At 49.0% G+C, this 68,602-nt stretch overlaps 3 protein-coding genes and 2 pseudogenes across 3 annotated transcripts; 3 read left to right on the top strand and 2 right to left on the bottom strand.

The window, feature by feature from the left end:
• Positions 1 to 13,257: 13,257 nt before the first annotated feature.
• On the bottom strand, positions 13,258 to 14,983 carry LOC100596435 (interferon lambda-3). Its single transcript, XM_003270381.2, has 6 exons — positions 14,801 to 14,983; positions 14,521 to 14,702; positions 14,174 to 14,251; positions 13,765 to 13,914; positions 13,581 to 13,664; positions 13,258 to 13,483 (listed from the first exon to the last, which is right to left on the bottom strand). Exons 1-6 carry the CDS (start codon positions 14,808 to 14,810, stop codon positions 13,385 to 13,387), a joined length of 603 nt encoding a protein of 200 aa, XP_003270429.1. The 5' UTR covers positions 14,811 to 14,983; the 3' UTR covers positions 13,258 to 13,384.
• Positions 14,984 to 17,538: 2,555 nt separating this feature from the next.
• LOC105737753 lies at positions 17,539 to 18,972 on the bottom strand (annotated as a pseudogene).
• Positions 18,973 to 28,873: 9,901 nt separating this feature from the next.
• LOC100591217 lies at positions 28,874 to 29,336 on the top strand (annotated as a pseudogene).
• A 5,838-nt stretch (positions 29,337 to 35,174) lies between these two features.
• On the top strand, positions 35,175 to 37,720 carry LOC115830920 (interferon lambda-4). Its single transcript, XM_030796714.1, has 5 exons — positions 35,175 to 35,601; positions 36,036 to 36,107; positions 36,180 to 36,323; positions 36,567 to 36,641; positions 36,799 to 37,720. Exons 1-5 carry the CDS (start codon positions 35,452 to 35,454, stop codon positions 36,895 to 36,897), a joined length of 540 nt encoding a protein of 179 aa, XP_030652574.1. The 5' UTR covers positions 35,175 to 35,451; the 3' UTR covers positions 36,898 to 37,720.
• Positions 37,721 to 38,881: 1,161 nt separating this feature from the next.
• LOC100596769 (interferon lambda-2) lies at positions 38,882 to 40,437 on the top strand. Its single transcript, XM_030796492.1, has 6 exons — positions 38,882 to 38,946; positions 39,045 to 39,226; positions 39,496 to 39,573; positions 39,833 to 39,982; positions 40,083 to 40,166; positions 40,260 to 40,437. Exons 1-6 carry the CDS (start codon positions 38,937 to 38,939, stop codon positions 40,356 to 40,358), a joined length of 603 nt encoding a protein of 200 aa, XP_030652352.1. The 5' UTR covers positions 38,882 to 38,936; the 3' UTR covers positions 40,359 to 40,437.
• The last annotated feature ends 28,165 nt before the right edge of the window (positions 40,438 to 68,602 follow it).

Here is a 68,602-nt window from a genome sequence, read left to right as displayed (position 1 = left end):
CAATTCCCATAAAAATTCCAAGTTTTTTTTTGGTTTGTATAGTCAAGCTTATCTTAAAATTTATATAGAAAGGCAAAGGAACTAGAATAGCTGAAACAATATTTAAAAGGAAGAATGTAGGAGGAATCACACTTGCTGATTTTGAGATTATTATATAACCATGATAATGAAGACAGTATGATATTGGTGGAAGCACAGACACATAGGTCAATGAAACAGAAGAGAACCCAGAAATAGAACCACATAAGTATGCCCAAATGAATTTTGACCAAGGTACAAACGCAACTCAATATAGAAAAGATAGTCTTTTCAACAAATGGGCAATGAGACATCAATAGTGACAAGTATGAATGTCAGCCTAAACCTCACACTTTATATAAAAATTAACTCAGGGCCTGGCATAGTGGCTCATGCCTGTAATCCCAGTATTTTGGGAGGCCAAGGCAGGTGGATCACCTGAGGTCAGGAGTTTGAGACCAGCCTGGCCAACATGGTAAAACCCCATCTGTAATAAAAACACAAAAATTATCCTGGCATGGTGGCAGAGGTCTATAGTCCCAGTTACTTGGGAGGCTGAAGCACGAGAATCACTTGAATCTGGGAGGCAAAGGTTGCAGTGAGCCAAGATCACACCACTTCATCAACCTGGGCAACAGAGTGACACTCTGTTCAAAAAAAAAAAAAAAAAAAAAAAAAAGAAAATTAACTCAAGATATATCATAGATCTTAATGTAAAATGTAAGACTGTAAACTTTAAAAAGAGAACATAGAAGAAAATCTTTATAACTTAGGGTTAGGCAAAGAGTTCCTAGACTTGATACCAAAAGCATATTTTTTTGTTTTGTTTTTGTTTTGTTTTTTTGAGATGGAGTTTCACTCTGTCACCCAGGCAGGACTGCAGTGGCACCATCTCGGCTCACTGCAACCTCCCGGGTTCAAGCGATTCTCTTGTGCCTCAGCCTCCTGAGCAGCTGGGATTACAGGCACATACCACCAAACCCAGCTAATTTTTTGTATTTTTAGTAGAGGCAGGGTTTCACCATGTCGGCCAGGCTGGTCTCAAACTCCTGAGTCAGGTGATCTGCCCGCCTCAGCCTCCCAAATTGCTGGAATTACAGGCACGAACCACCGCTCCCAGCCAGTATGATTCTTTAAAAAACAGAAAGGGGCTAGGTGAGGCAGCTCATGCCTGTAATCCCAGCGCTTTTGAAGGACAAAGTGGGAGGATTGCTTGAGTCCAGGAGTTCAAGACCAGCATGGGCAATATAGTGAGACTGTTTCTTTTTTTTGAGATGGAGTCTTACTCTCTCACTGCAACCTCTGCCTCCCAGGTTCAGGCAATTCCCCTGCCTCAGCTTTCCGAGTAGCTGGAACTACAGGCATGTGTCACCACACCCAGCTAATTTTTTGTGTTTTAGTGGAGATGGGGTTTCACCATGTTGGCCAGGATGGTCTTGATCTTCTGACTTCATGATCTGCCTGCCTCTGCCTCCCAAAGTTCTGGGATTATAGGCCTGAGCCATCGTGCCCAGCCAGTGAGACTGTTTCTACAAAAATACAAACATTAGCTGGGCATAGGGGACGCATGCCTGTAGTCCTAGCTACTTGGAAACTTCAGGTGGTAGGATTGCTTTATCGAGACCCCGTATCTAAAACAAAAAAGGGATCAATTGGACTTTATTAAAATTAATAACTTTTGTTCTGCAAAAGGCCCTGTTAAAGGATGAGAAAACAAGACACTGGCTGGAAGACAATATTTGCAAATCATGTATTCAACAAGGACTAGTATCTAGAAAAAAATATGTATTATTCTCAAAACTCATCCATAAAAACAAGAAAAAATCCAATAGAAATGGGCAAAAGACATGAACAGACAGTCAAAGAGGATACACAGATAGTAAATAAACACATGAAAATATGTCAATATCACTAGCCATTAGGGAAATGTGAATTAAAACCAAGATGAGATACCAGTACACCCCTATTAGAATGAGTAACAGTAATACCAATAGGACAAAATGCTGCCGAGGACGTGAAGAAACCCAATCTTTCACACACCACTGGTGAAAATGTAAAATGATACAGCCATTCTGGAAAACAGTGGCACTTTCTTAAAAATTTAAGTGTGTACTTACCACATGACTCAGCAACCACACTCCTGCGCATTTATCCTAGAGACATAAATATGTATGTCTGCACAAAAAGCTGATGTAAATATTCATAGCAGCTTTATTTGTGATAGTCCCAAACTGGAAACAACTCATATGTCCTCCAATAGGTGAATGGTTAGTGTGGCACGTCCATGCAAGAGACTATTATTAGGTTGGAAGAAAAGTAATTGCGGTTTTGGACAGTGAATTTTAAACTATTATAACTAGGCTCAAACCCATCTTTATTATAAGTCAGAATATGATCCATTACAATCAACACATTTTTGCCAATGAGAAATAAGTTTTTTTATTCCTGTACCATAAAAATCGTGCTTTGGGATTCGAGAGTTCTTGGGAAACATTTTCTGCATCCTACTGATTGTGGAAGCATTTTTTTCTGCAAAAAGTTGTCGAAATGCTTGAAGAACTGGTAGTTGGTTGGCGAGAGGTCAAGTGAATGTCGTGGATGAGGCCAAACTTCATAGCCCAATCGTTCAACTTTTGAAGCACTGGTTGTGTGACACGCAGTCAGGTGTTGTCATGGAGAAGAATTGGGTCTGTTCTGTTGACCGATGCCAGCTTCAGGCATTGCAGTTTTCGGTGCATTTCAAGGATTTGCTGAGCCTACTTCTCAGGTGTAATGGTTTTGTCAGGATTCCGAACGCTGTAGTGGATCAGACCAGCAGCAGACCACCAAACAGTGACCATGACCTTTCTTTGGTGCAAGTTTGGCTTTGGAACTTCTTCTCAGTCCAAGCACTGAGCTGGTTGTTGCCGGTTGTTGTATAAAATCCACTTTTCATTGCATGTCACAATCTGATTAAGAAATGGTTCGTTGTTGTTGCATAGATTAAGAGAAGATGACACTTCAAAATGACGATTTTTAAAATTTTCGCTCAGCTCATGAGACACCTACTTACCGAGGTTTTTTTTTTTTTTTCTTTTTGAGACAGAGTCTTGCCCTGTCTTCCAGGCTGGAGTGCAGCGGCGCCATCTCCATTCACTGCAACCTACACCTCCCAGGTTCAAGCAATTCTCCTGCCTCAGCCTCCCGAGTAGCTGGGATTACAGGTGCCCACCATGACGCCCAGCTAATTTTTGTATTTTTAGTAGAGACAGGGTTTTGCCATGTTGGCTAGGCTGGTCTCGGACTCCTGACCTCAGGTGATCTGCCTGCCTCGGCCTCCCAAAGTGCTGGGATTACAGGTGTGAGCCACTGCGCCCAGCCATTATGGAGCTTTTTCACCTTTCTGATTTGCTTCAAATGCTGAACAACCATAGAATGGCCGACGTTGAGTTCTTCCGCAACATCTTGTGTAGTTGTAAGAGGATCAGCTTCGATGATTGTTATCAGCTGGTTGTTGTCAATTTCCTATGGCTGGCCACTACGCTTCTCATCTTCAAGGCAAAACTTCTCCTTTCCAAAACTTCTTGAACCACCACTGCACTGTACGTTCAGTAGCAGTTCTTGTGCCAAATGTGTTGTTGATATTGCGATTTGTCTCCTCTGCTTAACAACCTATTTTGAACTCAAATAAGAAAATTTGCTCAAATTTCCTTTTTCCTAATATAATTTCCATAAAGTAAACATAAAATAAACAGCAAGTGATGTCATTAGCAAAAAAAATAAAGCAAGAAATGGACATTAAAATGATGTATAACATAATCACATTTATTTAAGAATGTATTCCAATATCAAATGACAAATTTCAACAATGCAAAAACCACAATTACTTTCAGCAGTTAATAGGATTCAACTATTGATACACACAACCTGGATGGATTTTAAGCATGTTTTGCTGAGTGGGGAAAAAAGTCAGTCTCAAAAAGTGACATTCTGGCCGGGCGTGGTGGCTCATGCCTGTAATCCCAGCACTTTGGGAGGCCAAGGCAGGCAGATCACGAGGTCAGTAGTTCAAGACCAGCCTGGCCAACATGGTGAAACCCTGTCTCTTCTAAAAATACAAAAAATTAGCCGGGTATGGTAGCATGCGCCTGTAACCCCAGCTACTCAAGAGGCTGAGGGAGGAGAATCACTTGAACCCAGGAGGTGGAGGTTGCAGTGAGCCAAGATTGCACCACGGCACTCCAGCCTGGGCAACAGAGCAAGACTCTGTCTCAAAAAAAAAAAAAAGTGACATTCTATGTGATTCCATTTATATAACATCCTTGAAATGACAAAATTACAAAGCTGGAGAACAGATTAGTGGTTGTCAAGGGTAAGAGAAGGAGAGGGAGGATGTGACTGTAAAGGTGTGACTTTTGCATTTCTTTGTAGTAAGGAAGCAATTCTGTATTTTGATTATGGGATTTATACCTGTGATAAACTGTCACTGAATTATACACAAAGACATGCAGAAAGAAATGAGTGCATGCAAAAACTGGTGAAATCCCGGTAAAGTCTGTAGTCGAGTGAATAGTATTGTGACAATGTCAGATTCCTAGTTTTGAGAATTACTATAGTTATGCGAGATGTTACTATTAGGAAAAGCTGGGTGAGGGATACGGGAAATGTTTCTGTGGTATTTTTGCAGCTTCTTGTAAGTCTATGATATTTTGTTTATTTTTCTGAGATAGGGTCTTGCTCTATTGCCCAGGCTGGAGTGCAGTGGTGTGATGACAGCTCACTGCAGGCTCCATTTCCTGGGCTCAAGTGATTCTCCTGCCTCAGCCTCTCAGGTAGTTGGGACTACAGGTGTGCCTGGCTATTATTATTATTATTATTATCTTTGTAGAGACAGGGGTCTGGCTATGTTGCCTGTGAGCCACCAAGCCCGGCTGGATGCATCTTCTTTTTTTTTTTTTTTTTTTTTGAGATGGAGCCTCACTCTGTTGCCCAGGCTGGAGTGCAGTGGCACCATCTCGGCTCACTGCAACCTCCACCTCCCAGGTTTAAGCAATTCTTCTGCCTCAGTCTCCCGAATAGCTGGGACTACAGATGCATGCCACCATGCTTGGCTAATTTTTGTATTTTTAGTAGAGATGGAGTTTCACCATATTGGCCAGGCTGGTTTCAAACTCCTGATCTTGTGATCTGCCCGCCATGGCCTCCCAAAGTGCTGGGATTACAGGCGTGAGCCACCACGCCTGGCCGGATGCATCTTCTCGATGCTCTGGGTCCTCATCTGTAAAGTGGGACTAATTGTAAGACCTACATCGTAAGGTGGTAGTAAGGATTAAATGAATTAATTTAATTCATTTAATTCCTTGCATAGGAGATGCACCAAATAAACATTTGCCATTTTGTTATTATAATATTATTTATTATTATTATTATGCTCCATAGGCAGAGATGGGAGGAGCGTTCAGAGAAGGCTGTGTAGGAAATGGAGGTTACAGTGGGGTTGGGATCTGGCTGTGGGATCTGAGGTTCTGCAGGGCAAGCCAGCAGGCCCACTCCACCTGGTCTACCCCCAGCTGCACAGCAGTCAGGGGTTGAGCCCAGTGCTTCTTCAACTTTCACATGTGTAGAATTACCTGGAAATATTGTTAAAGTGCACACTTCTTTTCTTTTTTCTTTTTTCTGTTTTTTTTTTTTTTTTTTTTTTTTTTTTTTTTTTTGAGACTGGGTTTCACTATGTCACCCAGGGTGGAGTGCAGTAGCACAATCACAGCTTGCTGCAGACTAGACCTCCCTGAGCTCAGGTGATCCTCTTGCCTCAGCCTTCCGAGTAACTAGGATCACAGGTGCACATCACAACACATGGTTTATTTATTTATTTATTTATTTATTGAAATGGGGCTTTACCATGTTGCCCAGTTTGGTCTCAAACTCCTGGGCTCAAGCAATCTCCCCGTCCCCACCTCCCAAAGTGCTGGGATTACAGGTGTGAGCCACTGTGCCAGCCTAACCTGCACATTTCTGATTTAGTGGGTCTGGGCTAGGGCCTGAGATTCAGTATTTCTAACACTCTGCCAAGGTGGTGCCAGTGCGGTTGGTTCTATGGTTTAGCAAGACTCTAGCTGATTCCGATGTGCTTTAAAGTTTAGGAATCACTGATAGAATGTAATGATTAAGACCACTCACATCTCTGGGATTGCAGGCCAGACATCTTTTGAGTTCCCCAGGTGATTATGAAGCAAGCAAGGGCCATGAACCACTGGATTGGGCAACCCCAGCTGATGGAAGAAAAGCAAATACACCTCCTGAAATTGGAATGTGCTGCCAGGGCAGGGCTGGGGAAGCTCAGATAGGCGGTGGTCAGATGACAGAGGACAGACTGAATTAGAAAGAGAAACAGAAAGGAGGCTAGCGCAGAGAGCTTGGAATTCTTCTAGAAAGAGATCCCTGACTGGAAAAACCTCAGAACCCATAGAATGGTGAAAGGAGAGGAAATCACCCTGAGTCGCCGCTGTTTCCTAGCGGTGGTGAAAGCACAAACGAGTTGGGGGCAGATGTTTTTGAAGCAACTGGGGCATGGTGGAGGTCTTTCTTGGAATCTTGGGGGACACATGTACAGTTTTGCGGGAGCTGCCAGAAGAAACATGATGGGTTTGGTTGACTTGTCTCAAACACACCCAGTGGGCTAGGTGCTGCAATCCTAGCACTTTGAGAGGCCGAGGCAGGTGGATCATTTGAGCCCAGGAGTTCGAGACCAGCCTAGCCAATGTGGTGAAACCCTGTCTCTACCAAAAATACAAACATTAGCTGGGCATGGTGGCGCGTGCCTGTAATCCCAGCTACTCGGGAGGCTGAGGTAGGAGATTGCTTGAACCCAGGAGGTGGAGGTTGCAGTGAGCTGAGATCATGCCACTGCACTCCAGCCTGGGAAACAGAGCAAGACTCCGTCTTAAACAACAACAACAACAACGACAAACACACCCAGGGGAGACTAAAGTAACTCCATCTTGGATGCTAATCTGCCATCTTGACTTCTTTTTTATTTTTTATTTATTTATTTTTTGCGACAGGGTCTTGCTGTGTTGCCCACGTTGCAGTGCAGTGGCACGATTATGGCTCACTGCATCTTGACCTCCCAGGGTCCAGCAATCCTCCCACCTCAGCCTCCTAAGTAGCTGGGACTACAGGCATGCACAACCACACCCAGCTAATTTTTAAATTTTTTTGTAGAGACAGGGTCTCGCTATGTTGCCCAGACTGGTCTTGTACTTGCGGGGTCAAGCGATCCTCCATTCTCGGCCTCTCAAAGTGCTGAGATTCAGGCCCATGTTGACTTCTGATTAACTCCCGTTCTGGGAATGCCTCTAAGATTTCTATTTTCATGTACTTACAAAAATCCTGCCCTTAGTTCAAAATAACCTTTATGTTATCATAAACACATACTTACCATAAATCCTGCCTTGAGGCAAATTTCCTATAGTGTATGAGCCCTACATTTGTGGGGTAACTGTGTGGGGGATCCACTCTCTCTTCCTAGGGCCTCCTGAGACATGGCTTCGGTTTGTGAATTCCTCTTAAACGTTTCCTTCTAAGAAATTGGATTTGTCGGCCGGGCGTGGTGGCTGACGCCTCTAATCCTGGGACTTAGGGAAGCCAAGGCGGGCGGATCACCTGAGGTCAGGAGTTTGAGACTAGACTGGCCAACAGGGTAAAACCCTATCTCTACTAAAAATACAAAAATTAGCCGGGCGTCGTGGTGGGCGCCTGTAATCCTAGCTACTCAGGAGGCTGAGGCAGGAGAATTGCTTGAACCCGGGAGGCAGAGTGAGCCGAGATCGCACCACTGCACTCCAGCCTGGGCAATAGGAGATTCTGTCTGAAAAGAGAAGAAGGTAAAAAAAAAAAAAAAAGAAACTGGATTTGTCAGCCTCTTTCTCCCTTGGCCTTTGGGGATAGGTTTGCACAGACCTGCTCACCTTAGAACACATCTCATAATGAATAGTGATGACAGTGACTATATTTCATGAAATGTGCTAAGTGCTTTACACCCACAATTATATAGATTCCCCACAACAAGCCTCGATCGTGAGTATTGTTCTCCTTTTCCATTGATGAAATTGAGGCTTCATTGTAACCATCAGGCCATCCTTCTCTCTCTCTCACGCCTGCATGCACATGTGCACACACGCATACACAATACCACATCATTTTCAATTCATCAGTAAGTCCCGCTGGCTGTGTTTTCAAAGCATTTCCAAATTCAACCACTTCTCACCCTCCCCATACATCTCGTCTACCTGTCTACTGTCACCTCCTGCCTGGATGATCACAGCGGCTTCCTCCTGGTCACCCCCCACTCCCACACCCTCTTTCCCACCTACAGTCAAAGATTACATCCCTGATCTATTCAAAACCATCTTGTGGCTCCCATTCTGCTTAGAAAAAAATATCCAACCCCTGCCTTCCCTTAGAAAGCTCTTGGAGGTCTGGACCCTCCCCCCCGCAGCTCCTCTACACTGGCCTTATTGCTGTTCCTTTCTTTCTTTTTCTGAGACAGGGTCTCGTTCTGTTACCAGGGCTGGAGTGTAGTGGCATGATCATGGCTCACTGCAGCCTTATCTCCCGGGCTCAAGCGAGCCTCCACGCTTAAGCCTCCTGAGTAGCTAGGACGACAGGTGGGTGCCACCATGCCTGGCTAATTTTTAAAAAATTTTTATTTATATTTTTTGTAGAGATGAGGTCTCAGTATGTTGCCCAGGCTGCTCTCAAACTCCTGGGCTCAAGTGATGCCCCCGCCTCGGCCTCCCAAAGTGCTGGGACTGCAGGCATGAGCCACTGTGCTTAACCTGCATTGCCGTTTCATGAATGAAGAGCCCATTCCTGGCTGCATAGGTCAGGGCTCTTAGCACAGAGTCCACACTGGCTAATTTGAGCAGTCAAGGGCATTGGGAAGTTCACAGATGATCAGCGAGGGCAGAGAGGCAGGTTATGAAGCTGTTAAAGCAAACTAAATATGGCCTGAGAAGGAGACTCCGTACTTCTATATTTGAGTCCTTATGGATGAACTGTAACCTAGCTTAATAGGCAGACAAGATTGAAAACCTAATTTAGGAGTATGTGCCCGTAACAATAGCTGAGGGTTGGCCAATCCCAGCGGCCATACTTCAACCAGTCATAGATTGCTAAGTGTTCGAACTGTTTTCAAATAAGGCAAACGCCAACCTGCAGCCAATCCAGCTGTTTCTGTACAAAACTTCCAATTCCATACGTCACTTCTCTTTTTCTGTCTATGAATTTGTTCTGATCACGAGACTGCACTGGAGTTTGAATCTTCTGTGATTCTGGGGGCTGCTCGATTCACAAATCATTCATTACTCAATTGAACTTCTTTAAATTTAATTCGGCTGAACAGTTTATTATTATTTTTATTTATTTATTTATATATTTATTTATTTAAGATGGAGACTTGCTCTGTTACCCAGGCTGGAGTTTAGCAGCACGATCTTGGCTCACTGCAGCCTCCACCTCCCAAGTTCAAGAGATTCTCCTGCTTCAGCCTCCCGAGCATTTGGGATTACAGGCATCCGCCACCACGTCCAGCTAGTTTTTGTATTTTTAGTAGAGATGGGGTTTCGCCATGTTGGCCAGGCTGCCCTTGAACTTCTGGCCTCAAGTGATCTGCTGGTCTCGGCCTCCCAAAGTGCTGGGATTATAGGTGTGAGCCACTGTGACTTGCCAGCTTTCTGTGAATTTCTTCTACAAATTTGCCTATTCTGAATAGTTCATATAAATCGAATCATATAATGTGTGGTCTTTTGTGCCTGGCTTCTTTCACTCGGGATAGTGTTTTCTTTTTCTTTTATTTATTTACTTATTTCATTGCTTTTTTTTTTTTTTTTTTTTTTGAGATGGAGTCTTTCCCTGTCACCCAGACTGGAGTGCAGTGGTGCAATCTCGGCTCACTACAACCTCTGCTTCCCAGGTTCAAGTGATTCTCCTGCCTCAGCCTCCTGAGTAGCTGGGATTACAGGCACGAGTCACCACATCTGGCTAATTTTTGTATTTTTAGTAGATACGGGGTTTCACCATGTTGTCTAGGCTGGTCTCGAACTCCTGACCTCAGGTGATCCACCCACCTCGGCCTCCCAAAGAGCTGGGATTACAGGCTTGAACCACTGCACCTGGCTGGGCTGGCGTTTATTGAACTGATGACCCACTCTTTGTCCCGTACACCTGTCCTGGAGCTGCTTAGGTCCAAGCTGCACACAGAAGTGAGACCTTGTTTCAAAAAAGCAAAAGAAACCCCAAAAAGAACAAAACAACAGCCCCCCGCCACAATTGCCAGTGATTTATAATTTCTCAAGATTTTCAGGTGGCCAGGTGGTTCTTCTACTGGTGTTTTCTATCCCACTCATGAGGCTTAAGGCATCAGCAGAGCTGGTTCCTTCTGGAAGCTGCAGGGGAGATCTCTTTCCTTGCCTTTTTTCAACTTCTGGAGGTGTCTGGCATCCATTGGTCCCTGTTGCCTTCCTGACATCTCTCCAACTTCATGCTTCTGTGGTTACATCTTCCGCTAATGATGCTGACCCCCTGCCTCCCTCTTATGAGGACTTTCGTGATGACATTGGGTCCAGGTGGACAACCCAGGATAACGTCCCCATCCCCAACCCTTAACTTACTCGCATCTGCAGAGTCCCTCGTGCTATGGAACATAACATATTCCCAGGTCCAGGGATCAGGAACATCTCTGGGGACCAGTCTTCCGTCTAGCACGAATCCATTACAAATGCAGGCAACGCACCACAACAGTGTTAGCAGAACTTGTGACTTTGTCACCAAAAGAAATCACAGACATTTCCTATCACGTTATCTTCCAGCAGGCGCCTTGAAATATCATTTATGCTCATCTCTGCTTCTAAGTCACAGTGGTTATTAAAGCTGCCACAGGTGATTTTTTACTTAATGCACTAATGAAGAAGCACATGAATTGCTATGTCACAGTGTGGAAAAATATTTTGATCACTGTATTACAATCAGAGTTGGATTCCTTTGTCCTGTGAAGGGTCCGTAGGATTTTCAAGGCTGCCGTGAGGTCCGGTGGGTGAAGATGGTGAGGGAGCCCGGACCCGGGGACTGTGGAGCACAGAACTGCCAGGAACCAGGGCCCCTGGATGACTGGGTGGGGCCATCCTGCCAGGGGGAGCGCTCACCTTGGGAGGAGGAGCTGGTGGAGAATGACACTCTGTGGTTTGTAATTCACGATCACTGTATTTGGGGGACTCTGTTCCAGCAGCTCAGACAACTCTACTCAGCAGGGGTCCCTGATCCAAGTTGTCCTCCTCATTTGTGGGGGCCGATCCAGGGTTAGTGAGACCTCCTGTTTGCTTATACAATTCAGGGGCTTCTTGGAAAGAGAATGGGCTGGACCCGGTGGCTCAAGCCTGTAATCCCAGTTCCGGGAGGGGCTGCAGTGGGTGGAGGATGGTGCCGAGGAGAATCGCTTGAGCCCGGGAGTTTGAGGCTGCAGTGAGATGTGATCACGCAAGAGACAGGGTCTTGCTGTTGCTCAGGCTGGTCACGAACTCCTGACCTCAAGCAATCCTCCCATCTCAGCTTCCGCCAGTAGCTGGGATTATGGGCTTGTGCCACCACGCCCAGCCAATTCTTTAACTTTTTATAGAGGCAGGATCTTGCTATGTTGCCCAGGTTAGTCTGGGCTCAAGTGATCCTTCTACCTCAGCCACCCAAAGTGCTGTGATTACAGGCTTGAGCAACCGCATCCAGGCTCTAAATTAATTTTAAAGATGCTTCATTTCACCCAATACATCCAAAGTGCTATCATTTCAACATCTAATGAATATATGAATTATAATTGAGCTGTTTTACGTTATTTTTTTCCCACAGTAAGTCTTCAAATTCTGGGGTTTGTTTTATACTCACTGCACAAATTAGGTTGCACCACCTACATTCCAGGGGCTCGATAGTGACATGTGGCCCGGGGACCCCAGTGGATAGCACAGCCCTCAATGAACCTGCTGTTCTAGATGTCTCACCGTGGATGCTGATGAAAATTCTTATTACCAAGGCATTGCTAGCTTCCGTTACTTTACTTATAGCACAGTGCATTCTAAACGATCCCTCACACACTCTCAGGTAGACCAGACACACACACAATCCCATAACTACAATGACACACAATCAGAAGCACAATCATACACACACTGTAGGAGGCCAAAGATGCCACCCTAAAGTCACCCAGCACCGCATCCCTGGACCCTGTGCGTACCTTATGTTACTTGGCAAAGGAGCTTTGCAGATGCGATTATGGCGTGTGGACTGACACTGGGGAGATCACCCTGGAAGCCAATCTAATCACCTGAGCCCTGAAACATGGAAGACTTTCTCTAGCTGGAAGTACAAGAGAAACGTAGCAGGAGAGGTCAGAGAGGTTCCAAGCATGAGAAAGGTTTGAAGCACCATTGCTGGCTCTAAATTGGAAGGGCCCATGGGCAGGGATCACGGAGAGCCAGAGAAGCATGAATGGGGAAGGACAGTGGATTTTCAGGGCAGTGAAATTATTCTGTCTTCCACTGTCATGAGGGATAGAATACGTTATGTATTATGCCTCAGACCTCAGGTCCTGGGGAAGAAGCGGGAGCGGCACCTGCCATCCAGCTGCAGGAGCGACTCTTCCTAGAGAGCAAGGGCACAGGTTAGCCCCCAGCAGAAGGGGTGGAGGTTAGACCACTCCAGTAAGATTAGAGGATGGCTGACAACAGGATAGTGGAGTTTAACTCCCGGGAGGATGTTAGAGGACCCTCCACTGCAGGAGGACATGAATCAGCCCCTCTAGTAGGAGCATGAGATAGCCCACTGCAGGGAGGGTAGAGGTTAGCTTAGTGAAAGGAGTGGAGAACCCTTCAGCAGAGTCAGCTCAGGATGGACCCATAGCCAGGAGGGGGCAGGAACCTTAGTCCTACAGCAGCAAGGAACAGTGATCTGCCAACAATGTGACTGACCCTGGAAAGAGTTTCTCTTCAGAGCCCCCAGTAAGAGCCCAGCAGCAACGCTTGGATTCCAGCCTCTGAGTCCCACAGGAGAGAAACCGGCCAGGGCCAGCAAGCCTCTGACCTGCAGACTCCCAGCTCATCAAGTGTGTCTTTGGAAGACGCTACTTTTAGCGTTGTTACGGCAGCAACGCAAAGGAAATACACACCAACACACACACAGTCCCACGCCATGAGTGTCTTTTCCTCAGTGTTTATTTCAACATTTTCCTGGAGGTGAGTTGGATTTACACACACAAATACATAAATAGCGACTGGGTGGCAATAAATTAAGACAAGTGGCTAATTTATAAATAAAATCTCAGGTTGCATGACTGGTGGGAGGGTCAGACACACAGGTCCCCGCTGGCGACACAATTCAGGTCTCGCGTGAGGAGGCGGAAGAGGTTGAAGGTGACAGAGGCCTTGAGGCAGCCAGGGGACTCCTGTAGGGAGGAGGGGATGGGTCAGGGGCTGTCCAGGGTCTGGACTCCCTCCCAGTGGCTCCCCAGACCCCAGTCCCTCTCTTCCCGGGTCACTCACCTTTTTTGGGGCCTCCTGAAGCCGGTGCAGCCAGTGGTGGAGGCGGCCCCGGGTCCTGGGCCCTGCCGTGGGCTGAGGCTGGATCTGTGGGCAGAGGAGGGCGGTGTGTGAGCCGGGGCCTTGGCCAGGGGAAGGACGCTGCTCAGAGCCCACAGACCTGGGTGCCCGGGCCCCGATGACTCACACAGGCCCGGAGCTGGGAGAGGATGTGGTGCAGGGTGTGAAGGGGCTGGTCCAAGACGTCCACCAGGGCTGGGTCAGTGTCAGCGGCGGCCTCCAGAACCTTCAGCGTCAGGGCCAGCTCAGCCTCCAAAGCCATGGGGCGCTCCCTCACCTGAGGAGAGGTGAGAAACAGCAGGTGAGGGGGCAGGTGAGGGGAACAGGTTGGGGGAGGAGGATAGAGAGGAACAAGTGAAGGTGACAGGCACAGGGGAGAGGGCACAGCCAGTGTGGTCAGGTGGGGGCAGAGGGAAGGGGGAGCAGGTGTGAGGAGAAGAGAGAGAGACAAGGGAGAAGGAGAAGGTGAAGGGGCCACTACAGAGCCAGATGAGTGGCACCTGGAGGGCAGGGGTGGGCCTGACTCCCCCTCTCACCTGCAGCTGCCTCAGGTCCCAGGTCCTGGGGAAGAGGCGGGAGCGGCACCTGCAGTCCTTCAGCAGAAGTGACTCTTCCTAGACAGCAAAGGCACAGGTTAGCCCCAGCAGGAGGGGTGGAGGTTAGACCACTCTGATGGGATTGGAGGATGGCTGACAACAGGATAGGGGAGGTTAACTGCTGGGAGGATGGTAGAGGACCCTCTTCTACAGGAAAACATGAGTCAGTCCCTGCAGTAGGAGGGTGGAGGCTAGCCCAGTGAAGGAAGCTGGGAGTGGGAAAGCATGGTGACCCTTGGAGTGGGGGTGGAGGCTAGTCCATGGCAGGAAGGCAGGGGGAGACTCACTAAGGCATCTTTGGCTCTCTTAAAAGCCTGCAGCTCCTGTGGAGACAGGGACTTGAACTGGGCTATGTGGCAGCCCCTTGCATCCGGGAGAGCCCCGCGGAGACTGGCGACAGGAACTGCTCCAGTCACGGTCAGCACTGCGGCCATCAGCACCAGCAATGGCATGTGGCCCCCGGTCATGTCTGTGTCACGGAGAGAAAGGGAGCTGAGGGGATGGGGAGGCTGCCCCCTGAGGGCAGGGGCTGCAGGAGCTGAGCACGGACAGAGATGTGGGACTCACCTAGTTTCATTCCTGATCTCTGGTCTTTGTCAGCAGAAGAAACACTCTGAGGCTGTCACCCAGGGTCTGTTTGAGTCTTGTTTGGAGTCTCTGTTCTTTTCAGTCCCCTCTTCCGGATCTCAGACTGTGTCCCGGCTTTGACTCTTTCTGTCAGTTTTGAGCTCTGTCTGGGATGTAATTCCTGCCTGAGCTCCATGGGGCAGCTTTTATCCCTGACAGAAGGACAGTCCCAGCTGATGTAGGAAAAGTGAAAACACAGCCTCAGGTAAGACACCGGCCACCAGGGGAGCCCCAGGCTGGGAAAGCCCAGAGCAGGGCAGGGCCAGTGAGCCAGGTGAGCAGCTGGAGGGAAAGAGAAACTGATGGAGACTCAGGGGTAACCTACAGGAAGGTGTGTTCCCAAGAGGATTCCACCTGCTCTGGTTTTGTTGTTGTTGTTTAAGACAGGGTCTCACTCTGTTACCAGAGTGCAATGGCAGGATCACAGCTCACTGCAGCCTCAAACTCCTGGGCTCAAGCCATCCTCCTCACCCAGCCTATTAACGTGCTGGGAATACAGGCCTGAGATACCACTCCTGGCCAATATAAATACATACATATTTTTTGAGATAGGGTCATGTTCAGTCACCCAGGCTGGATGGAGTCCAGTGGTGCAATCTAGGCTCACTCCAACCTCCGCCTCCTGGGTTCAAACAATTCTCTTGCCTCAGCCTCCCAAGTTGCTGGGATTACAGGCACGTGCCACCATTCTCAGCTAATTTTTATAGTTTTAGTAGAGATGGCAGTCCACCAATTGGCCAGGCTGGTCTCGAGCTCCTGACGTCAAGTGATCTGTCTGTCTCGGCCTCCCAAATTGCTGGGGTTGCACGCATGAGCCACTGTGCTCAGAGGCCATGATTTCTTTCTTTCTTTTTTTGTTTTGTTTTGAGATGGAGTTTTGCTCTGTAGCCCAGGCTGGAGTGCAGCAGCGTGATCTCGACTCACTGCAACCTCCACCTCCTGGGTTCAACAGATTCTTCTGCTTCAGCCTCCCAAGTAGCTAGGAGTACAGGCACGCGCCACCACGCCCAGCTAATTTTTGTATTTTTAGTAGAGACGGGGTTTTGCCATATTGGCCAGGTTGGTCTTGAACTCCTGACCTCGTGATCCGCCTTCTTCAGCCTCCCAAAGTGCTGGGATTACAGGCATGAGCCATCGCGCCCAGCCAGAGGCATATATATATATAGAGAGAGAGAGAGAGAGCGAGAGCGAGCGCAAGAGAGAGGGAGCGAGCGAGAGAGATGGAGTCTCGCTCTGTTGCCCAGGTTGGAGTGCAGAGGCACCACCTCAGCTCACTGCAACCTCCGCCTCCTGGGTTCAAGTGATTCTCCTGCCTCAGCCTCTTGAGTAGCTTGGATTACAGGCATGTGCCACCATGCCCAGCTAATTTCTGTACTTTTGGTAGAGACAGGGTTTCACCATGCTGGCCAGGCTGGTCTCGAACTCCTGACCTCATGATCCACCTTCCTCGGCCTCCCAAAGTGCTGGAATTACAGGCGTGAGCCACTGAGCCCAGCCAAGGCCAATATTTCTTAATTGCCCGGGCAAGGAAGGACTCAGGAATATGAGGCGCTGCTCAAGAATTGAGGTGTGACGAAGGACTTGAAGGACACCACATGGGTGCTGTCTTTCTTAGGGAAGTTCAGGCAGTGGTGAAGAGCATGGGTCTTGGAGCTGAAGGGTCTGGGGTTCAAACCTGGTTCTGACCCTCACTAGCCGTGGTCACCTTGGCAAGGAGGGGTGCATTCAGCAACACAGATTGCTAATGCACAGATTTGGAGAAAAAATTAATAACACAATTGTTTGTGTATTTATGTGAGTGATTACTTAATAGAATCCACTCACTAAGACCATACCAGGACCTCAGCTGGAGAGTTTAAAACGTGATCTCAACGTACACTACTCCTCCACAAGGCAAGTATACTCACCCATCCTATAGGTGAGGAAACACAGGCTCAGAAAAGTAATTTGCCCTGAATTCCACTGTAATTAACTGGCAGGGTCAGAACTGAAACTCAGGCCACCTGAGTCCCTGGCTCGGCCTCTTTTTTTGCTGTAAGGTGCACCTCACAATCATCATACGGAAAACAACCAATTCAATCAAAACACTGTTTAATAACTGGCAATAAATTTAAACCAGGAGACAGAATAGCAAATGCACAGGAACTTCACAAATATAAACAACACATGTAAGGGAATCCAAAGAACCACAGTCAGTTAAGGACTCTTGGGCTTTTCACTACCAAATCCCTCATGGATTGGTGTCCCTTAGATGCCGGATCCAAGAGTCACGGATTCACAGAATCTCAAAGCTGGCTGTGGGGCTACAAATCCGGGGTCAGGACCTGGTGTTGGGGGTGTCCTGGTAACCACACAAGGAGGAACTGGTCCCTGTTGCCGGGGGTCAGCCACGGTTTCCAGAGCTCAAGTCTCTTCCTGCCATAGCAACCCTTGGAGGGTCGTACAATGCACCCGAGGAAATATCGTGGCTTCCTGGAGAACTGTGCTCTCTTCCCTGTAGAAGGACCCGCTCCTCTTATATGAGAGAGTGGATCCAAGTCAGGCCCAAGGCTGCGAAGAAGTTCTCGTGCCTCAGCACCCATTGGCTGAGATCCTCACCTGGCCAGGCCAATGGGCCACAGGGGCCTCTTTCAGCAGCCAATGGCGTGGAGGTTTCCGTGCTGCCGGAGGGGGCGGGGTCAGAGGCCAGGCCCGGAGTGTGCAGCCAAACGGAGCTCCGACACGAGCAGGCGCAGGACGTTGAAGAGCACGCTGGCTTCGCGACACCCAGGCGAGTCCTGGAGCCCGGGAGGGAGGGCAGCTGCGCTAAGCCAGGCTCTTCCCTCCCGAGAAGACCTCTCCAATCCCGCCGCTCCCAGCCTCAGTCATGTCCGTGTCAACCTCGCTCGGTCCTCCCTGCAGGGTAACCCTGTACTGCCTGCTGCACTCACCGCTCTCCGCGGTTTGTGACGCCTCCTCTGGGCCCCGGGGACCTTCCTGGAGGAGCCTGGCCGTGCCAGCTCAAGCTGGAGGTGGGACGCGAGGCAAATGGAAAAGGCGAAGGACGGAGCCCCTCTCTGCATCTGCCCGTGGTCCTCCCAGCCGCAGACCCGAGCCCGGATTTGAGGACACCCAGAGGATCCGACCTGGGTCTGGATCGGTTTTTCCGCTCAGCAGGACAGATTCGCAAAGCGCTGGGGCTCGCCGTGGGCCTGAGGATGCAGAGAAGCTGGCTGGGGCGAGGGGCGGCGGGCCGTGGCCGTCACTCACGCGGGCCGCCACGTCCCTCCCTGCGGCTGCCAGCGGCTCCAGGATCCGGCTGGCGCCGGGAATCAGCTCCGGGCGGTGCAGGCCGCTGAGCACTGCCTGGGCGTCCGCGATGCTCCTGGCCACGTGGCGGAGCCGAGCGCAGAACTGCGGGGAGGAGAGGGCGTTAGAGGGGGCCGCGCCCAGGCCATGCCTCTCCCGCCCGCTCCCAGGCCTCACCGATGGCCGCGGAGGATCCCTCCTGGGGCGGACGGAGCAGTTGCGCGGCCTCCAGCTCAGCGCTTCTTCCCCCTGCGGGACAAACGACGCTTATCGCGTACGGCTGGGCCCCCCTCGCCAGGGCCCCTAACCTCTGCACAGTATGGGATTCCTGGACGTGGATGGGTACTGGCAGCGTACGGTCGTGCCTGTCGTATACTGAACCAGGGAGCTCCCCGAAGGCGTGAACCAGGGTTGAATTGCACCCCGCGCTCCCCCGGCATAGCCCTGCGTCCGCGACCTGGAGCCGAGTCCGCCTTGCAGGGCTCCTTTTGTGACTGACCCTGAGCCTGCGTTCGCGCTGACGACGGGGACTGTGGGGGTCTCCTGGTGGGAATTGCGGGCTCTGACGTACAAGAGGCGCCTGCTGGGCGCTAGGACGCAGGACCCCTCGGGACAGCGACGGGTGTGTGGGAACCCGGCGGGGCCAGTGTACCGGGGGGCGCAGGGGCTGGGCGGTCACTCACTTAGCGGTTCCTCAGCGCCTTGACCGCCGCCAGCGTCCGGGGCTGCAGTGAGCGGTAGTGCGAGAGCCGGGGGGTCGCCGCGCCCACCGTGCACAGGACCCACAGTCCCGCGGCCACCGCGGCGCACACACTCGGTCGCATCTCTGCTCCTGAGGGACGTCAGGGAAGCCAAAGAGAGGGTCCCATGCGTCCGGTCCCCCGCCTTGGGTTAGGTTCACAGGGGAGGCGCAGCACACACAGCGGGAGAGAGAGCGGGAGCCGGCCCCTCCTCGCCTTGGCCTCTGCCCTCACTTCTTCCTGCAGTGCACCCTCTCTGCCTCGTGCTGCAGCAGGTGCTGCCGGCCACTGTCCCCTGAGAGGCGTCCGGAGCAGTCTCCACCTGGGCAACAGTGCCTCGACGGTCCATGCTGGCTTTTATGTGCAGGGCTGAGAGGGTTTGCAGCCGGTCCCCGTCCCGGACAAGATTTCGGAAGGTCACTTCTGGCCCCAGGCCTCTGGGATCCCAGTCGGGGTGTGAAGACTTTAACCCACGGTGGGCCTATGCCAGGGATGGCTGGCCTCCAACTCTCTATCCTGAGCCAACTGCCTGTGTCTGTTTTCTGGACATCTGTTTGTCTCTCTTTGCCTCTGTCTGATCTCTCTTCTGTACTCTAGGAATGAACCCAGACACTTTTTCCTTTTCTTTGAAGCTACAGGCTTGGCAGAGCTACCAAATCATTTAAATGCCTGCCCTCGGGTGTTCACAACTGGCTTTCCAATGCTGTCTCCTTCATCTTTCTCTGTTTTCTCATTACATTTCTGTTTGTCTGTCCCTGTCTTTGTATCTTTCTTTCCCTTGTCAATGAATGAGAAGAGTCACACTCTGTAAAAATCACTTGAAGAGATTTATTCTGAGCCAAATATGAGTGACCAATGGCCTGTGACACAGCCCCCAGGAGATCCTGAGAACCATGTGCCCAAGGTTGTCGGGCCACAACTTTTTTTTTTTTCTTGACATGGAGTCGCGCTCTATTGCCCAGGCTGGAGTGCACTGGCGCGAACTTGTCTCACTGCAACCACAACCTCCCAGGTTCAAGTGATTCTCCTGCCTCAGCCTCCCAAGTAGTTGGGACTACAGGCGTGCACCACCATGCCCAGCTAACTTTTGCCTTTTTAGTAGAGACGGGGTTTCGCCCTGTTGGCCAGGCTGGTGTTGAGCTCCTGACCTCAGGTGATCCACCCGCCTCAGCCTCCCAAAGTGCTGGGATTACAGGCGTGAGCCACCATGCCTGGCCCACAACTTGATTTTATACACTTTAGGGAGACATAAGGCATCAATCGATACACGTAAGATGTACATTAGTTCCATCTAGAAAGGCAGGACAAGGGGAAGCCAGGGTGTGCTTCCAAGTCATAGGGGGATTCAAAGAGTTTCTGATGGGCAATTGGTTGAGTTATTATCAATAGAAAGGAATGTCTGGGTTACCATAAGGGGTTGTGGAGACCAAGGAAGGAAGGAAGGAAGGAAGGGAAGAAAATGCAGAGATCTTGTGCACCCTTTACCCAGTTTCCCCCAGTGGTAACTAACATCTTACAAACCTCCAGTCCAATACCACAACCAGGATATTGATATTGACACAATCCACCTATCTTATTCAGATATCCTGTTTTACTTACCTTGAGTGTGTGTGCAGATGAAGCCTCCAGGTAGAAGGCTTCAGAGAAAATAGATTGTAATTTTTAAAAAATCAGACTTAAAGGTCTCTTCTATTAGTAATTCCAAAAGGAAGGAGGCTATGATGAGGCATGTCCCACTCCCCCTTGCAATTATGGCCCGAACTGGTTTTTCAGGTTAACTTTGGAATGCCCTTGGCTGAGAGGACAGGATCCATTCAGATGGTTGAGGGGGGACTTAGAATTTTATTTTTGGCTTACACCCTGAATACTCCCCCTTCTCTTCTTCTTCTTCTTTTTTTTTTTCTTTTCTTTCTTCTTTTTTAGAGACAGGGCTTCACTGTCTCTGGGCCCATCCTGGAGTGTAGTGGTGAGATGACAGTTCACTGTAACCTCAATCCTGTGGGCTCCAAGGATCTTCCTGCTTCAGCTTTGAGTAGTCCCTCAGTAGCCAGAGCTGCAGGCACCCACCACCATGCCCAGATAATTCTTCTATTTTTTTTTTTTTTTTTGTAGAGATGGGGGTCTCACTGTGTTGCCCAGGCTGGTCTTAAATTCCTGGCCTCAAGCTGTCATCCCACCTTGGTCTCTCAAAGCACTGGGATTATAGGTGTGGGCCACTGCACCTAGCCCCCTCTCTCTGGTTTTTGTTCATCTGTGTCTCAGACGAGCTGTCTCTGGCTTTCATATTGTTATATGAATATAATATTTATTTGTTTACCACTTAATATTGTTAGTTTGCTGTTGAAAATTGGAATTACAAACATGTTTTTCTCAACTACTGTTTTGTATATCTATCTATCTATATCTATATATATAGATATAGATAGATATATATAGCTAATATTTACTCAGCACTTCCTGGCTCCATTCTAAGCTCTTCTCATGTAAATATGTGTTTTTTTTTCTCCCCAGCAACTGTTAGGTAGTTGACTGGTTATTGGCTGACATTTTATAGAAGAAAGAACGGTGGCACAGAGAGGTTATGAATGAAACACGAGCTCACACAGCTTGTAGGTGTGAAATGGGGATTTGATCCCAGGCTCCCTCGGTTATTATTGGCAATACTCTGCCATCTCTCATCTGTATGACTGATCTATCCCACACAGAATAGCCTACATATGTTTTTTGTTTGTTTTTGAGATACGGTCTCGCTCTGTTCCCAGGCTGGAGTGCAGTGGTATGATCACAGTTCACTGTAGTCTCAACCTCCTGGGCTCAAGCGATCCTCCCACATAGCTGGGACTACAGGCATGCACCACCATGCCAGCTAGTGTTTAAATTTTTTGTAGAGACAGGATCTCAGTATGTTGCCCAGGCTGGTCCAAACTCTTGGCCTCAAGCGATCCTCCTGCCTTGGCCTCCCAAGGTGTTGGGATTACAAGTGTGAGCCACTGCATCCAGCCTTAGGCACGCTTCCTACTTGAGACCACTTTTAATTAATTCTAATTAGGTTTATATAAATCTTGATAATTATGGGTAAGTAGTGACTGTTTTTCATGGTTATATGTCTTCCTCAGCATGAGTATGAGAAAATTATTTTATGGTTTGCCAGTGCATATTTTCCTATTCAAAGGCATAGAGGTTTTAAGAACCAGCAAAGCCTGGCCAACATGGTGAAACCCGTCTCTACTAAAAATAAAATTAGCCAATCAGATGGCACTTACCTGTAATCCCAGCTACTCAGGGGGCTGAGGCAGGAGAACTGCCTGAACCAGGGAGGGAGAGGTTGCAGTGAGTTGAGATTGTGCCACTGCAGTCCAGCCTGGGTGGCAGAGCGAGACCCTGTCTCAAAAAAAAAAAAGAGATTTCAAAAAGTGTCCATGGAGTATATTTTCCAAGCTTCTATCACCTCTCCCCAATCTTTCCTGAGATCCCCCATTTCAGTTGGGGAGCTAAATAGTTTTGGGAAGATGATTTAACCCCCTCCCCATCCCTGGGATGGGGTATGTGATCTAGCTGTAGCCATTTACATCAGTTTGTCTTCTTAGCCACCGTGATTGGGTTTGTGGTGGGCATGTGACCTAATCCAGTTCAATCAGAATGATCTTCAGTCCCGAACATCTTGGGAAAAAGATGCTGTTTTTTTTTTAATCTACTGAAGAAAAATAAAACCTGAAGCCTGAAGCCCGGGATGCTGCTAGACCCATCTTGGATTTACAAGAGTAAACAGGCTTCTCATCAGCATAAGGGAAACCTGAAATATTTAAAAACAAACAAGCAAACAAACGGAGGCTGGGTGCTGTGGCTCATGCCTGTAATCTCAGAACTTTGGGGCCGAGGCAGGCAGATCACCTGAGGTTAGGAGTTCGAGACCAGCCTGGCCAACATGGTGAAACCCCATCTCTACTAAAAATACAAAAATTAGCCAGGCATGGTGATGTGCACCTGTAATCCCAGCTACGCAGGGAGCTGAGGCAGGAGAGTTGCTTGAACCCTAGAGGCGGAGGTTGTAGTGAGCCGAGATCATGCCACTGCACTCCAGCCTGTGTGACAGAGTAAGACTCCATCTCAAAAAACAAACAAACAAAAAACCAACTGGGAGGTTACTCATCTCTTAAGCTGCTAGATCAAACTTAACCTGAAGCCTCACCACTAACCCTAGGCTTCTCAGTTTTGTAAGCTCATAAATTCTCCAGTGTTCAAGCCAGCATGAGTTGAGTTTTTGGTTATTTACCACCAAAAGTGTCCTAACTGATAGATACCATGAGGCCAAGATAAAATTATATATGTCCAAAGACTGAAGAACTAGAAGGAAAATTAGTAATGGCAGAAAGAATGGAGTGCCATAGATTGGTTGGAGGAAAGTGCCAGATGCAAATTATTGACAATCAGTGATCCAGCTCTGAGCGCCATGGTGCAGGTTATGTGCAATAAAAAATTCAATTTAATGCTGTCCCAATAGAAATGTGTCTTGTGATCCACTGCTTGAGACCCCTAGTCTGTTAGAAACACTACTTCAGGAATTTAAGAAATAACAAAAAGCTTTGGAGAACGTTTATTTGTGAGTATAACTCAAAAATGATCTAGGAACTGGATCACTCATACATTGCTGGTGAGAATGGAAAAATGGTGCAGCCATTCTGAAACACAGTTCAGTAGTTTCCTGTAAAACTAAATATGCAACTCCTAGTCAGCCCAGAATGGTATGCCTGGATATTTATTCCAGAGAAATGGAAACTTATGTCCATGCAATAACATAGTTATTTGCTTTGCAAATGTTCATAGCAACTTTGTTTGTAATAGCCCAAACTAGAAAGCCCAGTTGTCCTCCAAAAGGTGCATGGTTACACAAATTCTGGCAAATATATACCATCAAATAGGAATGAACTATTGATATATGCAACAACTTGGATGAATATCCAGAGAATTATGCTGAGTGAAAAAAGCCCATCCCAGAAGGTTACATACTACTTCATTATTATACACACACACACACGCACACACACATATATAAATTTTTTAAAATTGAGAGTCTTGCCCTGTCACCTAGGCTGGAGTGCAGTTGCAAAATCATGGCTCACTGCAGCCTTGACCTCCTGGGCTCAAGCAATCCTCTCACTTCACCCTCCAGCATAGCTGAGACCACAGGCACATGCTGTGGGCGGCAAGCCATCCAGGTGCCGAGGCAAGAGGCTGAAGGCACAAGCTGTTCCAGTATAATAAAGAAAATAATTATAATAAGAAAAGTTATACTAGAAATAGGATATAGATATGATTATATATGAATATTATCAATCATTAGTTTGTAGTATTACTCTTTGTTTTATTATTATAGTAATTTCTGTTTTATAATTATAACGTAGGAGAAACCAGGCCATACAGAGTCAGGACTAAAGGGACACTGTGAGAGGTGACCAAAAGACATGACTGTGAGCCCTCTGTCACACCCGGATAAGGGCCGCTTGAGGGCTCCTTGGTCTAGCGGTAGCGCCAGTGCCTGGGAGGGCACCCGTTACTTAGCAGACTGGGAAAGGGAGTCTCCCTTTCCCTGGGGGAGTTAGAGAACACTCTGCTCCACCAGCTCTTGTGGGAGGCCTGACATTAGCCAGGCCCGCCCGCAGTCATCCGGAGGCCTAAACCCCTCCTTCCCTGTGGTGCTTCGCTTCAATGGTCACGCTCCTTGTCCACTTTCATGTTCCGCCTGTACACCTGGATCCTCTTCTTAAGTTCTTAGAAGATAGCAGTAACAGAATTAGTGAAAGTATTAAAGTCTTTGATCTTTCTGATAAGTGCATAGAAAAACTGCTGACGTATGCTGTCCTCCCTCTCCGCCTCAGCTACCACAAAGGAAAAGGCCCCCTGTCATGTGGACACGTGACTCGCGTGACCTTATCAATCACTTGAGATGACTCATACTCCTTACCCTGCCTCCTTGCCTTGTATACAATAAATATCAGGCCGGGCGTGGTGGCTCACGCTTGTAATCCCAGCACTTTGGGAGGCCGAGGCAGGCGGATCATGAGGTCAGGAGATCGAGACCACGGTGAAACCCCGTCTCTACTAAAAAATACAAAAAAATTAGCCGGGCGTGGTGGCGGGCGCCTGTAGTCTCAGCTACTCGGAGAGGCTGAGGCAGGAGAATGGCGTGAACCCGGGAGGCGGAGCTTGCAGTGAGCCGAGATTGCGCCACTGCACTGCAGCCTGGGCGACAGAGCGAGACTCCGTCTCAAAAAAAAAAAAAAAATAAACAAAATAAAATAAAATAAATAGCAGTGCGTCCAGGCATTTGAGGCCACTACCAGACTCTGCACATTGGTGGCAGTGGTCCCCTGGGCCCAGTTGTCTTTCCTTCTATCTCTTTGTCTCGTGTCTTCATTTTCCTGCAATCTCTCGTCTCTGCACACAAAGAAAAAACCCACAGGCCCAGTAGGGCTGGACTCTACAACATGCCAGCGTGCCTGGCTAATTTTTATATTTTTTTTGTAGAGACAGGGTCGCCCTATATTGTCCGGGCTGGTCTCGAATTCCTGGGCTCTAAGTGATCCTCCCACCTCAGCCTTCCAAAGTGCTGGGACTACAGGCATGAGCCACTGCACCTGGGCTATATAACATTTTTCAAATGAGAAAAATTTGAAAGTGGAGAATAAATTAATTGTTGCAAGGAGTTAGGGAAAGATGGTGGAGGGAGGAAGGTGGGTGTGGTTATAAAAAAGGGCCAGGTGTGGTGGCTCACGCCTGTAATCCCAGCACTTTGGAAGGCCGAGGCGGGCAGATCACGAGGTCAGGAGATCAAGACCATCCTAGCTAACACGGTGAAACCCCATCTCTACTAAAAAAAAAAAATACAAAAAATTAGCCAGGCGTGGTGGCAGGCATCTGTAGTCCCAGCTACTTGGGAGGCTGAGGCAGGAGAATGGTGTGAACCTGAGAGGCGGAGGTTGCAGTGAGCTGAGATCACGATCATGCCACTGCACTCTAGTCTGGCGACAGAGCAAGACTCTGTCTCAAAAAAAAAAAGAAAAAAGAAAAAAAGAAAAAGATGGCATGGCCCCAAGGATGTTCATGGTGATGGAACTCTTCTGTCCTTACTGTGGTGATGCATACATGAACCTATGCATGTGATGAAATTATATAACTAAATTGTATACAGTAAACTGTATGACTAAACACACACGCAAGAATACACAAACACACTCAATGCAAGTAAAACTGGGGATATTTGAATAAGATGGGTGGACTGTATTAATGTCAATATCCAGCTGTGGTATTGGACTAGCATTTTGTAAGATATTACCATTGGGGGAAGCTGGATAAAGGGTGCACAGAATCTCTCTTATTTCTTTCTTTCTTTTTCTTCTTGAGACAGAGTCTTGCTCTGTCACCATGCTGGAGTGCAGTGGCACCATCACGGCTCACTGCAGGCCCCACCTCCCAGTCTCAAGTGATCCTGTCACCTCAGCCCCCTGAGTAGTTGGAACTACAGGTGGGTGCCACCACACCCAGCTAATTTTTATATCTTGTGTGTGGAGATGGGCTCTTGCTATGTTGCCCAGGCTGGTCTTGAACTCCTGGACTCAAACAATCCTCCTGCCTTGGCCTCCCAAAGTGTTGGGATCATAGGCATGAGCCACCAAGCCTAGCCTGAATTTTTGCTTATAACAGCATGTGAGTCTTTAATGACCTCAGTCTCAAACATTTCTATTAAGAAAACTCAGGGGGAAAAAAATAGAAATCTTCAGGAAGTAGATGACCTGCTTGAACATTTAAGCACAGGAAAAGTGGGCAGAAAGGTTAAGGAAGACACAAGAGGTGGTGGTGCACCCAGAGGCCAGTAACAGGGGGAGCTGTTAGCACTCCTAGGCATGACAGGACAAAGACTGTGGCTGTAGATAGAGGATCACGGCCACTGTCAAACTCCACACTTGCAGGGGGCAGCCAGCAAATAGGAGAATAAATACCCCCATCTTGCTCTCTGCCCTCCCTCAATCTCCTGCCAGCACCTCCACTGGCTAAACACCAACCATAAGCCAGAGGGCAGGCAAGCCTCAGAGGTGCAGATCAGGAGCGGTCAGTGAACACCTGCACAGCAGCAAAGTGGCAGAGGATAAGGACAACATTTCACAAAGCCATTATCAGAAGCTCTAGAGGCCAGTCTCTCCTGGTGCAGGGACTGTCACACCTGTAATCCCAACACTTTGGGAGGCCAAGGCGGTTGGATCACTTGAGGTCAGGAGTGCCAGGCCAGCTTGGCCAACATGGTGAAACCCCGTCTCTGCTAAAAACACAAAAATTAGCTAGGTGTGATGGTGGGTGCCTGTAATCCTAGCTACTTGGGAGGCTGAGGTAGCAGGATTGCTTGTACCTGGTGAAATGCCTAACCTTGTTTTTACTTCAACTTGTTACTTTGAATTTTGTCCTGCTTGTCTCTTTAAATCACCTAGCCTTGCTTCTCATGTAAATAAGACTCTCTCTAGCTGGGAAAGCCGAACAAGCTCCAATTGACCCCTTAATTTACAAGACATTAGGGCTCCTCACCCCACCCCCTTTCGTGAGGAGTTGGCCTGGGTAAACAGATCCTCAGCATTTCAAAGGAGCCCAATTAACTGATAAGGTACCAACACCAACAATGTATGAAGTTCCCAGAAATTCTCTCCAAGAGATAACAACATAAAAGCTTGAGTTCCTGTCCAGCATAAACCCTGTATCTAATGATAATGAAAGATTTAAAACCTTGCACCTGGTACCGTTGCTCTTCTTGTAACCATTTGTCTTTTAAGTTGTTTATCACTCTGTAACCATTTTGATTCTTTTGATGCTTGCATGTTTTTACTTCTGTAGAATTATTACCTTTGAGTCCCCCTCCCCTTTCTAAACCTAGGTATAAAAGTTAATCGAGCCCCTTCCTCGTGGCCGAGAGAATTTTGAGCATTAGCTGTCTCTTTGGCTGCCGGCTTAATAAAGGACTCTTAATTCGTCTCAAAGTGTGGCGTTTTCTTAACTCGCCTGGGTACAACACTGGGATGCCGTAAGCTGAGATTTCGCCACTGAGTTCCATCCTGGGTGACACAGCAAGACTCTGTCTCAAAAAAACAAAAAGAGAAGCTCTAGAAGTTGGATTAATGTACTTTTTAAGAAAGTCTCACAAATGATCTACCCGACCAGCAACTGAAGAAGCAGTGAGCTACCATTTCCCTCATATCCAGTGAGTTTGTTTTACTGCTTAGGTAGAATTCATTCTCCTTGTAAGAAATTAAAATATGGCCAGGCTCAGTGGCACATGCCTGTAATCCCAGCGCTTTGGGAGGCCGAGGCGGGCAGATTGCCTGAGGTCAGGAGTTCAAGACCAGCCTGACCAACATGGTGAAACCCCATCTGTACTAAAAATACAAAAATTAGCCAGGCGTGGTAGCTAATTTTTACAGACACCTGTAATCCCAGCTACTTGGGAGGCTGAGGCAGGATAATCACTTGAACCTGGGAGGCGGAGGTTGCAGTGAGTGAAGATCACGCCACTGCACTTCAGCCTGAGTGACAGAGCGAGACTCTGTCTCAAAAGAAACAAAAAAGAAATTAAAATGTTATTAATACATTTAAATATTCCCATGATCATCTCCTCAGTTCCCATGCTGTCTCCAGTGATGAATAACTCACCATTAATCAGGTGGGGACATATCCTTGCACACTTTTTTCTACATTTTTAAACATTTTATATATTATCCATATTTTATATATTTGCATAATGCATGTATAGCTCCCAAGGAAATATGTCTGTGTGATTGTTTTAATTAGAGCTTTTACTTTGACATAATTGTGGATTCGCATGCAATTCTAAGAAATAACGCAAAGAGATTGGTTCTTGGGAGGTGGGCGCGGGTCCCGGCGGTCATGGGGTCGGTGGCCTTGGGTCTGTTGGAGGGGGAAAATGCACAGTGGTCCTGGCGGCACCATGTCGTTCTGCAGCTTCTTCGGGGGCGAGGTTTTCCACAATCACTTTGAGCCAGGTGTCTATATGTGTGCCAAGTGTGGCTATGAGCTGTTCCCCCGTCGCTCAAAGTACACATACTCATTCCCCTGGCTGGCGTTCACCAAGACCATCCGCTCTGACAGCGTGGCCAAGTGCCCAGAGCACAATCATCCTGAAGTCTTGAAGGTGTCCTGTGGCAAGTGTGGCAACACGTTGAGCCACCAGTTCCTGAACGATGGCCCCAAGCTGCGGCAGTCCTGATTCTGCATGAATATTCAGCAGCTCGCTGAAGTTTGTCCCTAAAGGCAAAGAAACTTCTGCCTCCCAGGCGCACTAGGCAGGCAGCCCACACCGACCCCAGATGGCCACGTCACTAAGGCCACACACTGGCCATTCTACCATGGACAGGCTTGGGCTGTGTGGCCACACTGTCGGCTGACTTAGCCTCCTGCTCACCCGATAAGGCATCTCAGGGGTGTGGTCTGGGCGCAGCTGGTCTTTGAATGATGTTATGCCCCGACCTTTGACCTTTTCTTCCCGGTCCTGCCTCTGGACTCACCCCTGTGGGGCCCAATTCCAACACAGACTGTTGTCCTCACCAAAGCTTAGGCCCACATCTCCCAGGCTGCTTACGAGACAGAATGGAAATGGAGGCTGCGCCTGACAGCTGCCCCGGCTCTGGTCGCCACATGATCCGCTGTGGTTAAACCCTTCCAGACCAGCCAGGTGATGATGGTCCGTGACCCACCAGGAAAGCAGGCTGATGGGGCAGACCCTTGGCCTCTTGTCCAAGAGGGGAGAAACCTAAACCCTGTTTCACAACCTGCACCATGTCCAAAAAACCATGTCCAAAAAAACAAAAACCTGCGTAGAAGTAGCTTGGCTCACTTGGGCTTAGGAAAGCGGCTGTCGCTTCATTGCTTTACCCAGCACGGGGCTGGGGGCCTGCAGTTCACCTGCAGAGAGGTCCCCAAGATGTTACTGTGTCTTACTGTACCTGCTCAGAGGTCTTCCCATAGGTGAAGGTGGGCGATGCTGAAATCACCCCCCTGCCCATCTTAAGCATCTTAATTACTTTCTGGAGTAATCAGGTGGAAATCAATAAACAAATGAAACGTGCAAAAAAAAAAAAAGAATGCAAAGAGTTACTGTGTATCCTTTACCCAGTTTCCCCTAATGGTAACATCTTGCAAAAACCATGGCACTATATCACAAACAGAATATTGACATTGTGTATTAGTCCATTCTCATACTGCTGTGAAGATGCTACCTGAGACTGGGTAATTTACAAAGGAAAGAGGTTTAATTGACTCGCAGTTCTGCATGGTTGGGGAGGCCTCAGGAAATTTACAATTATGACGGAAGGGAAAGCAGGCACCTCTTACATGGTGGCGGGAGAGAGAGACAGTGAAAGAAGGAGGAACTTACAGATACTTAAAACACCATCAGATCTTGTGAGAACTCACTATCACAAGAACAGCATGGGGGAACCACCCCCATGATCAGATCCAATCACTTCCCACCAGGTCTGTCCCTCAACACCTGGGGATTACAATTCAAGATGAGATTTAGGTGGGCACCCAAAGCCTAACCATATTACATTGATACAGACAAGATACAAAACATACCACAAGATCCCTTGTGTTGCCCTTTCAATAACCACATCCACTCCTCTCCCATCCGACCCCTTCCTTAACCTCTGGCAACCACTAATCTGCTCTCCATTTCTATAATTTTGTCATCTCAAGAATGTTGGAATGGAAACATACCAGCCTGGCTAACAAAGTGAGACTGCAACTCTGGGGAAAAAAAGAAAAGTTAGCTGGGCCTGGTGGCACGCGCCTACTACAGGTAGCTGGCATCCCAGCTACTTGGGAGGCTGGGGTGGGAGGATGGCTTGAGCCTGGGAGATGGAGGCTGCAGTGAGCAGCAATTGTGCCACTACTATGCTCCAGCTTGGGCTACAGACTGAGACCATATCCAAAAAAACAAAAACAAAAAGCAACCTCTGCTCTGCAAAAGATACTGTTGAGGGAATGAAAAACCTGCCACCTTACCAATCAGGGGTTGGTTATTAAATGATCCTGCTGGAATGGAAGCTCTAATAGTGGTGTGGGGGTGGGGGATGTCTTCCGCTTGCCCCTCCTTATCTACTGTCCCTGCTTCTCCACTGTACTCTGGGCCCCAGGTAGAGGGGAGAGGAGGTCAGGTGTTTGTTCCCCAGGGCTCCTCCCTGTGCTGGGCCACCACAATTCGTCTGTTTCCTCCACGAATCTAAGTGACTCTCTCCTCCCCAAGTCAGGCAACCACATACACATCCTCAACCCTCTCCCCTTCCTTCAGGCCTGTGGATGAGGCTCCTCACCAGTGCTGGCCCCAGGAGCTTGCACTAGCTCTTGTCATTTGCCATTACTATCCAATCACTTTATAAAGGCTTCTGGTATCAACCCCACCTCAAATTATCCTAAATTGACGGGGCCATCTGTTTCCTGCTGGGCCCTAACTGATACACTATAATTAAAGATGTGGGAGAATGCAAATGAGAGATAATGGTAAGACATAAAAAGCCAGCTACCAAACTGTATACAGCATGGTTCCAATTTGGGTGAAATTGCTCACAGAAAGGAAAACAAAAGGAGGAACAGTGACAAATTGTTAAAAAATATTTACCTCCAGGAGGTGAAATACAAGACTTACTTTAACTCTCCACGTTGTATGTTTTTGTATTGATGGAATCTTTTACAAGGAACAAGCGTTACTTTGGTAGTCAGAAAACATATGCACAAATAAACACATGGAAAATTCCTATGTATCGGGACGAATTGTTCCAGAAGTGGGATGAGGGATGAGAGGAGGATGGTGAAGTTATAGGTCATGCTTTTTCTCTTTTATGCTTTTGTGTATTTTTCAAGCTTTATCCACTGAACATGCATGGCTAATTTTATCAGAAAAAGAAGTAGATTTTATGTTTAAACTAACAAAAAGAGATTGATTGAGACAGACAGAGCGACCTGGGTCAGGATGCTTGTTGGAAAAATGAGTTAAGAAAGATGGAGTCACACAAAGCCAGAGACAGAGACAGGAACAGAGAGAGAGAGAAAGAGAAAGCAAGACATAGGAGGAGACGCTGAAAAAGATAAGGGCAGTTATGGCATAGAGAACAAGCTTTGAAACTGGGGAGTGTGTGGGTTCAAACCCCACCTCTGCCACTTATTAGCTGTGTATCTTGGAACAGTTCCTTTACTTTCCTGGGCCTCGGTTTTCCATCTGTAAAATAAGGTAATAGAAATTCCCTTTTGTGTCTTTTTTTTTTTTTTTTTTTTTTGAGATGGAGTTTCACTTTTGTTGCCCAGGCTGGAGTGCAATGGCATGATCTCGGCTCATTGCAACCTCCGCCTCCCGGGTTCAAGTGATTCTCCTGCCTCAGCCTCCTGAATAGCTGGGATTAAAGGCATGCACCACCACGCCTGGCTAATTTTGTGTTTTTAGTAGAGATGGGGTTTCTCCATGTTGGTCAGGCTGCTCTTGAACTCCTGACCTCAGGTGATCTGCCCGCCTCGGCCTCCCAAAGTGCTGGGATTACAGGCATGAGCGACCGTGCCTGGTTTGTGTCTTTTTTTTTTTTTTGAGACAGTCTCTCACTCTGTCGCCCAGGCTGGAGCGCAGTGGCACAATCACAGCTCACTGCAGCCTCAACCTCCCGGACTCAAGGGATCCTTTCATCTCAGCCCCATGAGTAGCTGGGACTACAGGTGCGTGCCACTGTCAGAGGCATTTGAACCAGAGTGACTCCATCTTGAATGAGGGCTAGCAAAAAGGAGGCTGGGACGTGCTGAGCTGCATTTCCAGGAAGTTAGGCATTCCTAGCCTCTAGATGTTTACTGTTAATGGAACAGATTGATAACATTTACTAAACAGACACAGGCTCAGGAATGTCCTGAAATCTCGGTATCTTGAGAACAGACGCATTCCTCACTTTGCTTTAAAGATAGTAATATCGGTTCTTGCAAAATATGGTAATTAAGAAATTTAATCCTTTGTCACAAACCCTTGTAGCAGAGCACATCTCCCCATGATTTTTTTTTGTTATTCTCTATATAAACAAGCGTTGTACCTAGGGTGGGCCCATTCCTCCTCTTACTTTCAGGAACACCCTACTCTGTCTATGGAGTAGCTATTCCTTCACCACTTTGCTTTTTTTTTTTCTCACTGTGTCACCCGGGCTGGAGTGCAGTGGCGCAGCCTTGGCTCACTGCAATTCTCCTGCCTCAGCCTTCTGAGTAGCTGGAACTACAGGTGTGCACCACTACACTCAGCTAATTTTTTTGTGTTTCTAGTAGAGACAGGGTTTTGCCATGTTGGTGAGGCTGGTATTGAACTGACCTCAAGTGATCCACCTGCCTCAGCCTCCCAAAGTGCTGGGATTACAGGTGTGAGCCACTGCGCCCAGCCACCACTTTTTAAAATAAACTTGCTTTTGCTTTGCACTGTGGACTTGCCCCAAATTCTTTCTTGCACAAGATCTAAGAACCCTCTCTTGGGGTCTGGATCAGGATGCTTTTCCAGTAACACCACCATGCCCAGCTAATTTTTAAATCCCTTACTTTTTGTAGAGACAGGGTCTCACTAAATTGCCCAGGCTGGTCTCAAACTCCTGGGCTCAAACAATTCTCCCTCCTCAGCCTCCCAACATGCTGGGATTACAGGCCTGAGCCACTGTACCCGGGCTTGTGTCATTTTTGACAATGAAATTGTCACCTGTAAATGGAGTTCTTTCCCTACTCTGCACTGGTTGCAAAGAAAGAACACCCAACTGGAAACAAAAAGGCAAGCAGGTTTTATTCCCAGCCAGGATGAGGAAGGAGAGAACTCTTGCTCTAAAGACACCTTATCGCTGGGTGCGCTCATGCCTGTAATCCCAGCACTTTGGGAGGCCAAGGCGGGTGGATCACCTGAAGTCAGGAGTTTGAGGCCAGCCTGGCCAACATGGTGAAACCCCGTCTCTACTAAAACTACAAAAAACTAGCCAGGCATGGTGGCATGCGCCTGTAATCCCAGCTACTCAAGAGGCTGAGACAGGAGAATTGCTTGAACCCGGGAGGTGGAGGTTGCAGTGAGCCGAGATCACGCCACTGCACTCCAGCTTGGGCAACAAGAGTGAAACTCCATCTCAAAAACAAAAACAAAAACAAAAACAAAAAACACCTTATCGCCCAGCTGTGGGGAGCCGGGAAATTTTAAGGAGTTAGCTGTGGGGTGGGGAGGTATGTAAGCATGCGCAGGGAGCAACTCCAGATGCAGGTGCAGATCATAAGCATGCCTCTTCATATGATGTATGTTCAGCAAATGGTGAGCGTATTTTCCTCCATGGGTAGGGAGTCTACCATGATAATTATATATTAATAATCTAAAGGTAACCGTGGGTCACTGTGTCTGGTTTGCACTTGTTTTGCCCCAGCCTTATCTTCCTCCAGTAATAGGCAAAGGAAGCGTCCTGAAGCTCCTGTGGCCTTTCCGGCATCTGCAGTTCTTTTAAGCAATGCATCTATAGATAAAGAGACTAGAAAAAAACGGTTTAAGAAAATAACGAGGCCGGGTGCAATGGATCCTGCCTGTAATCCAAGGATCTGGGGAGGCCGAGGCAGGCAGACGGCTTGAGCTCAGGAGTTAGAGACCAACCTGGGCAACATGGCGAAACCAGGTTTCTACAAAAAATGGTGGTGGCACCCACCGGTAGTCCCAGCTACTTTGGAGAATGACGTGGGAGGATTGCTTGAGCCTGGGAGGTTGAGACTGAAGTGAGCTGTGACTGCACCACTACTACAGCCTGGGCAACAAAGCAAGACTCTGTCTCTAAAATAAAATAAAATAAAATAAAATAAAATAAGCGTTCTCTTTCTCAGCTACACCTCCAGGGCTGCCCTGGTACAAAAATGAGACTATATATCTGTGTCAATTACATAGAAGAGGGCCTGATGCACAGTCAACACTACACAAGAGCTGGCTGTGATTGCAGAACGAAGATAAAGACAACCAGGGTGAAGCAAAGAAAGAGGAAACAGACAGTAGAAACAGAGACAGAGACAATTTGGAAACCGAGTGTTGGAGGGCAGCCATCCCGGGCACAGGCCAACCTCGGGTTGAAGTCCTCACACCCGACTGGGATCCCAGAGGCCTGGGGCCAGCTCTGATGTTGGGAAAGCTTGCCCTGGACAGGAAAGCCCGGCTGCAAACCCCATTCTCGGCCCTGCATATAAAAGCCAGCATGGACCGTCGAGGCACTGTTGCCCAGGTGGAGACTGCTCTGGACTCCTCCCAGGGGACAGCGGACGGCAGCACCTGCTGCAGCACGAGGCACAGAGGGTGCACTGCAGAGAGGAGTGAGGGCAGAGGCCAAGGCGAGGAGGGGGCCGGCTCCCGCTCTCTCTCCCACTGTGTGTGCTGCGCCTTCACGCTCCGAGCATTGTCTTCCCTGCGAGCCTAACCCAAGGCGGTGGGCTGGACGCGCTGGACCCTCTCTTTGGCTTCCCTGACGTCTCTCGCCTGCTGCAGAAGCAGAGATGCGGCCGAGTGTCTGGGCCGCGGTGTCCGCGGGGCTGTGGGTCCTGTGCACGGTGGTCGCAGCGGCCCCCCGGCGCTGCCTGCTCTCGCACTACCGCTCGCTGGAACCCCGGACGCTGGCGGCTGCCAAGGCGCTGAGGGACCGCTACGTAAGTCACCGCCCAGCCCCTGCGCCCCCTGGGACCCTGGCCCCACCGGGTTCCCACACACCCGTCCCTGTCCCAATGGGTTCTGCGTCCTGGCGCCCAGCAAGGCGCCTCTCCTGTGTCAGCGCCCACAATTCCCACCACGAGACCCTCGCAGTCCCCGTCGTCAGCGCGAACGCAGGCTCAGGGTCAATCACATATGGGAGCCATGCCGGGCGGACTCGGCTCTAGGTCGGGGCGCGGGGCTTTGCTGGGGGAGCGCGGGGTGCAATTCGACCCCGGTTCACGCCTTCGGGGAGCTCCCTGGTTCAGTATCCGACAGGCACGACCGTACGCTGCCAGTACCCATCCACGTCCAGGAATCCCAGACTGTGCAGAGGTTAGGGGCCCCGGAGAGGGGGCCTAGCAGTGTGCGATAAGCGGCGCTTGTCCAGCAGGAGGAAGAGGCGCTGAGCTGGGGTCCGCGCAACTGCTCCTTCCGCCCCAGGAGGGATCCTCCGCGGCCGTCGGTGAGGCCTGGGAGCGGGCGGGAGAGGCATAGCCCGGGCGCGGCCCCCTCTAACGCCCTCTCGTCCCCGCAGTCCTGCGCTCGGCTCCGCCACGTGGCCCGGGGCATCGCGGACGCCCAGGCCGTGCTCAGCCGCCTGCACCGCCCAGAGCTGCTCCCCGGCGCCGGCCCGATCCTGGAGCTGCTGGCGGCCGCGGGGAGGGATGTGGCAGCCTGCGTGAGTGACGGCCGCGCCCCGCCGCCCCTCGCCCCCGCCAGCTTCTCTGCATCCTCAGGCCCACGGCGAGCCCCAGCGCTTTGCAAATCTATCCCGCTCAGCGGAAAAACCGATCCAGACCCGAGTCCGGTCCTCTGGGTGTCCTGAAATCCGGGCTCGGGTCTGCGGCTGGGAGGGCCACGGGCAGATGCAGAGGGGACTTTGTCCTTCGCCTTTTCCATTTGCCTCATGTCCCACCTCCAGCTTGAGCTGGCACGGCCAGGCTCCTCCAGGAAGGTCCCCGGGGCCCAGAGGAGGCGTCACAAACCGCGGAGAGCAGTGAGTGCAACAGGCAATACGGGGTTAGCCCGCAGGGAGGACCAGGCGAGGCTGACAAGGATGGGACTTAGGATGGGAGCAGCGGGACTGGAGGGGGCTTCCGGGGACGGGGGGAAGAGCCTGGCTTAGCCCCACTGCCCTCCCTCCCGGGCTCCAGGACTCGCCTCGGTGCCGCGAAGCCAGCGTGGTCTTCAACCTCCTGCGCCTGCTCATGTGGGAGCTCCGGCTGGCTGCACACTCAGGGCCTTGCCTCTGACCCCGCCCCCTCTGGCACCACCGAAACCTCCACGCCATTGGCTGCCGAAAGCAGCTCCTGTCGTCCATTGGGCTGGCCAGGCAAGGCTCTCAGCCAATGGGTGCTGAGGCACGAGAACTTCTTCGCAGCCTTGGGCCTGACTTGGATGCACTCTCTCAGATCTAAGAGGAGCGGGTCCTTCTACAGAGAAGAGAGCACAGTTCTCCAGGAAGCCACGATATTTCCTCGGGTGCATTGTACGACCCTCCAAGGGTTGCTATGGCAGGAAGAGACTTGAGCTCTGAAAACCGTGGCTGACCCCCCAGGCAACAGGGACCAGTTCCTCCTTGTGTGGTTACCAGGACACCCCCAACACCAGGTCCTGACCCCGGATTTGTGGCCCCACAGCCAGCTGTGAGATTCTGTGAATCCGTGACTCTTGGAACCGGCATCTAAGGGACACCAATCCATGAGGGATTTGGTAGTGAAAAGCCCAAGAGTCCTTAACTGACTGTGGTTCTTTGGATTCCCTTACATGTGTTGTTTATATTTGTGAAGTTCCTGTGCATTTGCTGTTCTGTCTCCTGGTTTAAATTTATTGCCAGTTATTAAACAGTGTTTTGATTGAATTGGTTGTTTTCCGTATGATGATTGTGAAGTCCGCCTTACAGCAAAAAAAGAGGCCGAGCCAGGGACTCAGGTGGCCTGAGTTTCAGTTCTGACCCTGCCAGTTAATTACAGTGGAATTCAGGGCAAATTACTTTTCTGAGCCTGTGTTTCCTCACCTATAGGATGGGTGAGCATACTTGCCTTGTGGAGGAGTAGTGTACGTTGAAATCATGTTTTAAACTCTCCAGCTGAGGTCCTGGTATGGTCTTAGTGAGTGGATTCTATTAAGTAATCACTCACATAAATAAACAATTGTGTTATTAATTTTTTCTCCAAATCTGTGCATTAGCAATCTGTGTTGCTGAATGCACCCCTCCTTGCCAAGGTCACACGGCTAGTGAGGGTCAGGTTTGAACCCCAGACCCTTCAGCTCCAAGACCCATGCTCTTCACCACTGCCTGAACTTCCCTAAGAAAGACAGCACCCATGTGGTGTCCTTCAAGTCCTTCGTCACACCTCAACTCTTGAGTAGCACCTTATATTCCTGAGTCCTTCCTTGCCTGGGCAATTAAGAAATATTGGCCTCTGGGCATGGTGGCTCACGCCTGAAATCCCAGCAATTTGGAAGGCCTCGACAGAGAGATCACTTGACATCAGGAATTTGAGACCAGCCTTGCCAACATGGTGAAACGCCGTCTCTACTAAAAATATAAAAATTAGCTGAGAATGGTGGCACGAATCTGTAATCTCAGCTACTTGGGAGGCTAAGGCAAGAGAATCGTTTGAACCCAGGAGGTGGAGGTTGCAGTTAGTCAAGATTTTGCACTGCACTCCAGCCTGGGTGACCGAACAAGACCCTATCTCAAAATATGTATATATATGCCAGGAGTGGTAGCTCAGCCCTGTAATCTCAGCACTTTAATAGGCTGGGTGAGGAGGATGGCTTGAGCCCAGGAGTTTGAGGCTGCAGTGAGCTGTGATCATGCCATTGCACTCCAGTGACAGAATGAGACCCTGTCTTCAACAACAACAACAAAACCAGAGCAGGTGGAATCCTCTTGGGAACACACCTTCCTGTAGGTTACCCCTGAGTCTCCATCAGTTTCTCTTTCCCTCCAGCTGCTCACCTGGCTCACTGGCCCTGCCCTGCTCTGGGCTTTCCCAGCCTGGGGCTCCCCTGGTGGCCGGTGTCTTACCTGAGGCTGTGTTTTCACTTTTCCTACATCAGCTGGGACTGTCCTTCTGTCAGGGATAAAAGCTGCCCCATGGAGCTCAGGCAGGAATTACATCCCAGACAGAGCTCAAAACTGACAGAAAGAGTCAAAGCCGGGACACAGTCTGAGATCTGGAAGAGGGGACTGAAAAGAACAGAGACTCCAAACAAGACCCAAACAGACCCTGGGTGACAGCCTCAGAGTGTTTCTTCTGCTGACAAAGACCAGAGATCAGGAATGAAACTAGGTGAGTCCCACATCTCTGTCCGTGCTCAGCTCCTGCAGCCCCTGCCCTCAGGGGGCAGCCTCCCCATCCCCTCAGCTCCCTTTCTCTCCGTGACACAGACATGACCGGGGGCCACATGCCATTGCTGGTGCTGATGGCCGCAGTGCTGACCGTGACTGGAGCAGTTCCTGTCGCCAGTCTCCACGGGGCTCTCCCGGATGCAAGGGGCTGCCACATAGCCCAGTTCAAGTCCCTGTCTCCACAGGAGCTGCAGGCTTTTAAGAGAGCCAAAGATGCCTTAGTGAGTCTCCCCCTGCCCTCCTGCCATGGACTAGCCTCCACCCCCACTCCAAGGGTCACCATGCTTTCCCACTCCCAGCTTCCTTCACTGGGCTAGCCTCCACCCTCCTACTGCAGGGACTGACTCATGTTTTCCTGTAGAAGAGGGTCCTCTACCATCCTCCCAGCAGTTAACCTCCCCTATCCTGTTGTCAGCCATCCTCCAATCCCATCAGAGTGGTCTAACCTCCACCCCTCCTGCTGGGGCTAACCTGTGCCTTTGCTGTCTAGGAAGAGTCACTTCTGCTGAAGGACTGCAGGTGCCGCTCCCGCCTCTTCCCCAGGACCTGGGACCTGAGGCAGCTGCAGGTGAGAGGGGGAGTCAGGCCCACCCCTGCCCTCCCAGCGCCACTCACCTGGCTCTGTAGTGGCCCCTTCACCTTCTCCTTCTCCCTTGTCTCTCTGTCTTCTCCTCACACCTGCTCCCCCTTCCCTCTGCCCCCACCTGACCACACTGGCTGTGCCCTCTCCCCTGTACCTGTCGCCTTCACTTGTTCCTCTCTATCCTCCTCCCCCAACCTGTTCCCCTCACCTGCCCCCTCACCTGCTGTTTCTCACCTCTCCTCAGGTGAGGGAGCGCCCCATGGCTTTGGAGGCTGAGCTGGCCCTGACGCTGAAGGTTCTGGAGGCCGCCGCTGACACTGACCCAGCCCTGGTGGACGTCTTGGACCAGCCCCTTCACACCCTGCACCACATCCTCTCCCAGCTCCGGGCCTGTGTGAGTCATCGGGGCCCGGGCACCCAGGTCTGTGGGCTCTGAGCAGCGTCCTTCCCCTGGCCAAGGCCCCGGCTCACACACCGCCCTCCTCTGCCCACAGATCCAGCCTCAGCCCACGGCAGGGCCCAGGACCCGGGGCCGCCTCCACCACTGGCTGCACCGGCTTCAGGAGGCCCCAAAAAAGGTGAGTGACCCGGGAAGAGAGGGACTGGGGTCTGCGGAGCCACTGGGAGCCCAGACCCTGGACAGCCCCTGACCCATCCCCTCCTCCCTACAGGAGTCCCCTGGCTGCCTCGAGGCCTCTGTCACCTTCAACCTCTTCCGCCTCCTCACGCGAGACCTGAATTGTGTCGCCAGCGGGGACCTGTGTGTCTGACCCTCCCACGAGTCATGCAACCTGAGATTTTATTCATAAATTAGCCACTTGTCTTAATTTATTGCCACCCAGTCGCTATTTATGTATTTGTGTGTGTAAATCCAACTCACCTCCAGGAAAATGTTTATTTTTCTACTTTTTATAACCCTTGTTGAAATAAACAATGAGGAAAAGACACCCATGACGTGGGACTGTGTGTGTGTTCGTGTGTATTTCCTTTGCGTTGCTGCCATAACAAATTACCCTAAAAGTAGCATCTAGAACAGCAGATTCGTTGAGGCTGTGCTGTCCACTGGGGTCCCCGGGCCACATGTCACTATCGAGCAGCTGGAATGCAGGTGGTGCAACCTCATTTTTTCAGTAAGTGTAAAATATACCCCAGAATTTGAAGATTTACTGTGGGGGAAAAAAAAGTAAAACAGCTTAATTATAATTTATATATTCATTAGATGTTGAAATGATAGCACTTTGGATGTATTGGGTGAAATGAAGCATTTTTAAAATTAATTTAGAGGCTGGATGCGGTTGCTCAAGCCTGTAATCACAGCACTTTGGGTGGCTGAGGTAGAAGGATCACTTGAGCCCAGACTAACCTGGGCAACATAGCAAGATCCTGCCTCTATAAAAAGTTAAAGAATTGGCTGGGCGTGGTGGCACAAGCCCATAATCCCAGCTACTGGCGGAAGCTGAGATGGGAGGATTGCTTGAGGTCAGGAGTTCGTGACCAGCCTGAGCAACAGCAAGACCCTGTTTCTTGCGTGATCACATCTCACTGCAGCCTCAAACTCCCGGGCCCAAGCGATTCTCCTCGGCACCATCCTCCACCCACTGCAGCCCCTCCCGGAACTGGGATTACAGGCTTGAGCCACTGGGTCCAGCCCATTCTCTTTCCAAGAAGCCCCTGAATTGTATAAGCAAACAGGAGGTCTCACTAACCCTGGATTGGCCCCCAGAAATGAGGAGGACAACTTGGATCAGGGACTCCTGCTGAGTAGAGCTGGCTGAGCTGCTGAACAGACTCCCCCAAATACAGTGATCGTGGATTACAAACCACAGAGTGTCATTCTCCACCAGCTCCTCCTCCCAAGGTGAGCGCTCCCCCTGGCAGGATGGCCCCACCCAGTCATCCAGGGGCCCTGGTTCCTGGCAGTTCTGTGCTCCACAGTCCCCAGGACAGGGCTCCCTCACCGTCTTCACCCACCGGACCTCACGACAGCCTTGAAAAGCCTACAGACCCTTCTCAGAATGAAAGAACACGTGCAGGACAAAGGAATCCAACTCTGATTGTAATACAGTGATCAAAATATTTTTTCACACTGTGACATAGCAATTCATGTGCTTCTTCATTAATGCATTAAGTAAAAAATCACCTGTGGCAGCTTTAATAACTACTGTGACTTAGAAGCAGAGATGAGCATAAATGATATTTCAAGGCACCTGCTGGAAGATAACGTGATAGGAAATGTCTGTGATTTCTTTTGGTGACAAAGTCACAAGTTCTGCTAACACTGTTGTGGTGCGTTGCCTGCATTTGTAATGGATTCATGCTAGATGGAAGACTGGTCCCCAGAGATGTTCCTGATCCCTGGACCTGGGAATATGTTATGTTCCATGGCACGAGGGACTCTGCAGATGTAAGTTAAGAGTTTTGGATGGGGGTGTTATCCTGGGTTGTCCACCTGGACCCAATATCGTCACAAAAGTCCTTCTAAGAAGGAGGCCGGGGTCAGCATCATTAGCAGGAGATGTGACCACAGAAGCAGGACTTCGGAGTGATGTCAGGAAGGGAACCGGCATCAAGGGATGCTGGACAACCCCAGAAGCTGAGAAAGGAAAGAGATCTCCCCTGCAGCTTCCAGAAGGAACCAGCGCTGCTGACACCTTGACTGTCAGAACTGTAGGAATAGAAATGTGCATGCATTTTGTTTTGTTCTTTTTGTTCAGGTAACTTAAATTTTTTTTTAATTGTGGGAAACCCACAAAATATACCATCTTATCCTTTTTAAAGCACATTGTTCAGTAGTGTAACTTTATTATTTATTTATTCTATTTTTTTTTTTTTGAGACAGGGTCTTGCTCTGTCACCCAGGCTGGAGGGCACTGGCGTGATCATAGCTCATTGCAGCCTCGACCTCCTAGGCTCAAGTGATCCTCCCACTTCAGCCTCCTGAGTGGCTGAGACTATAGGTGCGTGCCATTAGCCAGCCAGACGCCTGGCTAATTATTGTATTTTTAGTAGGGATGGGGTTTTGCCATGTTGGCCAGGTTGGTCTCGAACTCCTGACCTCAAGTGATCTGCCCCCCTCTTGGCCTCCCAAAGTGCTAGGATTACAGGTGTCAGCCACTGCACCTGGCCCTAGTGGTGTTTGCTATATTGTTCTGTAAGCAATCTCCAGAACTGTCTTCATCTTACAAAATTGAATTTCTGTACCCATTAAACAACTTCCTATTAACCCCTCCCGCTACCCTGGCAAATATTTAGAGACGTCTGTTTCTAGGAATTTGACTCCTCTCGGCACCTCATGTAGGGGGAATCATATAGCATTTGTTCTTTTGAGACTGGCTTATTTCTCTGACATAATGTCTTCAAAGTTCATTTTTATTGTAGCATGTGTCAGAAGTTTCTTCCTTCCTCTCACTCTCTTTTTTTATTTTTTTCTTTCTTTTTGAGACAGAGTTTCGCTCTTGTTGCCCAAGCTGGAGTGTAGCGGCGCAGTCTCGGCTCACCACAACCTCCACCTCCTGGGTTCAAGTGATTCTCCTGCCTCAGCCTCCCGAGTAGCTGGGATTATAGGCGCCCACCACCACGCCCAGCTAATTTTTTATATTTTTAGTAGAAACGGGGTTTCACCGTGTTAGCCAGGCTGGTCTTGATCTCCTGACCTCAGGTGATCCAACGGCCTTGGCCTCCCAAAGTGCTGGGATTACAGGCGTGAGCCACTGTGCCCAGACTCTCTCTCTCTGTCTTTAAGTTTAGAGACAGGGTCTTGCTCGGTCACCCAGGCTAGAGTACTGTCGTGCAATCAGCTCACTGCAGCCTCAAATTCCTCAGCTCAAGTGATCCTCCTGCCTCAGCCTCCTGAGTGGCCAGCACTACAATTGTGCGCTACCAGGTCTGGCTAATTTTTAAATTTTTTGTAGAGACGAGGCCTCAGTATGTTGCCCAGGCTTATCTGGAGCTCCTGGATTCAAGCAATCCTCCTGCTCTGGCTTCCCAAAGTGCTGGGATTACAGGTGGGAGCCACTGCACCCGGCCAGAATTTTCTTCCTTTTGAAGGCTGAATCATATTCCATCATATGTGTAGACTATATTTTGTCCATCCATCTATCCATCCCTGGAAAGTTTGAGTTGTTTTACCCCACTAAGTTTGGGCTCATTTGTTACAGCACGTGTAAGAAACTAATACATTCAGGAAATATCAAATTTCAGACAGAGGTTAGTGAGAATACACATGGTTTTTCCGCCCTTCCAAATCTACAGGCCCAGGAATTCTTCTGCCAGGTTAGAAGCCCTGCCCTGGAGATTGTTCTCACCTGCACAGCAGGATTCGGCTCTCAGACATGTCCAGTTTTTCAGTGGTGACAATAGGAAACAGAGCAGGGACCACCCACCCTGTGTTTTCAGGCCTAGATCCTGGTGAGGGGTTAGTCACATGGTCACCCCTGGCACGCAGGATGCTAGAGAATGTAGTCTTGGGTTTGGTGGCCAATACTAGTCTACATGTCTAATAACGCTGAGGATGGAGGGGCAAGAGGATTTCAGAGCACACATGCACATGGCAAGGTCAGCCCCCAGGTTTCCTCCAGGGACTCCCTGGATGGGCAGAAGTCAGGTGACCAAGGACTCAGAAAAGTATCTTTAAGAAACTCAATACCTCTGGTCAGCATGGTAGCTCAGGCCTGTAATCCCAGCACTTTGAGAGGCCAAGGTGGGAGGGTCACCTGAGGTCAGGAGTTCGAGACCAGCGTGGCCAACATGGTAAGACCCCATCTCTACTAAAAACGCAAAAATTAGCCAGGTGTGGTGGCAGATGCCTGTATGCAAATACACATGGTTTTCCCTGCCCTTCCAAATCCACAGGCCCAGGAATACACATGGTTTTCAGCTACTCGGGAGGCTGAGGCAGGAGAATAACTTGAACCCGGGAGGTGGAGGTTGCAGTGAGCTGAGATCACGCCACTGCACTCCAGCCTGGGCGACAGGCAACAGAGGGAGACTCCATCTCAAAAGAAAAAAAAAAAAGAAAGAAACTCAAAACCTCTGAGGGCAGGAGGTGCAGGGGTTAAGGCCTGGGTATCAGGGAAAACTCAGACTACTCTTAGCACGTACTTGCTGTGTAAACTTGGCCAAGTCTCTTAACCTCTCTGAGCACCAGCTTCTTCATTTTCAAGGTAGAAGAAAGCATGGTACCTTCCTCAGAGATGTTGGGAGAATGCACTGCTCTTGCATGTGTAAAGCCTCCGGGACAGGGTGGCATCCGTGAGGGAAACTTGTCATTGTCCTCACTTTGCACTGGCTGTTCCCATTGCCTAGAATGCTATTCCTTCCCTCCTCCTTTAGGTTTTCAACTAGATGTCCCCTTCTCTGGCTGCCTTAGAGCAGGCAACTTCTTCTGTGTTCAGCCAACTCCATCTGCGGCATAATTTTTCTCAAAGGCGCTTCTTGCAGTGACATTGTACGTATTTAACTTATTTGTTACTGTCTGTCCCACTGGTATGTCAGCTCCTCGAGGGACAGGGAATTTTGTGTATTTTGTTCTCTGCTGGGCCCTCAGTGCACAGGACAGTGTTGGCCCATAGTTCATGCTCAATAAATACTTTATGAATCAATGACAGATTCAATGAATGAATAAAGGAATTGGTCTGTTACAATCAACCTGCTTCCTTTGAAGCCCTCAGCTGTACCTGAATTCCTGAGTAGACACTGTCACTCCCCTGTTTCTGCCTCCCCCACCCCCCAACTGATGGCAGGTTGGGGAGAGTTGGGAGTGCAGGGAGGGCTCTCCTTTTTTTCCTTGAGATGAGGTCTTGCTCTGTCACCCAGACTGCAGTGCAGTGGTGCAATCATGGCTCACTGCAACCTTGAGCTCCAGGGCTCAAGTGATCCTCCTGCCTCAGCCTCCTGAGTATCTGGGACTACAGGGGTGCACCACCATGCCTGGCTAGTTGAAAAAAATTTTTTTTTGTCGTGACAGGGGTCTCGCTATGTTGCCCAGGCTGGTCTCAAACTCCTGACTTCAAGTGATCCTCCCGCCTTGGCATACCAAAGTGGCCTGTCCTTTTCTTTATACTCTATGGTCTTGGCCTCACTGACTCCGTCCTCCCATCCCCACAGTGTCCCTTTCCCTGGGTGGTCTCCCCTCCCCTAAGCAGCCTCCTTCTAGAGTCCCCCCTTCCACCCCTCATGGAAATACTTCCTGGGTTCCCCTCAGCCACCCCCCTCCACATCTGAGCAGTCTGCAGACACACAAGCTCCCCACCCGCCCCCCCAACCCTAGTCCTGCCCTGGGGGCACCTGTGGCTCCTCCTCCTGAGCTGAAGCTGCTACAGCCCCAGGCACGTGCGGTTCAGGAAGTCACCTCCCTGTAGGCAAACACAGAGCCTGGCACGGGCACGTGTCACTTTCTCTTTCCCCAGGGGCAGCTGCATCACCTGGCCCCGCCCTGCTCTGGACTTCTCCAGCCTGGGCCTCCCCCACTCCGCCCCCTCCGGTGCCTCAGGCCACTCTGCACCTGTGGAACTGGCCTCCGTCCCAGCTAAACAGTGCGCCCTGGAGCTTAGGCAGGAATGATATCCCAGATGGAGCTGGAAATCAGAAACGCCCGAACCCAGAGTAGCAGGTGGAGATTCAGAGGAAGAGACAGAAGCCAGGGACTTTGAATAAGACCGAATGAGAGACCCAAAGCCGTGGAGCCCAGGACACTGCATCCCCCTGGTGAAAAAGGCATGGGAACCAGACACGGAGTTCATGCAGCTCAGGCTTTAATAGACAGAACGAGGCCTATGTGAGTCTCTCCCTGCCCCGCCTGCCATGGGCTAGCCTCCCTCACCGTCTATGGGTCACCATGCTGACTTTGTTGAACGAAGACCTCCAGCTTCCTGCACTGGGCTAGCCTCCACCCTCCCTGCAGTGCTCCTACTGCAGGGACTGACTCATGTTTTCCTGTAGAAGAGGGTCCTCTACCATCCTCCCAGCAGTTAACCTCCCCTATCCCGTTGTCAGCCATCCTCCAATCCCATCAGAGTGGTCTAACCTCCACCCCTCTTGCTGGGGTTAACCTGTGCCCTTCCTGCCTAGGAAGAGTCACTTCTGCTGAAGGACTGTGGGTGCCACTCCCACCTCTTCTCCAGGACCTGAGACCTGAGGTAGCTCCAGGTGAGAGGGGGAGTCAGGCCCTCCCGGCCCCGCTCACCAGCTCTGTAGTGGCCCCTTCACCGTCTCCTTCTCCCTTGTCTCTCTCTCTTCTCCTCACACCTGCTCCCCCTTCCCTCTGCTCCCACCTGACCACACTGGCTGTGCCCTCTCCCCTGTGCCTGTCACCTTCACTTCTTCCTCTTTATCCTCCTCCCCCAACCTGTTCCCCTCACCTGCCCCCTCACCTGCTCTTTCTCACCTCTCCTCAGGTGAGGGAGCGCCCCATGGCTTTGGAGGCTGAGCTGGCCCTGACGCTGAAGGTTCTGGAGGCTGCCACTGATGCTGACCCAGCCCTGGGGGACGTCGTAGACCAGCCCCTTCACACCCTGCACCACATCCTCTCCCAGCTCCGGGCCTGTGTGAGTCCCTGGGGCCCGGGCACCCAGGTCTGTGGACTCTGAACAGCATCCTTCCCCTGTGGTGGCCCAGGCCCCGCCTCACACACCGCCCTCCTCTGCCCACAGGTCCAGCCTCAGCAGGGCCCAGGCCCTGGAGCCGCCTCCACCACTGGCTGCACCGGCTCCAGGAGGCCCCGAGGAAGATGAGAGACCCGGGAGGGGGACTGACTGGGTCATTTGGGTCCTGGGGCAGGATGGCAGGTGCACGAATTGGTGTCTCCCCAACAGGAGTTCTGGGGCTGCTTGTGCCTCTACCATTTTGAACCTTCCCCTTCCCCTTCCCTTCTCTTTTTTTTTTTTTTTTTTTTTTGTAGAAAGAGACTGGATCTCACACTGTCGCCCAGGCTGGAGTGCTGTGGTGTGGTCCCAGCTCACTGCAGCCTGGAACTCCTGGGCTCAAACAATCTTCCCTCCTTGCCCTCCCACAATATAGGCATGAGCCACCACACCTGGCCTTTTCTGCCTCTCTATTTGGGACTTGAAATGTGTGGTCAGTGGAGACCCGTGTGTCTGCCCCTGAGACTCAACTGCCACCTTTCTGTTTTAGTCTGTTTTCTGTTGCTTACAACAGAATACCTGAAACTGGATAATTTATAAAGAAAAGGAATTTATTCCTTACAGTTCTGGAGGCTGAGAAGTCCAAGGTCGAGGGGCCTCATCTGCTGAGGGCCTTCTTGCTGGTGGGGACTCTGCAGGGTCCTAAGGTGGTGCAAAGCATCACAGGGCGAGGGCACCGAGCATGCCGACTCAGGTCTGTCTTCCTCTTCTTATAAAGCCACCTGTTGGCTCACACCTGTAATCCCAGCATTTTGGGAGGCTGAGGTGGGTGGATCACTGCAGGTCAGGAGTTTGAGACCAGCCTGGCCAACATAGTGAAACCCCGTCTCTACTGAAAATACAAACAAATTAGCTGAGTGTGGTGGCTCAAGCCTGTAATCCCAGCTACTCAGGAGGCTGAGGCAGGAGAATCACCTGAACCCCGGAGGTGGAGGTTGCAGCAAGCCAAGATCATGCCACTGCGCTCCAGCCTGGGTGACATAGCGAGACTCTGTCTAAATAAATAAATAAATAAATAAATAAATAAATAGAGCCACCAGTCCCACCCTCATGGTAACACATCAACCCATTAATCCATTAGTCCACTAATCCATAATCCAATCACCTCTTAGAGGCCCCACCTCTTAATTCTGCCACACTGGGAATTTGGTTTTCACATGAGCTTTGGAAAAGATAAATATTCAAACCACAGCACCATCCATTATCTTAGGTATTTATGCACCAACTGCCTTGCCTAGATTACCACCTCCAGATCCCTATTTGTTTGTGAAGCCCCCCAAAAATGTTTGTTCTTGGGCTTTTTATACAATCTGTGACAACAAACAATGAGAAAAATAATTTGTGACATTGACCTTGCTTGTATACGTGACTTTATTAATGACTGAATGCCATCTGTCTGCATATGTGACTGTAGCTGTGTGTGTTTGTGTGTGTATGTGTGTGTGTGTGTGTGTGTGTGTGTGTGTGAGACAGAGAAGGAGAGAGAAAGCTGGGCCTGATGGCTTATGCCTATTATCCCAGTACTTTGGGAGGCCGTCCTGGGAAGATTGTTTGAGCACAGGAGTTTGAGACCAGCCTGGGCAATATAGCAAGACTCCCATCTCTACAAAAAATAAAGAATAAAAAAAATTAGCCTGGTATGGTGGCGTGCGCTTGTAGTCCCAGCTACTCAGGAGGCTGAGGCAGGAGGATCACTTGAGCCAGGGAGGTCGAGGCTGCAGTGAGCATGATCCCATTACCGCACTCCAGCCTGGGTAACAGAGTGAGACCCTTTTTGTTATTTTTGTTTTTATTTTTATTTTTTTGAGACAGGATCTCACTCTGTCCCCCAGGCTGGAGTGCAGTGGTGCCATCTCAGCTCACTGCAACCTCTGCCTCCTGGGTTCAAGCAATTCTCTTGCCTCAGCCTCCCGAGTTGCTGGGACTACAGGTGTGTGCCACCATGCTGGCTAATTTTTGTATTTTTGGTAGAGATGGGGTTTCGCCATGCTGGCCAGGCTGGTCTCAAACTCCTGGCCTCAAGTGATCCACCCGCCTTGGCCTCCTAAAGTGCTGGGATTACAGGCATGAGCCACTGCATCCAGCTGACCCCTTCTTTAAAAAAAAAAAAGAAAAGAAAAAGAAGAAAAGGAGAGAGAAAGAGGGAGGGAGAGAGAGTAAGAATATGAAAGAGTGAATGAAGAGTGAAAAAATCACTAAGGATGCTTTCAGTTACAAGTTGTGGAAGATTTAATTGCAAATGACTTAAACATCACAAGCAGTCATTATGCCAACTAATGAGATGTCTAGAGGGAGGCTGTGGCTGGGTCAGAGCAGCAGGAAAATGGCATCATCATGGACCGAGGATCTGCATGTGTGAGTGTATGTCTTATCATTTTTAAAAAGTCTTTTTATTACTTTTTTTTTTTTTTTGAGACAGAGTCTCACTCTGTCCCCCAGGCTGGAGTGCAGTGGCACAAGTTTGGCTCACTGCAACCTCTGCCTCTGGGGTTCAAGCAATTTTCCTGCCTCAGCCTCCTGAGTAGCTGGGATTACAGGCTCCCACCACCACACCAGGCTGATTTTTGTATTTTTAGTGGAGAAGACAGGGTTTCGCCACGTTGGCCAGGCTGGCCTCAAACTCCTGACCTTGTGATCCACCCGTCTCGGCCTCCCAAAATGCTGGGATTACAGGTGTGAGTCACCGCACCTGGCCTACTATTTTTTTTTTACATTTTATTTTTTGCATTTTGTTTTTTACATTTTTTTTTTACATTTTTACATTGCCCAGGCTGGTCTTGAATTCCTTTGCTCAAGTGATCCTCCTGCCTCAGCCTCCCAGTGCTGAAATTACAGGTGTGAGCCACCGTGTCCAGCCAGTGTGAGTGTATTGCTAAGGATGTGTCAAACTTGTGTTTGTGCCTCATTCACCCATAACCTCCTGTAGTTCTAAACCTGAGGTGACTACTGTCAGGGTGGGGACCTCTTGGGAGGAATGTCACAGAGTTGTCATCAAAAAGTCATTTTTGATGAGTTAGGTAGGTTAGAATTGCAAGCAATAGAAACCCACTCAAGCTAGCTTAAATGAAAAGAGGAATGTAGTACAAGGTTAAAGGCTGTGTTAAAGACTCTAATAGAAAACATTTTGGCATTATCTTGTTGAATATATGCAGATTGTATGAGCCAGAAATTCCAAGTCTAAGATATATCAAGAGAAACTCTTGTACACATGCAATAGAGACACATGGTACAAGAATGTTCTTTGAGGACAAAGGTGGCTTGGCCGGGCATGGTGGCTCACGCCTGTAATCCCAGCTACTCAGGAGGCTGAGGCAGAAGAATCGCTTGAACCCAGGAGGTGAAGGTTGCAGTGAGCCAAGATCATGCCATTGTACTCTAGCCTGGGCGATAGAGTGAGACTCCGTCTCAAAAAAGAAGAGGTGGCTCACACCTGTAATCCCAGTACTTTGGGAGGCCAAGGTGGGAGGATCATTTGAGGCCAGCAGTTCAAGCCTGGGCAATATGGCAAGACCCCATCTCTATTAAAAAAATACAAAAATTAGCTGGGTGGGGTGGCACACGCCTGTAGTCCTGGGTGCCCAGGAGGCTGGTGTGGGAGGATCACTTGAGCCCTGGGAGGTGGAGGTTGCAGTAAGTCATCATCAAGCCACTGCACTCCAGCATGGGCGACAGAGCAAGATCCTATCTCAAAAAAAAAAAAAAAGACTATTATTTGCAGTGTTTGTTGTAATAGCAAAAAATTAGAAACAACCCAAATGGCTACTAACAAATGAATCACTGAAATGACGGGTGTGGAATACCATGCAGCAGGAATATGAACTACCACACATTTCCACATGGATAAATCTTAGCACTGTGGCAATCAAAGAGGAGTGCCACCAGGATGTCCCTTCTTTTTTTTTTTTGGAGACAGAGTCTCTCACTCCATCACCCAGGCTGGAGTGCAGTGGCACGATCTTGGCTCACTGCAACCTTCACCTCCCGGGTTCAGGCGATTCTCGTGCCTCAGCCTCCCAAGTAGCTAGGATTACAGGCGTTTGTATTTCTTTTTGGAGACGGAGTTTTGCTCTTGTTGCCCGAGCTGGAGTACAATGGCACGATCTCGGCTCACTGCAACCTCTGCCTCCCAGGTTCAAGCGATTCTCCTGCCTCAGCCTCCCGAGTAGCTGGGATTACAGGCACGTGCCACTACGCCCAGCTAATTTTTTGTATTTTTAGTAGAAACAGGGTTTCACCATGTTAGCCAGGCTGGTCTCGAATTCCTGACCTCGGGTGATCCTCCCACCTCGGCCTCCCAAAGTGCTGGGATTACAGGCATGAGCCACTGCACCTGGCCGTGTGTGTATTTTTAACAGAGGTGGGGTTTCCTCATGCTGGCCAGGCTGGTCTCGAACTCCTGACCTCAAGTCATCAGCCTCTTTCAGCCTCCCAAAGTGCTGGGATTACAGGTGTGAGACACTGAGCCCAGCCATCCCTTCAAAAAAGACTGTGCCATTCTGTTGCAAGCAGGGCGGTGCCTTCAGGATCTGCATCAGCTTTTGAGCCAAGACCTGGGAAGGCATCAGTGATTATTGAGCATGGCTTCTCAGATCAGGCCGTGCCTACCCAGTGGGAGGTTCCTCTAATGAATGACCTGTGTTCTGAGCTCCCTATGGCATTGGTCAAGATTGCCAGAAATGCATCTTATTCAGGCCTGGCATGGTGGCTCACACCTGTAATCCCAGCACTTTGGGAGGCCCAGGTGGGAGGATCACTTGAGGCCAGGAGTTTGAGACCAGCCTGGATAACACAGCAAGACCCCATGTCTACAGGAAAAAAAATAACATCACATTCTGAGCCTTTCCCTGCCCAATCCCGCCTCACCTTTTTCCTCTCCCAGATGAATCAGATCAACATCATGGTCTCAGGCTCCTCCTGCCAGATTCTATTTCCTCCCCCTTGTATTTCTTCAGGCATCACCTACCAAAAAACTTCGCACCCCTAGCTCTGTCTCAGCATCTAATGCCAACAGACGCAGGAATACAATGTTGAGTTCAACCACCAACCTATAGAGGACTACATATAATAAGATAACATTTTTGTAAGGCTCATCAACAAAACGACCCACTCTAGTGTGGTTAAACAGAAGGAAAAATCGATGGAAGGATAATACAACACAAAACAAAAAGTCAGAGTCTGGGTGCGGTGGCTCACGCCTGTAATCCCAGCACTTTGGGAGGCCGAGGTGGGCGGATCACCTGAGGTCAGGAGTTCGAAACCAGCCTGACCAACATGGTGAAACCCCGCCTCTACTAAAAATACAAAATTAGCCGGGCGTGGTGGTGCATGCCTGTAATCCTGGCTACTATGGAGGCTGAGGCAGGAGAATCGCTTGAACCCAGGAGGTGGAGGTTGCAGTGAGCCGAGATCACATCATTGCACTCCAGCCTGGGCAACAAGAGTGAAACTCCATCTCAAAAAAAAAAAAACAAAAAAAGTCAGGAAGGACACATAGGTAGCTCCAATAGTATTACGATGTTCTAGGTTTTAAGCTGAGTGATGGGTTTATAAATATTCATTGATCATTAAGATGCGTGACTCATGTGCACTTCAAATATTCTTTTATGGGTCTCAAATATTTTATATTCAAAACTAAAAATGAAAATGAAAATACCCAAAGGTAGGCCAGGTGCAGAGGCTCATGTCTGTAATCCCAGCACTTTGTGGGGGCCGAGGCAGGAGGATCGCTTGAGCCCAGGAGTTTCAGACCAGCCTGGGCAATATTGCATGACCCCCTCTCTACAGAAAAACTTTAAAAAATTAGCCAAGTGTGATGGCACACACCTGTAGTCCTAGCTACTCAGGAGGCTGAGGTGGGAGGATCGATTGCTTGAACCCAGGAGTTTGAGGCTGCAGTGAGCTATGATCACACCACTGCACTCCAGCTTGAGTGACAGAGTGAGACTGTCTCTTAAAAAAATAAAGAAAGAAAGAAAGAAAAGGAAAGGAAAGAAAAGGAGACACCCAAAGACACGAGGAAGGGCCTGGAACTAGTGACTGGAATGGAGTGTGATTAGAGTGCTGCCTCTTGCCCTTTCTTCAGGGTAGCAAAATGTTGGAGGGCACAGGCCGTGAAATAAAGCCTGCTGGGTTTAGAGCTCAGCTCTGAAGAAAGATAAAGGGAGCATGTTTTCCTCTTGTTAGTGTTGTCTTCTTTGCATGTGATGCCTGGAACTGTGGCAGCCACATTGTGCCTATGGGGGAGACAGGCTGAGGCTCAGGCTGACAAACTGAAATACTGAAATGACAGAACAAAGCTGGAAGGGGCTGGGCACAGTGGCTCACACCTGTCATCCCAGCACTCTGGAAGGCCAAGGTGGGAGGATCATTTGAGGCCAAGAGTTGAAGACCAGCCTGGGCAACACAGTGAAACCCTATCTTCTCTCTCTCTCTCTCTCTCTCTCTCTCACACACACACACACACACACACACACACACACACACACACAGCTGGAAGGGGCTTGGGACTGAATTAGGATGATGTAATTCATTATGAACATTCTGTGTCTGGCATCTGCCAACCCCAGACTTTCCTTTCCTTTCCTTTTCCTTTTTCCTTTCCTTTCCTTTCCCCTTTCCCCTTTCCCTTCCCCTCTCTCCTTCCTCCCCTCCCTTCCCCTCCCCTCCCCTCCCCTCTCCTCTCCTTTCCTCTCCTTTCCTTTCTTTTCCTTCCCTTTCCCCTTTCCCTTCCCCCCTTTCCTTTCTCTCCTCTCCTTTATCCCCTCTCCTTTCCTCTCCCCTCCTCTCCCCTCCCCTGCCCTCTCCTTTCCTTTCCTTTCTTTTTTTTTTTTCTTGAGACAGGGTCTTGCTCTGTTGCCCAGGCTGCAGGCAGTGGTGGGATCATGGCTCACCGTGGCCTCAGCCTCCCTGGCTCAAGCGATTCTCCCTCCTCAGCCTCCTGAGTAGCTGGGACTACAGGTGCGTGCCACCATGCCCAGCTAATTTTTTTATTCTTTATTTTTTGTAAAGACAGGAGTCTCACTATATTGCGTAGGCTGGTCTCAAACTCCTGGGCTCAAGTGACTTGCCCACCTTGGCCTCCCAAAGGGCTGGATTACAGGTGTGAGCCACCATGCCTGGCCTTTTGTCTATTTTCTAATTAGATTATTGTTTTTCTTTTACTTTTTAGTTTTGAGAGGCTTTAAAAAATAAAGATATATTCTAGATACTAGTCTTTTGTCAGATAAGTGGTTTTCAAATATTTTCTCTTAGTCTGTAGCTTGTCTTTCTATCTTCTTCTTTTCTTTTCTTTCTTTCTTTTCTTTTCTTTTTTTTTTTTAAGATTGGGTCTTGCTTTGTTGCCCAGGCTGGAGTGCAGTGGCACGATCTTGGCTCACTACAACCTCTGCCACCTGGGTTCAAGCGATTCTCTTGCTAATTTAAAATTGTTTTTTGAGACAGAATCTCACTCTGTCACCCAGGCTGGAGTGCAATGGCACGTTCTCGGCTCACTGCAACCTCTGCCTCCTGAGTTCAAGTGATTCTCCTGCCTCAGACTCCTGAGTATCTGGGACTACAGGCACCCACCACCATGCCTGGCTAATTTTTGTATTTTTAGTAGAGGTGGGGTTTCACTATGTTGGCCAGGCTGGTCTCAAACTCCCGACCTCAGATGATCCACCTGCCTTGGCCTCCCAAAGTGCTGAGATTACAGGTGTGAGCTACCATGGCCGGCCTATTCTTTTTAAAATTGGTTTACTTATTCTAGTTCCTTTAGTGTTCATGTAAATTGTAGAATAATCTTGTCTATACCTGAAAAAGTCTTGCTGGAGTTTTGAATAGGAATTGCATTAAGTCTACATATCAATATGGAGAGAACTGAGGTCTTTACTCCGTCCAGTATTCCAATGCAAAAACACAGTGTGTCTCTCCTTTTAATTAGGTCTCCTTTAATGTCTTTCATCAGAGTTTTATAGCTTTCACTATATGAGTCCTTAGATTTCACCTAAGCGATTCATTTTTTAAAAGTTATTATAAATGGTATTTTGGGGGGTTGGTGAGGACAGGATCTTGCTCTATTGCCTAGGCTGGAGTGCAGTGGTGGAATCACAGCTCAGTTCAGCCTCCACCTCCTGGGCTCAGGTGATCCTCTCACCTCAGCCTCCCAAGTTGCTGAAACTACAGACACGTGCAACGATGCCCAGGTTTTTTTTTTTTTTTTTTTTTTTTTAATAGAAATGGGGTTTTCCCATGTTGCCCAGACTGGTCTCAAACTCCTGCCCACAAACCATCAGCCTGCCTCGGTCTCCCAAAGTGCTAGGATTACAGGCATGAACCACTGAGGCTAGCTGTATTTTTTGTTTCGGTGTTCAAAAGAGATTTCTGGCCCAGGCACAGTGGCTCATGCCTGTAATCCCAGTACTTTGGGAGGCTGAGGCAGGAGGATCACTTGAAGTCAGGAGTTCGAGAGCAGCCTGGCCAACATGGTGAACCCTCGTCTCTATTAAAGATACAAAAAAATAGCCAGGTGTGGTGGCAGGCGCCTGTAGTCCCAGCTACTTGGGAGGCCGAGGCATGAGAATTGCTTGAACCCAGGAGACGGAGATTGCAGTGAGCAGAGACTGTGCTACTGCACTCCAGACTTGGCAATAGAGAGAGACTCAGTCCCAAAAACAAACAAGCAAGCAAACAAAAACAAAAACAAAAAAACACCAAAAAACAAAAACAAACAAAAAAACCCCCACACAACCAACAATCAAAAGAGATTTCTGTGTGTTTTGTTCACTTTTATGTCCCCAGCACACAGAACAGTGCCTGGCACACTTTAGGTGTAAGTATTTGTTGATAGAATGAGTGCATTTGTTGCTAATGTAGACAGTTGATCTTTGTATGTTTGTCTTACACACTCTCATTTTGCTGGACTCAGTGCTATGAGAATTTTTGTAGATTACTTGGATTTTCTATGTTGACAATTATGTCATCTGCAAACAGATTGTGTGTGTGTGTGTGTGTGTGTGTGTGTTTTTGAGATGGAGTCTCACTCTGTCACCCAGGCTGGAGTGCAGTGGTGTGATCTCAGCTCACTGCAACTTCCACCTCCCAGGTTCAAGCGATTCTCCTGCCTCAGCCTCCTGAGTAGCTGAGACTACAGGCATGCACCACCACGCCTGGTTAATTTTCGTATTTTTAGTAGAGATGGGGTTTCACCATGTTGGTCAGGCAGGTCTCGAATTCCTGACCTCGTGATCCACCTGCCTCGACCTTCCAAAGTGCTGGGATTACAGGTGTGAGCCACTGCGCCCAGCCTGCAAACAGTTTTATTTCTTCTTTTTTGATCTAGTTGCCTTTTATTTCCTTCTCTTGCCTGATTGCACCAGATGGAACTTTAAGTACTGTGGTTGAATAAGAATGGTGATAGAGAACATCTTTGCCTTCTTCCTCATCTTAGGGAGAAAGCACTCAGTCTTCCATCATTAAGTTTTGCATTTTTTGTGGAGATGGGATTTCACCATGTTGCCCAGGCTGGTGTTGAACTCATGACCTCAAACAATCTGCTTGTCTTGGCCTCCCAAAGTGCTGGGATTACAGGCATGAGCCACCGTGCCTGGCCCCACAGCTGTAGGCTTTTTATAGATGTTCTTTATCAAGTTGAGGCAGTTCCCCTCCATTCCACTTTTTCTGAGAGTTTTTCTTTCTAATCATGAATGGGTGCTGAAGTATGGCAAATGCTTTTTCTGCATTCTTTGATATGATCATGTGATTTTTCTTCTTTCACCTGTTTTGGTGGATTATACTGATTATTTTTTAATATTGAACCAGGCTTGCATCTCTGAAATGAACCCCATTGGGTTATGGTGTATAATTCTTTTGATCTATTGATGAATTCTATGTGCAAATATTTTGTTAAGAGTTTCTGTGTCTGTCAGGCACGGTGGCTCACGCCTGTAATCTCAACACTTTGGGAGATCGAGGCGGGCAAATCACCTGAAGTCAGGAGTTTGAGACCAGCCTGGCCAACATGGAGAAACCCCAACTCTACTAAAAATAAAAAATTAACTGGGCATCGTGGTGTAATCCCAGCTACTTGGGATATATATACAAATTTAAAAGCCAGTTGAGTTAGAGGTTTTTTTTGTTTTTTTTTTTTTTGAGATGGGAGTCTTGCTCTGTCACCCAGGCTGGAGTGCAGTGGTGCGATTTTGGCTCACTGCAAGCTCCGCCTCCCGGGTTCACGCCATTCTCCCACCTCAGCCTCCTGAGTCGCTGGGACTACAGGTGCCCATCACCACACCTGGCTAATTTTTTTGTATTTTTAGTAGAGACGGGGTTTCACCATGTTAGCCAGGATGGTCTTGATCTCCTGACCTCGTGATCTGCCTGCCTCAGCCTCCCAAAGGAGTTAGGGCTTTCTATTACTTGCAGCCAAAAGCATCCTTGGTGAAACCCATGGAAAGGAAAGATGAGTTTCCCTCAAAGTTGAAGAACTCTGGCTCCATGGGCCTGCTCTGCCATCACCATTCCCCAAAAGCTGCCATGGTATGAAGCTGTCAACGTTCTTGTGTTCGGTGTCCATGGGGTCAGAGAAGGAATGAATCATCTGGGGCACCAGGTTCTTTCAACTGCCCCCTCTTGTGGCATCACCACTTCTTCAAACACTTGTCACTTCAAAGTTTCACTCTGGCTTTTTCAACCCTTCTCTGCTTCCTCATATCCACTACCTGTCACCCTGCCCCTCTCCAAATGCATTACTTTGCCATCTACTTCACAGAAGCTGCTGGGTGGACCTTCCTTATCTCCTACCTGGCGCCACACTTGCCCTGCTCCCTGTTATGAGGGATGAGTGCCCTTTCTTCCTAACTTGGGCCAGTGCCTGGCCCTGGCCCCTCCTGTCTCATTCCTCCATAAATTGCCCCTCCCTTTTCCTCTATTTTTCAAAACTTCCTTCCTTTTCTTTGTTTCTTTCCTTTTTTAAAAAACAGGGTCTTGCCTTGTTACTTGCAGCCAAAAGCATCTTAAGCATCTTATTGCTGGTCTTATGGTAGAGCCCGTGGTGGATGATGCACTGGCTCTTGGAGTTTCTGTTCAGAAATGATACACACTTAGTCGAGCACAGTGGCTCATTCCTGAAATCCCAGCACTTTGGGAGGCCAAGGTGGGAGGGTTCCTGGAGCTCAGGTGATTGAGACCAGCCTGGGCAACATAGTGAGACCCATCTCTACAAAAAAATACAAAAGATTAGCTGGGTGTGGTGGCTCACACCTGCAGTCCCAGCTACTTGGGTGGGGAGGGGGATGGCTGAGGCAGGAGGATTGCTTGAGCCTAGGAGTTTGAGACTGCAGTGAGCCATGCTTGTGCCACCGCACTCCAGCCTGAGTGACAGAGTGAGACCCTGTCTCAAAAAAAGAAAAGAAAAGAAAAGATACAAACCACTTTACTTCCTCTCCCATTTCACTGGCAAAAACATGTGTCATAGCCAAGCCTGAGGTAAATAAGTCAGAGATTTATAATTTTCCCCCAAGAAATTAATTCCTTGCTTTGGAATGGAAGAATTAATTCCTTGCTTTGAATGATAAGGCAGTCTAATACATCCTACATTCATGTATCTTCATTCTGATGTCAAAAAGGACAAATTAGTTTTATGATTGTGTATACAAACGATCTCCAGTTCAGATTCAAATTGGGCCACCTGACAAGCCAATAGCAGCAAAGACTTTGATCCTAAAGGTTTCCTTGCCATCTTCAGAACAATGATCTAGGGAAGGGATTGGCCAATGGAAACCCCCATGAGAGGAGCTAGTACAGTTGCTGAGAAGGCAGCACTACTGGGCTGCTCTCCGTGGTTCTGAACTCCACGGTCAGCTAGAGCAGGGTGCTTTGTTTCATCTCTACGAGCTGGTTTTTTTTTTGTTTTGCTTTGTTTTGTTTTTTGTTTATTTACTTATTTGAGATGGGGTCTGGCTCTGTCACCCAGGCTGGAGTGCAGAGGTGATGACAGCTCACCGCAGCCTCAATCTCCCAGGGGCAAGCGATGCCCCCCACTCAGCCTCCTGAGTAACTGGAACCATGTCTGGCTAATTTTTTTTTTTTTTTTTTTTTTTTTTTTTTTTTTTTTTTTTTTTTAGAGATGGATTCTTACTACGTTGCTCAGGCTGGTCTTGAACTCCTGGACTCAAGTGATTCCCTCACCTTGGTCTCCCAAAATGCTGGGATTACAGGCATGAACCACCATGCCTGGCTAGAGTTTCTTTTTTAAAATTATTTATTTATTTATTTATTTATGAGACAGACTCTCACTCTGTTGCCCAGATTGGAGTGCAGTGGTGTGATCTCGGCTCACTACAACCTCCACCTCCTGGGTTCAAGTGATTCTCTTGCCTCAGCCTCTAGGTAGCCGAAATTACAGGCGTGCACCACTACGTCTGGCTAATTTTTGTATTTTTAGTAGATAGAGATGGGGTTTCAGCACGGTGGTTAGGCTGGTCTCGAACTCCTGACCTCAAGTGATCCTCCTGCCTCGGCCTCCCAAAGTGCTGGGATTACAGGCGTGAGCCACCGCACCCAGTGTCCCCCATTTTTAAAGTTCTTTGGGCCGGGCATGGTGGCTCACGCCTGTAATTCCAGCACTTTTGCAGGCCAAGGTGGGTGGATCAAAAGGTCAGGAGATTGAGACCATCCTGGCTAATATGGTGAAACCCCATCTCTACTAAAAATATAAAAAATTAGCTGGGAGTGTTGGCACATGCCTGTAGTCCCAGCTACCCAGGAGGCTGAGGCAGGAGAATCGCCTGAACCCTGGAGGCGGAGGTTCCAGTGAGCCGAGATGGTGCCACTGCACTCCAGCCTGGGCAACGGAGCAAGACTCTGTCTCAAAACAAAAAACAAAAAACAAAAAAAACTGGGTGAAGCATGAAGAGGTTGACCAGTTGTCTGATTTATCTGGGAGAAAAAGAGAAGGAAAGAGAAGAAAAATATTGCAAACCCTCCCCCACCACACACAAGTGCTCCTGATATCTTGTACTGTATTACTTTTTTTATAGCATATATCACCTTCTAACTTATCATAAATGTGCTTATTTTTAATTTTTTATTTTATTATTTTATTTTATTTTATTTTTTGAGACAGGGTCTCACTCTGTCACCCAGGCTGGAGTGCAGAGGCACGATCTTGGCGCACTGCAGCCTCCACCTCCTGAGCTCATGCAATTCTCTCACCTCAGCCTCCCAAGTAGCTGGGAACACAGGTGCACACCACCAAACCTGACTATTTTTTTCTATTTTTAGTAGAGACGGGGTCTTGCCATGTTGCCCAGGCTGGTCTCAAACTCCTGAGCTCAAGCAATATTCCTGCCTTGCCCATCCAGCCAGATTTGCTTTTTTTTTTTTTTTTTTTTTGAGATGGAACTTCACTATGTCCCCCAGTCTGCAGTGCAGTGGTGCAATCTCAGCTCACTGCAACCTCTGCCTCCTGGGCTCAAGCGATCCTCTGGCCTCAGCCTCCTGAGGAGCTGGGATTACAGGTGTGTGCCACCACACTCGGCTAATTTTTGTATTTTTAGTAGAGACGGGGTTTTACCATGTTGGTCAGGCTGGTCTTGGAACTCCTGACCTTAAGTGATCTGCCCACCTTGGCGTCCCAAAGTGCTGGGATTACAGGTGTGGGCAACCGCTCTCAGCTGTGTCCTCTCTTCTTAAACCTCCAACTCTTCCTCCCACATGTCCACGCTCATGGATGGCTTTGTTTCTTTCACTGAAAACACAGAAGCCATAGAAGAGAAATCCCCTGTGCTCCCACCAGCACCTCTGCTTACTTCCCAGCGTCTAGGCCTAGACACTCTGCTGCCCTCCTGTTCCAATTTGGTATGATCCCCAACCTCCTTCCCAAGCCCAGCTTCTCCACTTGGTCTCTGTGTCCCACCCTCTCTCTCAAGAACACGCTCCACAGTTCTCCCCACATTCTTGCATCTTCAGTTGCACCTTATTTAATGAAATTCTGGACAGAACAGTGGCTCATGCTTGTAATCCCAGCAGTTTTGGAGGCTGTGGTGGGAAGATCACTGAAGCCCAGGAGTTTGGAGGTTGCAGTGAGCTATGATCATGCATTCCAGCCTGGGTGACGGAGCAAGATGAGAGAAAGAAAGAAAGAAAGAGAGAGAGAGAAAGAAAGAAAGAGGGAGGGAGGGTGGGAGGGAGGGAAGGAAGAAGGAAGGAAGGAAGGAAAAATAAAGAAAAAGGAGAGAAAGAAAGAAAGAAAGAGAGAGAGAGAAAGAAAAAGAAAGAAAGAAGGAAAGAAAGAAAGAAAGAAGAAAGAAAGAAGAAAGAAAGAAAGAAAGAAAGAAAGAAAGAAAGAAAGAAAGAAAGAAAGAAATTCTATCTCCACCCCTACCCCTCCAGCTTCTACTACATTCCTCTGCTTGTCTTTTCAGCAACAATTGTCAAGCATTGCCTCCATCAGGGTCTCTACTTCCTCTTCCCCTGTCTCTTTTCCACACGTTCCAATGAGGCTTTTGTCCCAACCACTACACAGATTCAGCTCTTGTCAAGACAACCAATGACCTCCATGTTGCTAAATCCAGGAGTCACTTCTCAGTCTCGTCTTTCCTGATGTGTCAGCAGTGGCGACATGGGTGATGATCCTCTGCTCCTGAGACACATTCTTCACGTCCTTCCACCGTCTAGGTCCCCTCCTGACTCTCTGTCTGCTCCTCCTTGGTCTCCTTTGCTTATTCTTCCTCTCCTTCCTCATTTCTAAACATCGGCATCTGCCAGGCATGGGGGCTCACACCTGTAATCCCAGCACTTTGGGAGGCTGAAGTGGGAGGATCTCTTGAGCCCAGGAGGTGGAGGCTGCAGTGAACTATGATATGGCACCACTGCACTCCAGCCTGGATGACACAGTAAGACCCTATCTTAACAAACAAAAACAAAGGCCAGGTGTGGGGGCTCATGCCTGTAATCCCAGCACTTTGGGAGGCCGAGGCGGGTGGATCACCTGAGGCCAGGAGTTCAAGACCAGCCTGTCCAACCTGGCAAAACCCCATCTCTACTAAAAAATTCAAAAATTAGTCGGATGTGGTGGCGGGTGCCTGTAATCCCAGCTTCTCAGGAGGCTGAGACAGGGAGAATTGCTTGAACCCAGGAGGTGGAGGTTGCAGTGAGCCAAGATCATGCTACTGAACTCCAGCTTGGGTGACAGACTGGGACTCCATCTCAAAAACAGAAACAGGCCGGGTGCAGTGGCTCACGCCTGTAATCCCAGCACTTTGGGAGGCCAAGGCGGGCGGATCATGAGGTCAAGAAATCGAGACCATCCTGGCTAACATGGTGAAACCCCATCTCTACTAAAAATACAAAAATTAGCTGGGCGTGGTGGTGCACGCCTGTAATCCCAGCTACTTGGGAGGCTGAGGCAGGAGAATTGCTTGAACCCAGAAGATGGAAGTTGCAGTGAGCCAAGGTCACACCACTGCACTCCAGCCTGGCGACAGAGCAAGACTCTGTCTCAAAATATATATATAAAGTAAAATAATAAAAGAAAAAACAGAAACAAAAACAAAAAATCAAAAACACTGGACTACCCCAGGGCTCAGCCCGGGCCTCCTCCCGCATCTATGTGTGAGGCAGTTATCTATTCTCATGGTTTAAAACCCAACCCCACTGGTACAGTGATGACTCCTGTGGAAGATCCAATTATTAACGCAAACTCTTCACCCCTCCCTCCATCTATACCCTCGCCATGGACTTGCCAAAGGCAGAGTGTACTTCTCTGCCCTTCGATGTTGGATCTGGCCATGTGACTGTTTTAAGCCCACGACATTGATGTCCAGAAGTGAACAGCTGAGGCAGGTCATGTTCCTCCCCTGCTCAGAATCTGCCCATGGCTCCATGTCACTCAGGGTAAAGGGAGTGACCTGAATCATTCACTTTATATATTTAGTGACAAAGACCTTACATGAGGCCCCCCATGACCTGCCCCCGTGACCACTCTGACCTCATTTCCTCCCTTTCTCCGTCTACCTCTGTCCACTCTGGCCACCCAAACTCCTTGCTATTCCTCAAATATTCCTTTGCACTGGCTGTTCCCTCTACCTCGAATGCTCTTCCCCCAGTATCACCATGTCTCCCTCCTTCTCCTCCTCGAGTCTTCAACCAAATGCTTCTGTATGAGGGTCCCCTGATCACGCTATTCAAAAGGGCACCTGCCTCACTCCATCCTCCCTCCCGGCTGTACTTGTCTCCATAGCACCTACTGGGCATTCAATCACTGCAATTATTATTATTATTATTATTATTATTATTATTATTATTATGAGACAGGGTCTCACTCTGTTGCATAGGCTACAGTGCAGTGGCGCATTCTCAGCTCACTGCAGCCTCCGCCTCCTGGGTGCAAGCAATTCTCATGCCTCAGTGTCCTGAGTAGCTGGGACTACAGGCACACACCACCATGCCCAGCTAATATTTTTGGTACTTTTAGTAGAGATAAGGTTTCACCATGTTGACCAGGCTGGTCTCGAACTCCTGGCCTCATGCAATCTGCCCGCCTCAGCCTCCCAAGTTCTAGGATTACAGGTGTGAGCCACCGTGCCCGGCAACTACACTTATTTTAAATTGTTTATTGCCTGTCTCCCTCTACTGGAGTGTAATCTCCACAAGGGCAACGTTTTTGTCTACTTTGTGAAGTCACTTGTAAAATTTAAAATTGTGGCCAGGTGTGGTGGCTCACGCCTGTAATCCCAGCACTTTGGGAGGCTGAGGCAGGCGGATCATAAGGTCAGGAGTTCGAGACTAGCCTTGCCAACATGGTGAAACCCAGTCTCCACTAAAAAATACAAAAACAAGCAGGGCGTGGTGGCGTGTGCCTGTAATTCCAGCTACTTGGGAGGCCGAGGCAGGAGAATCGGTTGGACCCAGGAGGCGGAGGTTGCAGTGAGCCGAGATCATGCCACTGCACTCCAGCCTGGGTGACAGAGCGAGACTCTGTCTCGGAAAGGAAAAAAAAAAAAGAGAGACAGTGGTGTGACCTGTGTCATCTGCGAATGAAGCTTTAAGCACTAAGTGCCAGTGCCTATCCCACCTGCTTTTCCCTGGGACCAGAGACTGGCAATGAGCCAGGGATTAGCTGCTCTCTCAGCCTGGGTGAGGACAATGACAAGCACAGCCCCAAACTGGCCTGGGATGAGCACACGGTGTGAGCAGGAAATCAGCCTTCGCAGGTGTAAGCTGCTGAGACTTGAGGTCATTTGTTACTGCAGGAAAATGCAGCCCATTTTGATGGACTCATTGTCCCACTGGGTAGCCATGAAGATAAAAGAACATGTGCGTAAGGCTATTAGCGGAGAGTCCAGCACGCAATAAAGACACACATGCTGGTAGTTGTTATTGGTATTCTTTTTATTACTGCTATTTTTATCATTCTTTTTATTACTACTACTTCTTTCTTTCTTTATTTTTTTGAGACAGAGTCTTGCTCTATTGCCCAGGCTGGAATGCAATGGTGCAATTATAGCTCACTGCAGCCTGGATCGTCTGGGCTCAAGTGATGCTCCCACCTCAGCCTCCCCAATAGCAGGGGCTGTTTCCTCTCTACAGCAATCACACCTGGCTAATTTTTAAATCTTTAGTAGCGACGGGGTCTCACTATGTTGCCCAGGCTGGTCTCAAACTCCCGGGCTCAAGCCATCCTCCTGGCTTGGCCTCCGAAAGTACTGGGATTATAGGTGTGAACCACCACACCCAGCCTACTACTACTTTTGAGCAAAGTGACACCAGTCACTCGAATCTGCCCCTTGCCTACTGAAGTCCCCTCTCCCAGCCCCCCAGAATCATTTTGGTTCCCTGGAGGATTTCAGCCAACACCCATCTTCCCAGGGGATCTCCTCCCGCAGTTATATCTCTTAGGGAATAAGGGAGATTTGAGGGCAGAGTCACTGTTTTCGTTTCCTACGCCTGCTGTAACCAATGGCGATGCACTTAGTGGCTTACACCACCACAAATGTGTTCTTTCAGTTGTGGAGGTCAGACGTCTGACTTGGGTCTTACAAGATTAAAATTAAGATGTCAGCAGGATTGGTTCCTTATGGAGGCCCCAGGGGAGAATCCACGCTCTTGACCTTTTCAGCTTCTTTTTTTTTTTTCTTTTTGAGATGGAGTCTTTTTCTGTTGCCCAGGCTGGAGTGCAGTGGCACGATCTCAGCTCACTGCAACCTCCGCCTCCTGAGTTCAAGCAATTCTCCTGCCTCAGCCTCCAGAGTAGAGGGGATTGTACCACCATGCCCGGCTGATTTTTGTATTTTTTAGTAGAGATGGGGTTTCGCTATGTTGGACAGGCTGGTCTTGAACTCCTGGCCTCAAGTGATCTGCTTGCCTTGGCTTCCCAAAGTGCTGGAATTACATACAAGTGTGAACCACCCTGCTCAGCAGACCTTTTCAGCTTCCAGTGTTGGCCTGTGTTCCTTGGCTCGTGGCCTCCTCCATCTTCAAATAACATCTCTCTAACCTCTGCTTCCATCCTCACCTTGCCTCCTCCTCTGTAGCCAAATCTTCCTCTGCCTCCCTCTTCTAGGGAGCCTAGTGATTCCATTTATGGTCCACTCAGATATTCCAGGACAACTCTGATTGAACGATCCTGAACTCAATCACATCTGTGAAGTTTCTTTTGCCAAATAATGCCACCCACAGGTTCCGGGATATCTTGAAAGCCATTATCAGTGACCACACCCCCCATTCTTTCTACTGTACCCAGATTGTAGAAAGGCTGGATTCCACTTTTTCCTGGACATCTATGTCCTGTCTGACTCTGTCATCCCTTCAATGTACCTCTTATTCCTTCAATCTGTGACATGGCCTCAATATCTGTTCTTCTTTCGGTAATAGGCAATTTGATTTGTGACCAGGCATACAGCTAACCTGAGGCCAGATATATATATATATTTTTTTTTGAGATGGAGTCTCGCACTGTCACCCGGGCAGTGCAGTGGCACGATCTCAGCTCACTGCAACCTCCACCTCCCGGGTTCAAGCAATTCTCCTGCCTCAGCCTCCTGAGTAGCTGGGATTACAGGCACCTGCCACCACGCCCAGCTAATTTTTTGTATTTTTAGTAGAGACAGGGTTTCACCATGTTGGTCAGGCTGGTCTTGAACTCCTAACCTCGTGATCTGCCTGCCTCAGCCTCCCAAAGTGCTGGGATTACAGGCGTGAGCCACTGCGCCTGGCCCAGATTCATCTTTTTGAGGCATTGAGTGCCCATCTCTAGCTAAGTTCTGGCAGCAAGATGTAGACAGGAGTGTCATGTACCATGCTTCTGGGAAGAGCATTCCCTTCTTCTTCCCTCCCTCCATTCCTCCACATGTTGACTGAGATGCAGATGGGAAGGATGGAGCTCAAGCAGCCATATTGGGCCACAAGAAAAAGCCACATTTGATGCTGGAGCAACAAGACAGAAGGAGCCTGGGCCCCGACACTGGAGCCCCAGACAGCCTCAGTAGCTGTCTCCCTTCATATGAAAGACAAGAATACTCCTCATTAGTAAAACAAAATACTAATTTTTGGGCAGAATAACAGCCCCCAGAGGTGTCCTTAGAACCAATGAATATATTATGTTACACAGCAAGGAAGACTTAAGGTTGCAGTTGGAATTAAAGTCACTAATCATTATTTTATTTTATTTTTTTGAGACAGTCTCACTCTGTCACCCAGGTTGGAGTGCAGCGGCGTGACCTTGGCTCACTACAGCCTCTGTCTCCCGGGCTCAAGCGATTCTCATGCCTCAGCCTCCTGAGTAGCTGGGACTACAGGTGCACGCCACCACGTCCAGCTGATTTTTTGCATTCTTAGTAGAGATGGGGTTTCACCATATTGGCCAGGCTGGTCTCAAACTCCTGACCCAAGTCATCTGCCCGCCTCAGCCTCCCAAAGTGCTGGGATTACCGGCATAAGCCACCATGCATGTCCCATTGATTTTAAAATAAGGAAATTGGGCATGGTGGCACGTGCCTGTAATCCCAGCTACTTGGGAGGCTGGCTGAGGCAGGAGAATTTCTTGAGCCTGGAAGGCTGAGGTTGCAGTGAGCTGAGATCATGCTGCTGCACTCCAGCCTGGGCAACAGAGCAAGACTCCATCTCAAAAAAAAAAAAAAAAAAAAGGAAATTGACTATGCAACCAGGCTCAGTGTATCCTGGAGCTGAGTGGCTAAAAACATGGACTCCAGGCTGGGTGCGGTGGCTCACGTCTGTCATCTCAGCATTTTGGGAGGCTGAAGCTGGAGGATCAGCCCAGGAGTTTGAGACCAGCCTGGGAAACATAGCGAGACTCCATTTCTACAAAAATATGCAAAAATTATCTAGGTATGGTGGTGCATACCTGTAGCCCCAGCTACTCAGGTGGCTGAGGCAGGAAGATTGCTTGAGCCTGGGTAATCAAGACTGCAGTGAGCCGTGATCATACCACTGCCCTCCGGCCTGGGCAACAGAGTAAGACTCCGTGTCTTTAAAACAAAAAGCAACAACAAAACAAAGGAAATTATCCTGGATTATCTGGGTAGGCCCAGAGTAATTGTAAGGATCCCTTAAAGTGGAAGAGCAGGCAGCAGAAAAGGACAGAGTCATAGAGGGATTTAAAGATTCTCTGTTGCTGGCTTCAACAAGGAAGGGGCCACAAGCTAAGGAATGCAAGTGACCTCTAGAATCTGGAAAATGCAAGAAACTGGATTCTCCCCTAGAGCCTCCAGAAGGAAGGCAGCCCAGTGACACTTTGATTTTAGCCAAAAGAGACTCATTTTGGACTTCCAACCTCCAGGACTGTGAGATAATGAATCTGTGTTGTCGTAAAGCACTGTTTGCAATCATTTGTTACGGCAGCAATAGGAAACTGATTCATAATTAATCCAAACTTCGTGCTTGAATCTTTCTCTGACTGTAAAGCTCCTGATTAATAGTAATAATAATAATAATAATAATCACACTTTGGGAAGTTGAGGCAGACGGATCACCTAAAGTCAGGAGTTCGGGACCAGCTTGGCCAACATAGGGAAACCCAATCTCTATTTTAAAAAATACAAAAATTAGCCAGGTGTGGTAGTGCACACCTATAATTTCAGCTACTCAGGAGGCTGAGGCAGGAGAATTGCTTGAACCCGGGAGGTGGAGGTTGCAGTGAGGTGAGATCGTGCCACTGCACTCCAGCCTGAGCAACAGAGTGTGACTCTGTCTCAAAAATGAATAAATAAAATAATAATCAAACCATCATCCATGTCAGTAAACACACTGAGTACTTTCCATGTGCCTGAAATAACCTCAACCTACATATTTTTTGCTTATGTAAGACACACAACAATCCCACAAAAAAAGTGTAAAGCCTTAAATACAAATGTGGGAAAAGGAACAAGTCTGAAAAT

Source organism: Nomascus leucogenys, chromosome 17, assembly GCF_006542625.1.
Source record: "Nomascus leucogenys isolate Asia chromosome 17, Asia_NLE_v1, whole genome shotgun sequence".
In the NCBI taxonomy this organism is placed as follows: Eukaryota; Metazoa; Chordata; class Mammalia; order Primates; family Hylobatidae; genus Nomascus; species Nomascus leucogenys.
The sequence above is the reverse complement of the archived record's forward strand: the minus strand, read 5'-3'. Positions and strand labels throughout refer to the sequence as shown.

Coding starts and splice junctions, on each gene's coding strand:
- LOC100596435 (XM_003270381.2), bottom strand. Junction 14,252..14,520: donor AGAGAGCCAAAGATGCCTTA/GTGAGTCTCCCC, acceptor TTTGCTGTCTAG/GAAGAGTCACTTCTGCTGAA. Junction 13,665..13,764: donor TCTCCCAGCTCCGGGCCTGT/GTGAGTCATCGG, acceptor CTCTGCCCACAG/ATCCAGCCTCAGCCCACGGC.
- LOC115830920 (XM_030796714.1), top strand. CDS start 35,452: ATGCGGCCGAGTGTCTGGGCCGCGGTGTCCGCGGGGCTGTGGGTCCTG. Junction 35,602..36,035: donor AGGCGCTGAGGGACCGCTAC/GTAAGTCACCGC, acceptor CTTGTCCAGCAG/GAGGAAGAGGCGCTGAGCTG. Junction 36,108..36,179: donor GGGATCCTCCGCGGCCGTCG/GTGAGGCCTGGG, acceptor TCGTCCCCGCAG/TCCTGCGCTCGGCTCCGCCA.
- LOC100596769 (XM_030796492.1), top strand. Junction 39,983..40,082: donor TCTCCCAGCTCCGGGCCTGT/GTGAGTCATCGG, acceptor CTCTGCCCACAG/ATCCAGCCTCAGCCCACGGC. Junction 40,167..40,259: donor TTCAGGAGGCCCCAAAAAAG/GTGAGTGACCCG, acceptor TCCTCCCTACAG/GAGTCCCCTGGCTGCCTCGA.